The following is a 72,089-nucleotide window of genomic DNA, read 5'->3' as shown; positions in this document are numbered from 1 at the left end:
TAGCAGAGAAAGATAAAGATGATGTTAGGTTCCTGTGGCTACATGGACCTCCTACCAGAGACAATAAGGATGAGGTGCAGATTGTGAGGATGAGTAGAGTGGTATTTGGAGTGTCACCCAGCCCGTTCCTTCTTACTGCCACCATAAGAAAAGACATCAAGGAGCATGAAAGTGAACATCTAAGGACCATGGAGATGCTGAGAGAGTCCCTCTACGTGGATGATTTCATCTCCAGCTCAAGCAATGTGAATGAAGCTCTTTCTGTTTCCACAACAACAAAAGAGATCCTGTCCCATGCCGGCATGAACTTGTGCAAATGGGTGACAAATTCACCAGACCTGAGAACCAAGTGGACAGAAAGTGGAGTGGAACACACAGCAGAGACAGACAGTTGTGGAAATGTACTGAAAGTATTAGGGTTAGTGTGGAGATCAGAGAAAGACAAGTTTGTGTTTGATTTAAAGGGACTACCAGACATTTTAAAGGCAAAAGAAAACACAAAGAGAAACGTGCTACAGACATCAGCTGGTATCTTTGACCCTATTGGTTTCCTTACTCCATTTACTAAAAGGGTAAAGTGCCTGTTTCAAGAACTGTGGGAGAGGGGAATCAGTTGGGATGAGCCATTACCACCAGATTTGGCTGAAAAATGGGATCAATGGTGTGCAGAGCTCCCAAAGCTCCAACTTGTGGCCATTCCAAGATGGTACCACATTGAGATCCAACCAAACTTGCAGACACCCAGACTGCATGTCTTCTGTGATGCCAGTGAGAAGGCATACAGTGCTGTTGCCTATCTACAAGGACAAAACAAGGAAGGAGAAATTGTGACGAGTTTTGTAGCATCCAAAGCAAAGGTAGCTCCATTAAAGAAAATGACTACCACGCTTGGAGCTTATGGGTGCACTGATTGGAGCCAGGTTGGGAAATAGCCCCTCAAGTCACTGAACATGGAGAAAAATCAGCTTAAGTTTCAGGTAGCAGTACAGCTCACCAGCACTGAACAAGTTGAACCCCTGTTAGGACTAGAAAGGTACAGTAGAACACAGTCTTTTTAGAGTACAGTCTTTTTCCGGTGGCGCGGTACGAGCGGCAGCCTGTAACAGCAGCTCTCTAAACTCTTAGGAGTTTTTCTTTTCTATGGTGTAGTCTGCTGGGGAAGCAGCATCACAACAGCTGACAGTAAGAGGCTGGACAAACTCATTAGGAAGGCCAGCTCTGTCCCTCTGGAACTGGTGGAGGAGGTGGGCGAGAGGAGGATGACAGCCAAGCTGTCCTCCATGACAGTCAACGACTCCCACCCCCTCCAACACACACTCACTGCACTGAGGAGCTCCATCAGTGACAGGATGCTACATCCAAAGTGTGTGAAGGAGCGGTATCGCAGGTCATTCCTCCCTGCAGCTGTCAGACTCCACATCAAAAACTTCTCCAAGTAATCAGTGCAATAATCAGTGCAATAATGTGTGCAATACAACCTGTACATAGTCTGTAAATACTATTTACAATTTTATTTTTTAGGACGGCATTTCTTTTTATATTTCCCACTCTTTTGTATATACTTGTGTTTAATTTTGCACTTGTTACACTATCTCTATCCACTTTATTAATGCTGCTGTAATTTGGAATTTCCCCTCACAGGACGAATAAAGGAATTGAATTGAATTGAATTGAATTGAATTGAATAGGTTGAAAACAGTGCTGAGAATAACTGCATGGGTGAAAAGATTCATAGCTAATGCCCACTCCAGTCAAAGGATTCAGGGGGAGCTAACTTCTGAGGAGCTCACTGCAGCAGAACTGTACTGGGTGAAGATGACACAGGAGCAAGGTTTTAGCCAAGAAATCTCCCAGCTGAAATCTGGTCAAAACATTAAGAGAGATTCCAAAATCAAAGACTTGAAGCTTGAAGCTATTCTTTGACAAAAATGGTATTGTCAGTGTAGGAGGCAGGTTACAGTCCCTTGCGATCTTTAGAGTCCCTTGCGATCTTTTGAAAAAGACTGAAGACCAAGCTCTTTACTGAACACCTTGCTCCTTAAAAAAAAAAACTCTATCAACTCTACTTTCTTTTTGTACTACTTCGTAGCATTGTCTGGTAGCACCTATGTCCAGATGGACCAGAAAGTTGCCTTAGGGCACTTATTCTTGTTGTTCTCTCCCGTCTAGAACCTTGCTTGTGTTGTATGAAAATCTTATATGTACGTCGCTTTGGATAAAAGCGTCTGCGTCTAAATGACAAATTGTAATTGTAATTGTAATATAGAGTTGAGCACAGCCTGTAGCCGCACCGTTGGGCCCTTGTTTCCTTTCCCCTTTCCACCGTGGAGATTTAGTGTTAGTTCGCCTGGAACTGATGTTGTTTAATTTGGAAGTGTGTTTTGTTGTGGTGCCCTGAGAGTTGAGTGGATGCACGGAGTGAGTATCATTTCTTTGTTGTTTCTTGTGACACACATCGTTAATTTACACGTGTTTCTCCACTGCTAGACATTTGATTTCTGTTGTTTAACATAGTTTACCAATGGTGTGGTTTCTGCAGCGGCTAGTGAGTAATTGTGTGTGTGGTTAGCCAACAGTTGGTACTGCTGGTGCGATCGGTATTTAACTGTGCAGCGGAGGGCCGACATGTGCATCATGTGCATGTGCATCATGGTTGATATGTGGATATAACTGTTGTATATGCATCATGGAGGGTTGTGTATACTTTTCCCATTCATGTAATTATATTTCATTATTATTAGGGTTATGTATAATATGGTTTACTATTATTATTTGCAGAACTGTTAACAACACTGGGTGTCCACAATAAAAGCACCACAGCCATTGGATCTGCTGGGAAAGAGAGCCTATTGTAATTATTCCTGTGTTCTGACCGACACAGCATCTTGTATCCTGTATAAATCTGACACGAACTAGACTTGACCCTAACCTCCTTTACAACAGGTATTGACAAACCCTATGATGTCTTCATCCAAGGAAGGTCGCCAGAACCATTTGACAGAGAATGCCTTGGGTGACATTCTTGGGTGACAGGTGAACTTGGAGGAGTGACCCCACTGGAGGACGTCAAAGTGCAGAGTTCCAGGAACAAACAAATGGTCCTGTGGGTAGGTGCTGGGCCTGAGCTGGCTAATGCCAGGAGGGTGAGGTCTGGGCGCATGGTGTGTCCGCCCTGTATGCTCACAACGGCTATTCCGGTGCAGACAGCTAAGAGGAAAGGAGCAGAGGTCAGCAGGCAGTTTTTAATAAGTAATCAGCACCTCAGCATGCTGAAGAAAGACATGTCCATACAGTTCATACAGCTTGACAATGACAGTAGTAGTGATTCTTCAGAGGGAAGAACTGCCAGCATCAGTAAATACTGTACGGATAATGAGTGTGGATGAGAGCTCAGATGCCTACTGCGCCAAAGCCAAGTTGGAGGGACATTCAGTGGAAATGCAGATAGACACTGGATCAAGGGCATCGCTAGTGTCACACAAAATCTATAGAAAATGCATGAGCCACTTTCCCCTACGTCCCTCAGACACAGTTTTTAGGGCATATACTGGACATCCAGTGCACATGAAGGGGATGACTGATGTGACTGTTCAATGCAATGGCCAAACAGCAAGGCTTCCAGTGTACGTCACCAAGGGGAATTATCCTGCCATAATGGGCTGGGCAAAAGGAAATCCAGCTCGACTGACAAGCTGTAAGGAAATTGTCCCCAGGGACCAGTCATTTGCAGGCAATATTGGAAAAACATGAAAAGGTTTTCTGTGACGAATTAGGCAGCATGAAAAACATTACAGTGAAGTTTCATGTTAAACCTGATAGCAAACCTGTGTTCATGAAAGCCAGGCCAGTGCCATATGCTATCAGACCCAAAGTGGAAGCTGACCTCAACACTCTGGTCAAGACTGGAGTCTTGGAGCCTGTGACAATCAGTGAGTGGGCCACACCCATTGTTCCAGTACCCAAGAAGGACGGGGGAATCTGGACCTGTGGAGACTTCAAGGTAACCCTGAACCCTGTGCTAGTAGCAGAGCAATATCCACTACCCCCGATCGATGACTTATTTGCTGGACTGAGTGGGGGACAAAAATTCATCAAAATCGATCTCAGTCAGGCTTATCTACAAATGCATGTGGATGGAAAGTCACGGAAGCTGCTGACAATCAACACACACAAGGGACTTTTCAGGTACTGCAGACTGCCTTTTGGCATCACTTCAGCCCCCACACTGTTTCAGCTGAGCTATGGATCAAATCCTAAGCGGGCTATCTGGAGTGCAGCGCTATCTGGATGATATCCTATGCACTGGGGCAGACAATGAAGAGCATCTGTACAACTTGGATGCTGCTCTCCAAAGACTGAAAGAATATGGCTTGAGAGTCCATAAGGGAAAATGTGAGTTCTTCCAACCATCAGTGGAATATCTTGGACGTGATTGGTGCAAAAGGACTACACACTGCACCATTGAAAATTGCAGCTATTGTCGATGCACCTCCCCCCCAAACATTAGCCAGTTACGATCCTTTTTAGGGTTGTTGAGCTATTATGGATTTTCATTTCATCCCCAACTTGGCATCGTTGCTACAACCGCTGCATGAACTGCTACGCCAAGATAAAACAAGGAAGTGGACAACCAGCTGCCAGGACGCTTTCAAAAAGGCAAAAGATGTGCTGACTACATCAGAGGTCCTGACGCACTTCAATCCTGCAGTTCCTCTTCAACTCGCCTGCGATGCCTCTCCCTATGGGGTGGGGGCAGTTTTCTGCCACATTCTGCTAAGTGGTGCGGAAAAGCCAATTGTTTTTGCATCAAGGACATTGAACAAGGCAGAGTCTAATTATGCCCAGCTTGAGCGAGAGGCATTGAGCATTGTTTCTGGAGTCAGAATCAGTACAATCATTCCATCAGTACCTATGTAGAAGGAAGTTTACGTTTCTAACCGACTACCGACCACTCACAACCATCTTTGGCCCACACACCGGAATGCCATCCCTCGCTGCATCTCGACTACAGAGGTGGGCTTTACTGTTGTCAGCGCATTCATATGACATTAAGTATCGCAAGTCTGATGCTCACTGCAATGCGGATGGTTTATTCAGACTGCCACTCCCAGTCACAAAGCCAGAGTCAAACACGGTGGACATTTCCTACTTCATGGAGGTGGGAAAAGCACCTGTTTCAGCTGCACAGGTCAAAAGGGAGACTCGCAGTTTGGGTGTTTGCTGTGTCGTAGCAGAGTGGTTATTCGTCAGTTCATCCGTCAGTTTCCGGCGCCCGTCAGTTTCCGACACCATCACGAGTGGCAACCCTTCCAGTCGCTCTGTGTGTGTTGTGTGCTATTTTGTACGTTTTTGTACTTTTAGAGCTTTCAGTGCTCTTTTTTGTCACTGATTAACCTCTATCCTATGGATATGGATTTTAACAAGCCTAAACTCGTTTATTCAAGGAACCAACTACTTGTTCTACGATTTTCTTTTTTTTTTTTTTTGTGAATTTCCCTTGGGGATGAATAAAGTATCTATCTATCTATTCCAAAGTCACTTCGCACAAATGTGTTGCAGCAACTTCATTCAGGACACAATGGAATAGTACCGATGAAGGAAATAGCAAGAAGCTACTTTTGGTGGCCAGGCATGGACAAACAGATTGAGGACATGGCCAAAAGTTGTACATTTTGCCACAAAGTCAGAAAAAATCTGCCACTGACTCCCCTTCACCCCTGAGAATACCCACAGGAGCCATGGCATCGTGTGCACATTGATTTTGCAGGACCATTTGAAGACAGGATGTTCCTTGTAGCTGTTGATGCACATAGTAAATGGCAAGAGGTGGTGATCATGAGATCAACCACCACTGAAAAAACAATTGAAAAGCTAGGAGAAATGTTTAGTCGCTTTGGATCTCCAGCACAGCTAGTCTCTGACAATGGACTCCCAAGAGATGACTGCATTTCTACAAGCTAATTGAGTGCAACACATTAAGTCAGGACCCTATCACCCTGCAACGAACAGCCTTGCTGAGAGGTTTGTTCAGACCCTGAAACATGCACTTAAAACATCACAAGGGCAAGGAACACTACATCAGCAACTGCACAATTTCCTGCTAAACTACCGCAACAGTCCCTATGCCACCACAAAGACATCTCCTGCCAGCCTAATGCTAAAGAGAGACCTGCACACCACCTTTGACTTCTTAAAGCCCTCAGCTGTAAAGGACATTGTTCATCGTCAACAAGAAAAACAGATTATGCGAAGAGACCAACAGGCCAAAGACAGAGTTTTCACTTCAGGAGAATCTGTGCTGGCGAGAAACTACTGTGGTGAACCTAAGTGGGTCCCTGCCACTGTTATTGCCCAAACTGGACCAGTGTCCTACACAGTCCAAACTACTGATAGTGTCTGGAGAAGACTCGCAGATCAACTCCTCCATACTCCTTCTGTGCCCGCGGAGCTGTCTCTGGGATAATCTTCAGTTCCACCCACACCAGTGCACCTACCAGGTGCTAGAACAGAACCCAGCCACGCCTGAGACTAGAAGAATCGGGGGGAGACATTCCCCTTTATTTGTCACACACACGCGAGCACGACGGCACACGGCACACAAGGTGAAATTTAACTTCCGCCTTTAACCCTTCCTCCGCGGCAGACCAGGAGCAGTGGACAGCCAGACCGGCATCACCATTGGTCAGGTGGTGATCTTCTTGCATGTTTTTAGTGGGGGTATATTTTACGGAGGATACCCCAGGTGAACACGGGGAGAACATGCAAACTCCACACAGAAAGGCCCTCCTTGAGCAGCAGGCACCGAAGGCATGGTGGAGGACACACCCGGTGCCCGCAGCGAGATTCGAACCCGGGACCTTCTTGCTGTGAGGCGACAGTGTTGCCAACATGCCACCGTGCCACCGTGCCAGACTAAGGCTCCAGCTGCAGATGTGCCTGTAGAAGGGACAGAGACACCCCCTGTGCATCAGCACCTGTAATAAGTTCACCACTACAGGACACCAATGTTCCCTCAGACTGCAGATATCCTGCAAGAGAGCGGTCACCTCCCATCCGCCTGACTTTGTAGATGAGACACTACAGATTCATGCCAGGGAATTCCTCATAGTTTATTCATAGTTATTGTTCTTTTTTTAAAAAAAAAAAAAAAAAGAAGAAGAAGAAGAAGGAAAAAAGTTAAGCTTGATGTAATAAAAACAGTTAGTTAATAGTTTAAAAACTGTCACAGATGTTGCTTTATACAGGATGTGAGAAATAATATTGAGTAAATCTCTCTGTTGTTTATGTAGTGGAGTACACAGCACACATGTTGGGAAGTGTTTGTGAATGCACCTCCAGGCTGCACTCCTCCCAGACCTCTCTCTTCCCAATTAGGGTCAGGCTATATAACGCACCAGTGAGCAGGTGATCACTCCCTTTGACTCCTGCTCCTGGTGCACATGGTGGCACCTGTTGTGTGGTATGTTGGCAGGTAGGTGAGGAAGCCATTTTAGTAGACAGAAACCCATGTTACACATAGTTTATTTCCCTCTTTTTTTTCCTGTAGAGTTGGATGGCCCACAGGATAGTGACCCCCTCCTGTTGAAGGTGGTGAGTAGGGTTATGGCCTCTAAATTATACAGCTTGTGAGCCACATTAACTTTAGTTTCTTTACTTTGTAGGCTTCCTTTTGGATCTGCTGCTGTTTTGCCTTAGTGTATTGTTTTGCCTTGGTTATTCTTTGTTTTGGTATTTACCTCTGAGTTATTCTTTTGACTATTAAATTAACCGGGTTGCTGTATTTGTTAATTTCATTGTTAGTTCTTTTGTTTTAGTGAGGTGGAGCGCCATTTTGTTGGGTAGGCTAGGCATCCTGGGTGAGGTTCCTACACCTAATGCATATGAGTGAAGGCACCGGGGCACAATTGTTGACTACACTATATTTACTGTGAGGATTGCAGTGTTGCTGTGTTCACTGAGGTGAGTAGTGGTAGCACCCCTAGGCACCCCTCAGTGTAGTCTGCCTCTCCACTAGTGGCCTCTGCCCACCATATTCTTAGTTTGCTTATTTTATGTTGGACTGGGTTTTAGCTATTTTAACATCTAACCACTGATTTTTAGATTGGGCCTTTTTAGGGGGTAAAATGCTAATAAAAGTAATTCTAACTCCCCTTATTAATTGGTTGTGATTTGTTAAAGTTTTTTCTCTTTTGCAGCTCCAGTCCCTGCTTGTTTGGTTTTGAAAAATAAAGGATATTTGGTTTATCCAGAAATGTCTTTGTCCTGTCTCAGAACGAACCTGTGTCCTACCAGTTAAATTTCTCTACCATCAGGTGTTGAGGTAGTATTCCTGGGGTGTAATTCCTCAGGTGGCGTTGTCGGTGGTCCTTCCTTGCATCACAATACCACCAGCTCCTCCCTCCGCCACATTCACTTTGTACTGCATTGATTGTAAGAGGGGAGGCGATGTTATGTATTTTGATCTTACATGCCCTCCATAGGAGGAACCCAAAAGGAGTTATGGGTAGTCTGGACTTTTATGGTGGTTACTGTTCCTTTGCACGCTGAGCCTGATCTGCGGTTGCAGAATAAAAAGTTAACGTGACTGAGTTTAGGTTTAGGGTTGATAGACTCAAGGCAATAATGGCTGCAACTCCACCCCCTCGGCTACTGCCTCAAGGAATGTATTAATATGGCTCAGAGGACTAGCTTCATTTAGGTGAAAAAACTCTTTATGACAGCCATGTTTCAGTCAGATAAAATAAATCAATATTATGGTCTGATATAAACTCATTTACTAAAACAGCTTTAGAAGACAGAGATCTGATGTTAAGGAGTCCACATTTATTTCTCCTGTTGTACTACTGAAGTGGTTGTTAAATTTTAATATTAGATTTTTATGTCTAACTTCTCTGTACTTTTGGTTTCCTTAGTTTACATGGTCGGGGGGCGTGTTGGGTGGGTAACTGCTATAATGAAGGCACAGAGAAGAGTATAGGACTGCAGCTCTGCCTCCTCATCTCAACTCTGAGTTGTCACTGATTTGGTTCACAAATAAAATCAGTCAGATTTCTAGAGATGAGAGCTGCTCTCTCCAGTGGCATTGCTAGGGTCTCTTGGGGCTCCAAGCAAGAAATCCCTGGGGCCCCCACCCCACCCATGCATGCGGCAAAAATTTGGTTTCACCTCGACAGCCAGCAATTGAATGATGACATGTGGCTAAACATGTCATCACTGGTCAGATTTGGCAGGGGTCCAGAGTAAACTACAGAGTCCGGCATTGTCTTTGTAGATGTACACACCGATTCCACATTAATTTTAGTGACCTCTGATTGGCATAACCGGGTGTCATTACCACTGATGTGAATAACATTCTTATTGTATTTACGTTTATCCTTAGCCAGCAGTTTCGAATTTGATTCACTGAGTGCAGAGAAAGAAAGAGAAACAGTAAGTGGTTGGTGGTGAACTGTGTGGGCCTCAGCTCGGGGCTATGCTTCCTGCTGCTTGGGAGCTGTTGAGGGACGGCTAGCCGGAGCTACACTTGGTCGGTCCACACTGGCTAACTACAGCTAATGGTTTGGATTCCATGGTGTGGAGCCACGCTTCTAATTCCCAAAGCCTTTTGTAATATCAACCTCATGAAAAAATTTTGGAAGCATTGGCTGTTGTGTGTGCATTTAATTTATGTTCTTCAGTGTATTAAACTTAACATCATTTAACCTTTCTTTACCTCTCTCCAGCACATTTGCCTCGATTCAGGACCAGGTCTCTTCTGGGACCTGTCTGCTTCTGGCAGTGGAATGCTCTCACCAAAAATTCAAGCAACTGTGGTACTGTGGTCTGAATGTTTTTGGTATTGTTGTATGGATCAGCAGTTGGTTGACTCTGTGATTCTTGTGTGTGTCTGGAGATGTTTTGAGCAGTGATCGTCCAGGGAGGTTTGTTGTTTGTTCCTTCAGTAGAAGAATGCAATAGCTATTTTGAACATTTGTATGCCTTTCCTGGTGTGCTTTCTGTCATTTTCTCTCTCTGCAGAAGGTCAAATTGGTTTCTTTGAAGACTGCCATTCACAGAAAAGCATACCCTCTCTCTGGATATATATTATGATAAAATGTTTTGTTGAATGCAATTGGTTGCCTTATTTATTTTGCACTATCGACCAAACTAGTTTCTTGCTGGTATTCACTTGTTCTGCTCACACACAGACATGCACACTCACACATATATGTATATATGTCTATGTATGTATGTGCTGCATAAAACAGAATGTAAATAATATATACATAATATGTGTAAACAATTAGCTAATCTTTTTTGACATATACTCAATTGAAAATAGTACGAAGCCAATTTATTTAATTTCACCTCATCAGATTCATTCGTTTTTTTAATATACAGTAACAGTCAAAAGTTTGGACATACCTTCTCATTCAATGGTTTTTCTTTTATTTTCTTCTTTGTAGATTAATACTGAAGACATCAAAACTATGAAGGAACACATATGGAATTATGTAGTTAACAAAAGTGTTAAACAAACCAGAATGTTTTATATTTTAGATTATTCAAAGTAGCCACTATTTGCTTTGATAACAGCTTTGCACACTCTTGACATTTTCTCAATCAGCTTCATGAGGTAGTCACCTGGAATGGTTTTCAATTAACAGGAGTGCCTTGTCAAGAGTTAATTACTGCAATTTCTTGCCTTCTTAATGTGTTTGAGACCATCAGTTGTGTTGTACAGAGGTAGGGTTGGTACAAAGGTCTATACAGTGAATAGCCCTATTTGGCTACTGTTCTAATCCATATTATGGCAAGAACCACTCAACTAATAAAGAGAAATGACAGTCTATCATTACTTTATGACATGAAGGTCAGTCAATCTGGAAAATTTCAAGAACTGACTGTATCCTCAAGTGCAGTCGCAAAGACCATCAAAGGCTATGATAAAACTGGCTCTCATGAGGACCGCCACAGGAAGTTACCTCTGCTGTAGAGGATAAATTCATCAGTTTTACCAGCCTCAGAAACCGCAAATTAACAGCATCTCATATTAGAGCCCACATAAATGCGTCACAGAGTTCAAGTAGCGGACACATCTCAACGTCAACTGTTCAGAGGAGACTGCGTGAATCAGGCTTTGATGGTTGGATGGCTGCAAAGGAGCCACTTCTGAGGAAGAAGAACAACAACGAGAGAATTGCTTGGGCCAAGAAACACAAGGAATGGACATTAGACCAGTGGAAATCTGTCCTTTGGTCTGATGAGTCCAAATTTGAGATTTTTGACTCCACCCGCCTTGTCTTTGTGAGACGCAGAAAAGGTGAGTGGATGGTTTCTATATGTGTGGTTCCCACTGTGAAGCATGGAAGAAGAAGTGTGATGGTGAGGGGGTGCTTTGCCGGTGACACTGTTGGTGATTTGTTCACAATTCAAGGCACACTTAACCAACATGGCTGTCACAGCATTCACTGACAACAACAGATAAAGCCAGAAATCTTGGTGTAATTATTGATTCTGACCTGAATTTTAACAACCATTTAAAGCTCATTACCAAATCAGCCTACTACCACCTGAAAAATATAACAAAGAAGACATGGAAAAACTTGTTCATGCATACATTTTCAGTAGGTTGGAGTATTGCAATGGAGTCTTTACTGGCCCAAACAAAAAAACAATTAGGCAACTACAGCTGATTCAAAATGCTGCTGCACGAGTCCTTACAAACACCAGAAAAATGGACCATATCACACCAGTCCTCAGATCACTACATTGGCTTCCTGTGAGTCAAAGAATAGACTTTAAAATCTTACTGTTGGTCTACAAAGCATTAAATGGTCTAGGACCAAAATATATTCTAGATTTATTAACTCTATATGAAGTATTCAGACCTCTCAGGTCATCAGGGACAGGTCTATTGTGTGTTCCCAGAATGAGAACCAAGCAAAGTGAAGCAGCTTTCAGTTATTATGCTCCTCATCTGTGGAACAATCTCCCTGCACACTTGAGGTCTGCACTAACTGTCAGTTCAATAAAATCAGGGTTGAAAACATTATTATTTGCTACAGCTTTTACTTAAAGTAAATATATCTACTCAATGATTTTAATCATTCTAAATGCTAAATCATTGTCTTTTACTCGCTTCTGTTTTTAATTTTCCTTTAAATGTGATTTATTTTGTTTTTCTCTTCTCTTCTAATTTCTTTTTTTTTCTCTCTTTCTTTGAAATGTATTTTCTGTTTATGAATTTAATGTATTTTTATGCTTCTGTAAAGCACTTTGAACCTAAAATATAAAAAATATTCTGGTTTGTTTAACACTTTTTTGTTTACTACATAATTCCATATGTGTTCCTTCATAGTTTGGATGCCTTCAGTATTGATCTACAATGAAGAAAAAAAAGAAAGAAAGAAAAAAAGAAAGAAAAACCATTGAATGAGAAGGTGTGTCCAAACTTTTGACTGGCACTGTATGCTCATTCCGAATTTGATGTCAGTAACACCTTTCAAAGAATTCGGGACAAGAGCAGCAAAAGACTGTTCCTGAAGACATAAGAATAATTATATAGAACATACAACAGGTAAACTGTTAGTAACAGTTGGCAGTGTTAAGAAGAGAGAGAAGAAGAGACATACTTATCATATCACATCACATTACATGCACACTGCACACTACATGCACACGCCATGCTTGCGAAATTATTTCTCCTCATTTGACCCATCCTGGAAAGTCCTTCCTCCACGGCAGACCAGGAGCGGTGGGCTGCCAGCCGACAGCGGTGCCTGGGGACCCAGTTCTTTTAGTCACCACTGGTCAGGTGGTGATCTTCTTGCATGTTTTTAAGTGGGGGTATTTTTATGCAGGATACCCCAGGTGAACACGGGGAGAACATGCAAACTCCACACAGAAAGGGGCAGCAGGCACCAAAGGCATGGTGGAAGACACACCCCCAGCGCCCATAGCGCCCCAGATTGGGATCTGTGAGGCAACAGTGTTGCCACTGTTCCACTGTGCCACCAAAGACTGGGTATGAAAGGGGCATCCTTGAAAGCCTCAGGTTTTCACAAGCAAGGATGGTAGGAGGGTCACCACTTTGTGAAACACATGATTGTGTAAAGGATATTACAACATGGGCTCAGAAACACTTTGCAAAACCAATGACAGTAAACACAGTTTGTTTGCAAATGACTGCATTCTGTTTTTTTATGTTTGTAAATATAGAGAAATAATAAAAAAAATGCAGTAACTTAAAGAGGGCAAGCTGTTGGGAAAAGGTTGCCTTCAGGGCTTCTGACTCCTGTTTTCTGTCGCAGTTTCGTTGAGTTTCAGCAACCAAACTACTTGATGTCCACTTTTCCATCTGAGATTCTGCCGTTATGTCTAAAAAACATATTTGTAACACATAAAACTCTGCATTAACTTTTTACACGATCATTTTCAGAATTGGTTAAATGGTTCTTTTACTCCAGGTGGTCAAAGAAAATCCGTATTTTGTTTCCTTAATGACATTGTTGAAAAAAGTGATCTGTATGAAACTCATATGTACTAGGCAACTGCAGTTTTGCATTTATGGTGAGTGAAGAGGATGAACTTTCTACAATGTCACTTGCCAGAAGGCAGCAGGGTCCCCCCCCAATCATGGGCTATTCATCTCATGCCAATTTGTTATATTTTCTATCAAGGTGTTTTCTATTGCTCGTCTGTAAAGCACAGGAATTCAGTCTGTCTGATGGCCATGACAGGCTTTCATAGAGCAGTAATGTAGCATGTATGTTAGTTGCAATATAAAGTAATGTAATGCATATTTATACAATATAATGTAAGTGTTACCATATTCAAGCAATAGTACAGGTCTGGTGTTAACTGCTGCTGGTGTTTCTGTCCCTGACACTGTATACAAAGTTTTACAATTCCTATGAAATGAAATGAATATTTAACCTCTACACTTAAATCAAATATGATGGAATATAGAGCCAACACCAGGAATATTGTGCCATTGTACATGAAACATGGCCTGTATGTTAGGAATTGTCACTGAGAAGGACAACAAAAAAGCAAAGCCTGAATACACCACAAGCAGATGTCTGTAAATCAGATGCCACACACTGCAGCTTGTCAAAAATAATTGCATTTTATGCCAGCAAATATATTTTGCAGTGTCATCAAATCAAGGTAGGGTGTGGCTGCAGTGTGTTTTTTCAAATAATTGTTCCCTGATTTGATCCTCTCAGGAGATATTCCTCTAATGTATATTGTCAGTTATTCAGCTGCCCTGGCAATCCGCAATCTGACCATAATATCTGCCTAATCTTATCAACCCATAACCTTAAGGGTTTTCTGGGTAAAGCTTTTTGCAAAACAACACATTTTCGGAGAGTGCCTTGCCTGTGAGCAAAATTCGGGGAAATATTCCTACATGAGCGACAGAACGTCTTAAAAACTTGGTATTTCAGCCGGGGGCGGTGACTTGATGTGCGCTGAGTAATAATACTGGGTGTTGTCGCCAGTCGATTAATGTTCCCATCCTATTAAAGTGGTGTTTCATATACACCCATACACCCACCAAATGGTTAGGGCTAGGAATATACTTGGGTGCAAATTAAAAGGGGAACAAATAATTTTAATTTTTAATTAATAATTTTCGAGGTCACCACGTATACTGCTCCTTCCTTCCTCACAACATAGGCGATCACGGAGCTCGTCGAAGCGTACACGGCTATGTCATGTGAAACCACACCCATCCGGGTGAAATACCAAGATTTTAGGGAGTCCCGTTGAGCACCAGCTGCATCAAGTTACGTGCAGTTACTGTATATGTGTAAGAGCACATTTACTTCCATTTACCTTCACAATAATTATGTACACATAGGGGTGCGACTTCCAGAGTGGAAAAACAAAACAAAAAACTATGTTACAGTTGCTAATGTTACATACAAAAGTGATGGATTAAAATATAGATTAAAGGATGAGTCATCATGCTGGTGTGGAAATAATTGAATAATCTTTTAAATTAATACATTGTGGATATGCTGCTACTGATACTGGTGAGGACATACATTGGATCAGTGACTAATCCTTCCTTAAAGCACATCAGAAAAATGTAAGGTCTATCACATTGGGTGAATGCAGAATACCTACTCTTTAGATGACTGTTACATTTGTATAATATTTTGTACAAAAAGTGTATAGGAATTACATTTCACTGCACTTGAAACTAAAGCTAGAAGTCCTGGCGATGACAATGCGTCAGACTAGACTAGGACCAGTAGAGACAACTGTCAGTCCATTAATACAGTTCAACCAGTGACTAAACATGTATAAACAGCTCATTATTGTTCATCCCAGTAACCACTGCAGGTGCAGGTGTTCAGTTATTTAACTGATTAACTGCTTCAATGGCCAATTTTCTCTATTGTTCCTAGTCTGATTCTGTTTCATCTGATGCTGACATGAGATCTCTCATGTATCTTTGCTTGGAAGTTCTCTTGGAGTCCCAAAAATTAGCATCAGCCTAGTTACTATACCATGTGCACCTTCCAGAGGGAGAATGCTACCCAAATGTCCTCCATATTCGAAATAGAAAGAAATTATAATTGCAGATCCACTTACTATCTTTTCCATAGTGTTTTGTGGCCTTCATCAGTGGCTTACTTTTGCTCAACTGTCATGGAGATACAAAAACTGTTAATTGGATAAACTTCATCTGGTGAGGAAGATCATGGGTCAGTTGAAAGATCCCGAAAAAAGCTTGTAAGCAGATCTGATGTCAATATGATTTGGTGTCATGCTACTGTTTTTAAGACGATCTTTCACTATTCCAATCTTAGTTTATACACAAAAGTACTCTGTCTGACAGAATTTCCTGTATATTCTAATTACATGTAATATACTAATATGCAGTATTTGCAGATACAGGCTAGTAAAAAAAACCAAAACAAAAAACATTTACAACTTGACATAAACACTGTGCTATTATTTTGAAGCCTGAAATCGGAGAATGTGTTGTACACCCTGTCTGACTTGACTCCTCTGAAATCAGCGATATATTGGGCTGCAGCAGTGTCGCAGTTTGATTCAGAACAATTTCGTAATTCATCAGCATCGCTATAGAAGGAAGTGCAGCTATGGCGGAGCGGCTTAAGAGCAGATTTGAAAAGTTTCTCCATGAGAAGAATCTCATGACAGATGTTCTGGCAAAAATCGAGGCAAAAACTGGAGTAAGCAGGACGTACATCGCTCTCGGTGAGTGTTCATAGAGGCGGGAATGTAAAAAAAAAAAAAAAAGAAAAGAAAAGAAAGAAAACAGAGAAACACTGAGTGCATCAAGGAGGAAAAGCTATATTAGAGACGAATTTAGCGCGTGGCAGAGGCAGCTGCATTGACCTTTACTCATAATTCAACACAAGAAATGAAATATTGCTTTAATCAGTATATTGTAATCAGTGTCTGTTGTACCTTTTTGTTTTAATCGTCTGTGCAGTATGTTCAGTAAAGTATAATTGTGAAAAAAAGCGTGACAAACATGTGATCTTTTTCCCCAGCTGTCATCGGTGTCATCGCAGTTTACTTGGTCATTGGTTACGGAGCCTCCCTACTATGTAACCTCATCGGCTTTCTTTATCCAGCCTACATATCGTAAGTGTATTATTCTTAGAGCAATTCTGTCAAGGAGCCCCCCCCCCCCCCCCCCACACACACAGACAGTCCCGTTCCGGACACTTTTGTCACACTACCTGGACTCATTCATATCCTGGTGGCTTACCCTAACCATAACCATAACTCCTACTTGTGTAACTGTAATTCTTACCCTAACCTTAACCCAAGTCTTCATCGTAAAAATGTTATGATTTACATTATGGGGACTTGCCCTTTTGTTCCCATAAGAAAGATGTGTCCCCACAATGTAATTTTGTAAACAGATTCATGTCGCCACAGCATGAGTAATATAAGTCCACACACACGAACACACATACTCCATTCTGTCAATTAGGAGGAAATTACATTGATTAACATTCATTATCCTAACTACCCTGGCCCCTAACCCAGTGACGTGCGGTCAGGGGAGGCAGGGTAGGCAGTGCCTCACCTGTTAAAATATAATTGAAAAAAACTTGCTGTTGTTTATATATTCATTAAGAGGAGGAAATTCGGACTTAAGCTCATGACTGTTCTATAAATTTGTTTTCTGTATGATTTCAACATTTCTATGGTCAAAATTGCTGAATTTACGCATTTCTTGTTCAAATACATTGGAGAAGGGCGAGATGATGCAGCGATGAGCTGTGCCTCACTTCTGACAGCGCTGTGCCACACACACTGACTGACGCAGGCAGTTGGCACATGCCCATTGCTGTCTCTCTTTATATCGGCCATGAATGTGCAGTGAAAATGCCGCGGGTGAGGCAGAAAGTACAGAGCCGCACTGATAGGTGGCAGTGCTGAGCTCCATTGGCGTAATGCACGTCGCTGCGTGCTCTCCTACGCAGTGGGCGATAGTGAGTGTTCAATTTTAATTAAAAAAAGAGAGATCAGCCAAAAAAAAAAAGAAAAAACAATATATATATATATATATATATATATATATACACACACACACACACACACACACACACACACATTTTTAATAATTGAAATTGACCTTATATTAAATATTCTTTTGTTTTTCTTGCTATTGTATCGTAAACTAAATGTTTCAATTAAGGTCAAGATTGAAATATAAGTTTGGGTTCATATATATTTATATGGTGGCGAAGCAGGTAGTGCGCGTGCCTCACAGCAAGAAGGTTGCTGGTTCGATCCCCGGGTCAGGCAGGGCCTTTCTGTGTAAAGTTTGCATGTTTTTCCCGTGCATGAGTGGGTTCTCTCTGGGCACTCTGGCTTCCTCCCACAGAACAAAACATGCTCTTTTGGTTAATTGGTGACTCTAAATTGTCCATAGGTGTGAGTGTGAATGGTTTAACTTAAAAATTTAAAATATGTATTGATACTGATGATTACCATTATTACATGCTATTTTATTCTCAAGTGAAAGTAAGTAGCATTATTCGGAGTAGTCACAGTTCCAAATAATGGTTTTGGGCCCATTATTTCTGTGTAATCGAGGGTTTTCTTTTAATCACCACTTACCTGTATGTTCAACATTGTTGCTTCTACAAATACAGATATGCCCCACGTTTTTGCTGACCGTGTTCAAATTTATGCTGTACAGTAATAGGTTTTTGAACAATTTTTTTCCCCCACTATTGCAGGCACTTATCATCAGGATTGTTTTCTCAGACATGATAAGGGTCCTCCAAAGCCACAGAAGATATGATACAAATGTCTCACGTGCTGAATAGTAGCACTCATTACTGGTAAATTGCTCCTCATCTATGAAATTTGTGGAAATTACAGTTGATAATCTTGTGATCATGATTTTATTATATAAGTCACGATCACATATATATTATATATCATTTTCTCAAATTGCATATTTTTCTGTTTTTAAATGCTTTTTTAAGACTTACACAGTGGTGTTCCATGTAGTCGACACATTCTCACACATGGGGCTACTACCATACTCCTCTGTCATTTTGGCACTGTTTTTTTTCTCAGATGCCTGTTTGTCTCAAGAATGTGAAGAATGACACCATGATTAGACCAATATAGAATGACCAGGATTGTCCTCAGCTAATGAAACTTTGATACTGTGAACAGTAATAGAATAGAACATTTGTTATCTTGAGTTAATGTCATCATCAGATCATTATTTTGCAAAGTTGACCTAAAATGTTAATAAACCATTTGTTGTTTTAAGACAATAACATAAGTGAATTATGATCTCAAATGGCCTGAAGAAAGTCAGTCTAATCAGTAACCACAACCACTCAGTTTCCTTTCATATTGATGTTGCCATGCTGTTTGAGTTTTAAAAATCACTGTTTCCTTTTTCCCGTACATTGGAATATTTGTAGCAGCATGCCACAATATTAATATTGACCACTACACATTGATTTTCTTTTTTTTCTTTTTTTTTTTGGTGATTCAAAATGGGTAAAATGTGATTTGAATTTGATTGTAGACATGTGCCCCATGCCTTGATTGATTCAACCATTCCTTGCCCCACTCCCTCTCTCTCTCTCTCTATCTCTCTCTCTTAGGCGCACGCACGCACGCACGCACGCACACAGACACACAGACACACAAATGTATTAAGCCTAATTAATAAATGAACAACTCTGCCGAAATTTGTCCAAAACTGGCGCATTCAAGTTAAATGTGATAAGTTACTCCAGGGCTTCTCAAAGTTTGGACCTCGGTCCACTTTCAGACCTAATCGTAAGTCGATCTGGACCCAGCCAATATCTTCAACTGGCAGCCCGCAGGTCACATTACCCTGCCACTTTCCCATCTGGCCCGTAGAATATTAGTGAATTCAGAAAATGCACGCATCTGATGTAACTCACCAGTAGAAGAGGCCCAGTCTGTCCGAAGAGTGATGGTCATTCATCTTGTTAAGCCCTTGCAATGAGCCAAAAAGTATTTTAAAGTTCAACCACTCTAGGGATACTCATGGAGGCTCCCAAAACTTGTCTGTTGGATCCAAGAGGTGTCAGGTTTATTTTTGTTAACCAACTATTCTATTGTATCTCAAGCTGAATATGTTTGTTTGCTTCCTGGGATTCTGGAGAGGAGTTTTTTTATTGAGATAAACTTATTCATTGGTAGTTGAACTGTGGGTTTTGTATTGAAAAAAAGTACATAATTCATAGTTCACCTGCTCCACAGAAATGGATTCTCAGGAGAATCTCAAGGCTTGTCTGTAAGATTGTAAGATACAAGAGGCATCACTTGGTTTATTTTCATAGACAAACTGTTATATTGAGTCCCAGAACAGGAGTTTTTACTTGAAAGAAGGTCTCATTCATTGTTAGTTGAACTGTGGGTTTTGTATTGAACACTGACTGTCTCCTTGGTGGGGGTCTGAAAGCATTTTCTTGAACAGCACCTAGTTATCATTAGGGATTTTACATGGTTTTTGGGAGTCTGTTCATACTGATAGAGACTCATAAAATAACATTAATTTTGCAAGGAAGTGAAATTATTTAAATATTAAACAATAATCGGCTAATGAGGCCTAAATAAATGTATTTGTTAATTTTTAAAATCTAGCCCCCACAGAGAAATTCTGGCCTTTGTAATTGAGGACCCCTGTCACTTGGTGTTATGAATAAGCTACAACACATTAGGAAGTGTAACATTTTCTTTCTTTCTTTCTTTCTTTCTTTCTTTCTTTCTTTCTTTCTTTCTTTTTTTTTTTTAATGCACTATTGATCAAAATGGGATATTAATGTAGCTGGAGATCATTCACAGTGATCCTGTCCCCAGATGAATGTGGTTTTAATCTGGTTTATTTCCCATCATTGTCATGGTGACTTTAACTGCTGGAGAGTGTTGTTTGTTGTTGCTGGAATGTTCACAGATAAAAGTTACACTGTAGGATCTGCTATCAGCACCTAAATTGCAGATACAGAAGGTGTCTCCTTTTCTCTCATACACAATTTTCACGACTAGTGTAAATCTATTTTTAAGAATATTTGAGTCATTAACAAAATATGGACTAACCATATAATCCTTGTCTGCCTTGGTTTTGTGCTGGTCCAATCACAAGAGATGTGGTGTTTATTAATTGATTCAATATTATTTTGTTATGGCCAGTCATTCTGGATAAAAATCAGATGTGGACCTTTGAGTGATAAGTTTGAGAACCCCTGACTTCAGTCAGTGTTAACGCAACACTGCCAAACTAGGAGAAGTTATTAGCAAGCATGTAAGAACCCTTGCTAGCAGGGATAACAGCGGTCAAGTGAGCCATTATTTGAGAAAACCTGGTCAAACCAGCCACCATTTGGATTTGGATGAGTGTATGTTTGGCCTGTGATGGTGCAGCCAAAAAGGATGCAACGTGAAGTATTTATTTGTCACAAAGTACTTGCCAATTAAAATATTTGCAGTGGAGCACCTTATATACATTATTATTATTTCATAATTGTTTTAACAAAGCATGGCACACATTTTGGCTGTCAAAAGTGTCCAAAAGTGACATTAGATTTCTTCTAAAGAAAACACATAGGTTCGACCCATTTGAATATTTATTTTTGTGCATTATGCCTGTAAGGTCGTTTTCACACCTGACCAAGCGGACTTGGTTCGATTGGGGAGCTGAAAGTCGCAACATTGTTGCATTTATCACTTGTTTCAGTCCTGCTTTCACACTGTGATTTCTAAAGCGCACCGAACTTTCTGAGCAGCATCACGTGGTTGAAAGGGGCGCTTGTCGATTGGACAAAGTAGGAGGGGAAATCCCTCCTGGCCAGGAAAAACAACAGTAAATATGGAGCATCGTTTAAAACCCATTCCCCCCCTTTTCTCACTAAACTGTTTACAAATGTCATTGTTTTTGTGAGTGGATGTCAGAAGTAGGTTTATGTAGTCATCTGACCATATTTCAAGGAGAGCTTTGAGCTCTTCATCTGTCCACGTCTGTCCTCTTGCCATGTTTGTTTTGGTTTGGAGTGGGCGCTGTACTTCCTCTACCCTAGATGCACTGCGTATGCACTGTGTATAGCGTCACTACGTACATTTGGTCCTGTGTTTGGTCGGGTGAGCTTTCACACTGCATACGAACCGAACCAGGGTTCACTTGCAAGCGAACCGAGACCCACGTTTTCAAGCGGACCAGAGTTCGGCTTTCACACCTGCCCAAACGAAGCGGACTATCCGAGGAAACAAACCCTGGTCCGTTTAAAGCGGACCAAACAGCTCTGGTGTGAAAGCGACCTAAGAGAGCAAACCAGTACAATGAGACATACTGTATATTATTTCCATATAAACATGTCATTTCAGGACTTCTGGTGCACCACAAACAAGGCAGCTGCATAGAGAAGGGGCTCCCCGACACTGAGATGTAAAAGCCCTGTGTAAGGGCATTGATTATGAATAGAGGAAAACAAAAGAAGTTGTCAAAGAAAGCTGTGTTAAGAATTGAGAAAGACAGTGAGCAAAGTAAGTAAGCAACAGAGACACGTGAGCTAACAGAAGTCAACGAGAAAGCCGACTAAGCTAGCAGGTGACATGATGTCAGGATTCACGGGGTGAAGGAAGGAGCGGAGGAGAATGCCCAGTAGATGATTGTTTTTTTCGAGGCTCTCCTCAGTGAGAAACTGGAACTGCCCCTGTCCTTTAATCTGAAGATTGAAAGAGCTCATCGTGCCTTAATTCATGACCTTCACAAGATTCCCGACCAAGATCCATTGTGGTCAAACTACTGAGCTTTAGAGTTAAAGAAGAACTTATAATGACAGGATGGCAGAAAAGGCTTCATGTATGAGGGGAGGAGAGTGTTTTGGACCAGGACTACGCATCAGAGATATTGAGAACACAAAAGGAATATAACAAAGTTAAAAAAGTTCTGAGAGAGAAAGTAATACGTTTCTGAACACCATTACTCCAGGTGTTTTATGAGGGAGAAACACCTTTAACACAGCGTAGGAGGTGGTGGTGAAAGGGCTCTTGGTGACACTCGTTAAAACAGTGGAGAACTGGATGGAGAGAATTAAACGGCTAACATGGCAAACAAGTCAAGTGAAGAATGATCAGGATCCAGCCAAAGCAAGACTGGGATATAAACAGAAACTGCAAGCCTCCAGAGAACCCGGAACAGGGTATGAGTGTGAGATGGAGCACAGAACTTAAAGGGGAAGTTTGGACTTCCTTTTCATTTTTGGATCAGTCAAGTGAGCGCCCCCTGACTCCAGGGTAGACAAATTATCCCTTAGAGCCAATCAACCAACAGGGCTCAGATAAAGTCGAGAAGCTGACCTCACTTAAGGAAGTTTTTTTTTGTTATTTTACTGCAGTGTGTTTTTTCTAGTTGTATGTCATACTGTTCTCATTGTTTACTATTGTTCCTGTGGCATAAGAGGTTTCTATGGAAACAAGAGTAGGAGAAAGACACAAAATTGTTGGTACAGGAAAAATGGTGAAATAAAAATCCCAGATTAAGGTAGCCTCCTATAATGTGAATGGAGTGCTCTATCCAATTAAAAGATGTAAAATGCTGAATAAGATGGACAGGGTAGGAGTGATATTTTTACAGGAGACTCATCTAACAGAAAGAACACAAAAAACTCAAGAAAAATGGTTTCAACCAAATATTTTCATCATCATCATACAAATCAGGACATAGAAGAGGGGTGGCGATACTGATATCAGGGAAGAGCTCTTTTGAGAAAATTAGTGAAGTTAGAGGCAAAGAGGATAGGTATATTTTGATTAAGGGAAGACTAGAGGGAGATGTGGTCACCCTTCTTAATATCTATACCCCCCCAAGCTCAAGTTGGATGTTTTATAGACAAATGTTTGATCTGATGACATCAGAAGTGGAAGGCATTCTGATATGTGAAGGAGACTTAAATCTAAAACCAAATCCAAAACTGGACTCCTCTGTTTTAGGAATACAGAAAACTAAAGTTCACAACATTTTTTCAGGTATGATGTCTGAGTTGGGTATTATTGATGTATGGAGAGAGTTGAACCCCTGATGTAGAGATTATGCATATTTTTCATCACCATACTCAATACATTTGAAGATTTGAAGATTATTTTCTGATGTGCAATAAGGACAGATACAGGGTAGAGAAATATGAATTGTCAGATCACAGTCCAGTCTATATAACCTTATACTTGACACATGAGAGGAAAGCAATGCTCTGTAGACTGAATTCAAACCTATTAAAAGGACATATGAAGGTGGAAATGATTAAAGAAATCCAGACATAGTTCTAGGCAGGTGTGAAATAAATGCTGTAAACTAAGAATGCTTTCAAAAATGTAAGTGTTCTAAATATAGAAAATATAGTTTATTTTCATAAATTAACAAAATGCAGTGAATGAACAGAAGAGAAATCTAAATCAAATCCATATTTGGTGTGGCCACCCATTGCCTTCAAAACAGCATCAATTCTTCTACACTTGAAACTTGCAAGGAGCCTCCACCATGCTTCACTGTTGCCTGCAGACACTCATTATTGTACTGCTCCTCAGCTCTTCTGCAAACAAACTGCCTTCTGCTACATCCAAATATTTAAAAGTCTGACTCATCAGTCCAGAGCACCTGCTGCCATCTTTCTGCACCCCTGTTTTTGTGCATAGTTGAGTCGCCATGCCATGGTGTACGACGTGAAATGAAACTGTCTTCCACAACCTCACCTTAGTAGCAGAGTTTGGCTGTTCCTCACCCAATTTTAAGCCTCCTACACAGCTCTTTCTGTTTCAGTTAATGACATGTGAAATTGTTGATCATACACCTGATTATAATCCTACACAATCTCATTGATAGAGGTAAGTTTTTTCTCATTAATACAGTCCTACAAATCACTAGTAATTCATAATTCAGAAAAAAACGAAATTAATTTTCACTTTGCCAGCATAAATTAGAGGTTCCAACAACATACAAATACAGAAAACACAAACAAATACAGACATGCAGACAGGTGAAACACAGGGTCAGCAGCAGCGCCATGCCCCCTAGTGTGGATGATTCATCACATATGATTAATCATGCCCCATTTTTCCACCAGTGCTACTTGCCTGGCTGCTAAATGTGATAATGCTGATACATACATTATTCTTGCATTGGGACATTGATTGTTTCAACTGAATGGTCAGCAGTTTTCCGAACAAAATCATTCAGCTCTGTCGACACTGAAATTTGAACTGAATAACCTGCTCAAGGCTAAAGCTGAGTTTATAATCCATTGTATGAGACTCACATATTATGATCAGAGCGAAAGATCAAGCTAGCTTTTAGCTGCCAGATTAAAACAAAATGAATCAGTTTCCACTATCAGTGCAATCCAAACATCGTCTGGATCAGTCACATATGACCCAGGTGAAATAAATGATACTTTTGCAGAATTTTATTCTCATCTCTATATGGCGGACCCTGCTCCTGACTTGGCTGCCCTTAAAATGTATCTGTCAGAACTTAAATTACCAACATTGACTAATGATGACGCAGACTCCCTTGAAACACCATTTACCCTTTTAGAACTTAAAGAGGCTTTGGGCTCGATGCAAAAAGGGAAATCGCCTTGACGGGCTGCCTCCAGAGTTGTTTCTGGAATTATGGGATATTGTTGGGCCATTGCTTTTAAACTCTCTCAACTACACTCTAGACACTGGTTCCTTTCACCGTGACCAAAATACATCACTCATATCAGTCCTGCTCAAGAAAGATAAACCACCTCTGAAATGCGGCAGTTACAGGCCGATATCACTTATTACAACAGAACTGAAGCTTTTTGCCAAGGTACTAGTCAAAAGACTGGAGTCATGTGTAGGCAAATTAATTCATTGCGACCAAACAGGCTTTTCAAAGGGGAGACTTGCATCAGACGACGTCCGACGCCTTTTTCATATATCACATGCATCAGAATCGGACACACATCCTGCAGCTGTATTCAGCTTGGATGCGTTAAAAGCCTTCAATCGAGTGAGCTGGATATATCTTTGGCAGGTCTTGGAGACCTTCGGATTTGGCAAAAAATTCATAACAATGATCAAAACACTATACACCAATCCCTGTGCAGTTGTGCAAACAAATAATATTCTGTCTAAAACATTCCCACTACAGCGTGGAACTCGACAAGGCTGCCCACTGTCCCCACTCCTTTTCGCCTTGTCACTTGAACCGCTAGCCCGAACAATCAGACCCACGCATCTCACCCATCAGTATACAAGGTACACAACATAAAATTTCACTTTACACAGATGATGTATTACTTTTTCTTTTTTTTACTAATATCTCCAAATCTCTGCATCAAATACTCAAAGTTTTTACACAGTTCAGTCTATTTTCTGGCTACAAAATTAATTGGGATAAATCCCTTCTCATTCCTTTAAATGCCTCTGCAAAACTCCTCACCTTACCACCCATCCAGCATATTCGATGGCACAACTCCGCATTTACATATCTTGGCATAATTGTAACTAACTTCTCAGATATATCACATGCAAATTACAATAAACTCAAAACAGAGATTGCATCGGACATTCAGAGATGGTTTGACCTTAAGATGTCACTGCATTGTTATTGTGGCCGCCTACATCCCACCGCGGGCTAATGCTAAGCTAGCATTAGAGGAGCTGTACTGCCTAATCAGTGGGCAGATGAACGACAACCCAGAAGCAGCTGTGATTGTGGCGGGAGACTTTAATCATGTCGAACTGAAGGCAGTGTTTCCCAAATTTCACAAGTACATAGACTTTCCTACCAGAAACAATAACATTTTGGATCAGGTCTACTGCAACATCCCTGCTGCTTACAAGGCTGCAGCAGCTCCACACCTGGGCATGTCAGACCACATCTCAGTGGAACTGATTCCTGCATACAAGCCTCTGGCCTGCAGAACAAAGCCAACCACCAGGACAGTACAGGTATGGACTGTGGAGGCCTCCTCTGCACTTCAGGACTGCTTTGAGCACACAGACTGGACTGTGTTCAGTGAAGGGGCAGACCTGGAGGAGTATACATCATCTGTATTGTCCTACGCTCAGTTCTGAACTGATGCTGTCCTCCCTGTTAAGACCACCACAGTGTTTCCCAACCAGAAACCATGGCTGGACGGCGCAGTACGGTCCCTGCTGAAAGCCCGGGACACCGCCTACAGATCTGGAGATAGGCTGGCTTATAGCAGGGCTCAAGCAGAGCTGAAGAAAGGAATTAAGCAGGCCAAGCTCCGGCATAAACAGAAAATTGAAGACCACTTCAATAACAACAACCCCCGGAACATGTGGAGAGGCATCAGAACCATGACGGTGTCCAGCACTCAGCTCGCCAGCCACGACCCCACTCTGCCTGACACCTTAAACAGCTTCTTTGCCCGCTTTGACACGTCAGGCAGCAGAGAAGCTACACATCTACCCCGGCTGGTGGAGCAGCACCAGCCCCTCGTCCTACAGCAGCACCAGGTGACATCCACCCTGAGGAGGATCAACACCCGCAAAGCTACAGGACCGGATAAGGTGTCAGGCCAGACTCTGAGAACATGCGCTGACCAGCTAGCAGGAGTGTTCCTGGACATTTTCAATCTGTCCCTGCAGCTGTCCATGGTTCCTGAGTGCCTCAAGTCCTCCACCATCATACCGGTGCCTAAGAAGACGTCCGCCACCTGCCTGAATGATTACCGGCCTGTTGCTCTAACCCCGGTAATCATGAAGTGCTTTGAACGGATTCTTCTCAGGTACATCAGAGACTTCATCCCCTCGGACCTAGACAGCCTTCAGTTTGCCTACAGAGGGAATTGGTCTACAGAGGATGCTTTCTCCATCACCCTGCACACAGCCCTGACCCATCTGCAGCAGCCCAACACCTACGTCAGGATGCTATTTGTTGACTTCAGCTCAGCTTTTAACACCGTCATCCCAGACAAGCTGGCGCTGAAGCTACACGCGGTGGGTCTGCCTGCGTCACTGTGCTACTGGATTAGAGGGCCTCAGGTGGTGAGAATAGGGAACACAACATCATCCCCTCTGGTCCTCAGCACGGGCACGCCACAGGGTTGTGTGCTCAGCCCAGCCCTCTTCACCCTGTTCACACATGACTGTGCTGCCATCCACCCCACGAACGCAGTCGTGAAGTTCGCGGACGACACTACAGTAGTGGGTCTCATCTCAGACAACAACGAGACCCACTACAGAGAGGAGATTTACCAGCTCACCTAGTGGTGTTCAGCCAAGAACCTGGTTCTGAACACAGGGAAGACTAAGGAGGTCATTGTGGACTTTAGGAGGTCCAGGAAGACGGATCACGCCCCCCTACTCATGGACGGAGAAGTGGTGGAGCGTGTGGACAACATCAAGTTCCTGGGCCTCCACATCATATCTGACCTCTCCTGGTCTCTGAACACCTCCCGCCTGGTGAAGAAGGCACAACAAAGGCTTTTCTTCCTCAGGAAACTGAAACAGGCTGGACTTTCCTCTCGGCTGCTCGTGAACTTTTACAGGGCCACGATCGAGAGTATCCTCTGCCTCAGTGTGACAGTGTGGTATGGCAGCTGCACGGCACAGGAGAGGAAACAACTGGCACGGGTGGTAAGAACTGCTCAAGGCATTGTGGGCTGCCCCCTTCTTGACCTGGACTCTATATATGGAGGCCGGGTCAAGAAGAGGGCAAGATCCATCACCACGGACCCCAGCCACCCGGGCCACAGACTGTTTGTACCGCTTCCATCAGGAAAGCGGTACAGGAACATCCGAACAACCACAAACAGACTGAGGGACAGCTTCTTCCCCAGAGCTGTCAGGGCTCTCACCCCCTGCAGCACCTCACACACACCTCACCACCCCGCAGCAACACCCACACACTCACCCCCCCCGCAGTCACACACGCACATCTACACACACACCCCCCCCCCCCCCCCCCCCCGCTGCCAAACACACGTTCCCCCCCATATAGCTCACTTCCTTTTGCACACTGCGACCACCTTCACTTGCACCTTCTGTGTACTTAACATTTAAGTATACACACAGTAATATTGCATTTTATGTATATTGTATATACGTTTTAAATGCTGACTTTTTAGGTCTTGTGAGTTTATTTTTTTCTTATGTGTGAGTTTATTTTATCTTAGTTGTGAGTTCTCTTATTTTATTTTATTTTATTCTTATTTTATTTTATTTTATCTTATTTTATCATCTTTTCCTTCTACACGGGGGTTGCAATGCAAATTTCATTGACATGTCCATGCTCAATGACAATAAAAGCAATCTTGAATCTTGAATCTTGAATCTTGATACTGAAAATGAATGTACTTGGCCGATTGAATTTCCTGTTCTCTATGATCCCTATGCCCCGCCACCTAAGTACTTTGATGAACTGCAGACCCTGACTACCAAATTCATATGGAATAATAAAAGAGCCCGTATTCGCCTACGTACATTACAGCGACCAAAACACTCTGGAGGCTTGGCAGTACCTGAATGTAAACTATACTATTGGTCATTTCAAATAAAGCAATTGACAATTTGGTGCAATCAGAATGCTGTCACCCCCTGGCGTCAGATAGAGAAAGAGATCGTAAAACCCCACAGGCTTGCAGACATACTGTTCTGTGGGTTAAAACCCAGATATGTGTGTAGGAAGTTTGGAGCAATCATAGGCAACTCTTTGAAAATATGGTTTGCTGTCCAGAAACACATGGGATGTAACCTAAAGCTGTGTGACCGCTCTCCTGTTTGGTATAATTACGATTTACCACAGCAGTCTGGTCCCTATTTTGACAACATCTGGGCCTCCGGCGGAATTCATACTCTCCAAGATCTGTATGACAGAGATGGGTTGATTTCACTCCAGGAGCTCAAAGAACATTATTCTCTCCTGGGGTTCCCTTGGTTTTTGTACCTCCAGTTGAGGTCTGCAATCCATGCTCACGGAGTTCCATGGGACTCACCTTTACCTTCTCATCCGTTGGACACTTGGATCTCCCCTCAAACATCCTCTACTGGATTGGTGTCCGTCATTTATAATGACCTGCTTTCTAAAGATGCTAAACCTTTGGGAGTGATCGGATCTTGAAACCATGAACTTGAGACTTGGGGCTATGATTTGGACTGGAACAAAATTTGGACCAACAGACCCATCTCATCAAAGAATCCAGCACATCAACTTCACTACAAATTTGTGCTTAAATTTTATGCCACACCATACAAACGCTTTACAATGAAACTGATAGATAATCCCAACTGTACAAAATGTGATCAAAACGCAGTTGGCACATATCTTCATGTCTTTTGGGAATGTCCTTCAGTGTATGGCCTCTGGTCCAAGGTGCATAGTTATCTTGAAAATGTTTTGGGATTTCCTATTCCTATGCATCCCCCCCTACTTTTATTCAATGATGAATCCGGCCTTGGCGGCAACATTAGATTGGCACAGAGGAAAATTATATTTGCAGGACTGACTGCCGCTAAGAAAACTGTAATACACTCATGGTTTTCCCCGGACACCCCATCGGCAAAGGAATGGCTCAATTACTTTAGAGATATTACCCTTTTAGAAAGATCTTTGTCGGTTATACATAAAGCACGAGCATCTACTGTGCAAACCTGGGACGCTCTTATAACTTCTCTTTCTGACGTAACACTGTTTGCTGGTACATAAGGTACTACTCTGGCCTGACTGTCTGACTGCGAGACTCTCTGTCATCTAATACAATGCATCTAACTATGTATGTATAACATGTGGGTGCATGTGTTTTGGGTTTTTTTTCCCCTTCTTTTTCCCTAAAATCAATAATGGCAAGGTAATGGCACTATGTTTGTAATATAATGTTCAAATTGTTCAATAAAAAGTATGTCACAAAAAAAATATCATCCAAGTATACAAATACTACTCTGTCTCTCAGCCTGGAAAACAGCAGGCGCATTGGTCAGTCGGAATGGCATCACCAAGTACGTCCCCCTCTCAGATCCGTTTCTGAGGTCTAGTTTTGAAAAAACACAAGCTTCATGAAGGGGGATGAAGGCAGAATCAATAAGAGGGAGTGGATACTTATTTTTTACTGTCATAGCATTCAAGCCTGTCTACTCGGTGCAGGGGCGTAAGGTCTGATCTTTCTTCTCCACAAAGAAAAACCCAGCCCCCACTGGAGATGAGGTGGGGTGAATCAAACCTGCCGCTACGGAGTCATTAATAAATGTTTCCATGGCCTCTCTTTTGAGGCTTGGTGAGGTTATATAGCCTCTTGGAGGGGAGAGGTGCACCTGGAAGCAAGTCTATAGCACAATCGTAGGGGTGGTGAGGAGGAAGTGAAAAAACTAAAAACTTCTCTTAGGTCGTGGTACTCATTGGGAACTCATTGGTCAGGTCTATTACTTCTGGTGGGTGGGTGGTGCTGGGGGCCTTCGTGGGAACTGCTGAATGGAGACAGTGAGCGTGACAGCTGTTGCTCCAGTTCCTTATGGTGGCTGTGGACCAATTGATGTGAGGATTGTGTTTCTTCAGCCATGGTATCCCCAAAATAACAGGAGAGAGGTGAAGAGTTAACATAGAGTTCAACAAATTCATGGTGGTTGCTAGAGAGGATTAGCTTAATGGGTTCTGTTCTATGTGTTACCACCTCCAGAAGTTTCCTGTCAATGGCTAACACTTCTTTATGGGTAGTCAACTGGTTGAGTGAGAGATTGTGGGTCTTAACAAAGTCTGAGTCTATGAAATTGCCATCTGCGCCGGAGTCCACCAGCACCTCTACCAGGAGTGTTTTCTGTGGCCCGTGTATCATATCTTAAACTTGAATGTGGGATGAGGAGGAAGTGGAGATTCGGCTCATCAGTGCCCCCCTGCCTGCTAATGAGCCTGGCCTTTTGGCACCTCTGGACACTGGGCCAGGAGACGTCCTTTCTGACCACAGTAGAGGCACAGCTTGTCCCTGAGGCGTCGCTGCTGCCCAGCCTAACTGCATGGGCTCTTCAGTGAGGCTGGGTCGAGGGTCTGGGGTGGTGGAGAGTGAGGAGGGTGTCGGAGGTACCGGTTCTGATGGGCCGATCTGGGGAAGATGAGGGAACGTCGACTCTGTCTCTCCAATCTTTCCCTGCGTGTTTCCCTCAACCTATTGTCTAGACGGGCAGCTAGTTCGATGAGGTTGTTTAGGGAGTGACATTCATCTCACACAGCTAGCTCGTCTTTGATTTCCCCACTTGAGTACCTGGCTGGGATGGGGATATATGGCTCTCTAGGCTGAGGTGCAGGGCTGGCAGGTGAATCGGCAGCTGGAGGCAGAGAAAGAGAGCCCATGGAAGGTGTAGGAGAAGCGAGCCAGTCCCTCATGGCCGCCACTTGTCCTCCCAGCTGCGTCACACTGGTGGTTAGCTGCTGAAGATGTTCCATGACTTGCAGCAGGGTTGATTCATGTTGGTTAACCAGAACCCCCTGGCTGGAGAGGGCTTGTTTTAAACTCTCTGTCTCTGCTGGGTCCATTCAAGCCAGATGATTCTGTTATGGACATGAGGAAGGAGAGGACCCAGAATGCAGAGAGAGAGTTTTCACACAGTTTATTGATCAAAATAAATAACAACCAAAAATCACCGTCAGGGAAAACTGCAGCACAGGCAGACCAAAATGAAGATCACCGCTGGGGGAAAAACTCAGCATCCAAAAAATGAAGAGAACAAAAATCTCTGTTAGGGACAATGCAGCTCAGGCAGACAAAAACCAAAAATCACCACTGGGGGGAAAAGGCTAAGCGCATGAAAAGGAACAGCAACTCACCGTAGTGAGGACACTAGTACAACTCACGTGAGCAAACCAAAAGCACTGGAGAAGAATACAGCGTCAGCTGGATGAGTGTGGCAGGGACCAGGAGATAACTCTGCGGCGAGACACAAAGGGCAAGAGCGTGAATCATCTGACACAGGAGTGTGGGAGAAGCCAGCTTAAGAGGAGAGTCTTAATGAGGGAGGATTAGCATCAGGTGTGTCTAGAAGCCACTTGCTTAAGGGGAGATCGGCATACATTCATTGAATGTATCTGATAGGTTTCCCAGTGAGAAAGATTCTTCATTCACATTTGTAGAACAGGAGCCAATTTGTCAACATATGTCTTATGATATTCTGAGGGAAAACCATCTAGTCAAGGCAACTTTCCAGCCATAATTAATAAGATAGCACTTTTGAGCTCCTCTACTGATATGGGTTTGTCCAGCTGAATGTTCTGATGATTGATTCACTGACATTTCTGATAATTTGATTTTTGAGAAGAGCATCTCGTAATCACCATCTCTGATTTCTGATTGTGAAGTTGTTTATAAAAATTTGCAAACCCTTTATTAATGCCTTGTGTTGGTCACTAATTCTCTTTTCATATTTTAATAGTTGGTATGGCATAACTAGTCTTTTTTTAGTATAATTATCTGGCCAGTAGTTTCCCTGATTTTTCTCCACTTTCATAGAAATTGGATATTGTTTTCTCTAACTCCTTAAATGGAGTTTCAAGATTCCTTTTGTATTTTCTTTATATTTGCTCTCTTTTTTTTCCTACTGGAGTAGGCCATAATCTTTCTCCTCATATAAGCCTATATAAGAGGCTTCACAGACTGTGTATATGTCAAACTCAAGGCTCGCGGGCCAAAACTGGCCCACAATGAAATTATCTTTGGAAAAGCTGCATAAATAGCCATAAAAAATGAATGCAGCTGATTTTTCTTGTATTTAATGTTTAATGTTGTTTATAGATAAAAACGGTCTTATGAGCTGTGTTTGTTTCAGGTTCAAGTATCTGGCTTAGACAAGTGTGCATCAGAGAGCAGCAAACTCAGGTTTAACATATGTTGACTTTTTGCATTTGTTGGGCATGTTTGGTTTTCCTTTGAAGGAAATTAGCTGACCTGTGGGAAATGTTTTCATTTGAAATTACTATGGAAAGCTGCAGATAAAGCTATAACAAATGGATGTGACTGATTTTTCATTTGTTGTTGTTTTATAGGCAATAACTATAGGCTGTGTTAGTTCCAGGTTCAATATGTGTGGTAAGGTCATTTCAATCAGTTTTCAGTAAACATTGAACCAGTCTGGCCCTCAACTTGGAATAGTTTTTTTTTATTTTAACCCACTGTGTGTTTGAGTTTGACACCCCTGATCTAAACCATCTAAACTAAAAAACTAAAACCAAAAGAAACCTGTGTCTTTAAAATTTGAAGCATAGATAAAAAATAAATTGACTTTATCCATTAGTCTTGGCTTCCAAAGATATCATTCTTCCTTCATCCTTTTGTTCCTTTATAATGAGAAAGTTCAGTTTCTTATGCAGCAAAATAGCCTCTCTTTTTTTTTTTTTTTTAACTGTTATGAGTACAAGTTAACAGCTTCTGAATCAATTAAATGAGTCTCCTGTATAAAGGCAACATTGGCTTGTTGGGATTTGAAGTATAATAGACACACCCTGATTTTGTAGCCTGATTTGTAGCTGACACAGTTTCTGTATTTCTCCCTTGTGGCAGTCAACACTTGCTCCCTCTCCAGAAAACTCAGAAACTGTATGAAAATTGGCCTGGGTGGCCAGCCTTCCTCTGGCATTGATATGGGGGCTCTGTGGACTCATTACAGCTGTGTTTCATCAAGTTCAAGCCACAGGGCTTTGGAGATAATCTTCCTCACACATTCTGATGGTTTGCCATTTTTAGGCTTCATTCAGTTTTCATCTTCAAGGTCAGAGATTTGTTGTCTGCTTCATCTAGCCACAGCAGGATTGTGTCAACATCCATTCTTAGCCCAACAATGGCCTCCACTTGCTTCATTTGTCTCTCCTTTGCTGATGCCTGCAGTGTTTGCTAGCTTGAAATGACCCCTTTTTGATTTGTCCATTATGGCCACTAGTAAAAGTGTTTAACTATCACCTCCCTTTAGGGATGCAGATAATCAGTGGGTCAGACACAAAGTGGCATGCCCCTGTTTGGCTATATGGAGGACAGTAGTGACCATAGTGGGACTATTAGATAGAGCCAATGAACGCACTGGTTTACAATTGACATTGGGGAAAGTTAAAATGATGTCAAGATGCAATTAAAGCCAGGAGATATAATACATCTTATGTAGAGGCACAGATAGATGTACATTTTTAATGTATTCCTGTTAAAGATACAATCGTAAATTATGTCATAACTACTGTATATTTTAGAACTTAGGGGAAAAATTAAGCTGTGATGCATAAAATCCAGAATAAATACACAACCACATTTCTGTAGAACATGACACTCCAGTATTTTAAACTAGTAGGTTGCAGACAGATGTCAAAACAAACTGACAGGACTTCTGTTAATTACTTCGATTCTGCAGCACATGATTTACATACAGTGTCAACGTCCATGCCAGTCGAGCATGGGGTTTTTTTCTTTTTAAGTTTTACACTTGACAGTTGCTATCGGGACAGTACTCTGACTATCAAGTATTTTTGGATCATACTACATCATTGTCTAAGGTTTTTTCATTTTCAGTCATACAATGGCATTTTTTCTTTTGTCTAATGAAAAAAAAAAGAAAGGCTACTGATATATATGTACCTGTGCATGCCTCAGATCAAAACATTAGAAAGAGCTTCAATGTCTGAAAATACTAATTCTTTGGATCTCTACAAGGATAACATATCATGTAAACATTGCAGAGAATAAGTATTCTCATCAAAAAAACAGCACTGACATTTGTTTACATTCAGTTGCAGAAGTGGCAGAAGAATGATGTCCTGGTGACACAAAACCTCTGGTAACCCCAAGAGGTTGAGGTAGATGTTTATGAATAGTTAAGTGTACTGAGAGTGTGACTTCAACAGTAGAGATTGTATTTTGGTTTTCATCACCTACCAACTGTGTCTGTTACTTTGATCCATGGCTATCTTTCCCTAACCAAAACCATGACTTCAGAGGTGAGAAAACACCCTGAGTGATGCAACTGACACTGGACATGATTTTCAAGAGTAAGAGTAATGTTGACCTTATATATCAAACCATTGCACTCATATGTTGTTCCTATCTCTTCCTAGGATTAAGGCCATTGAAAGTGCCACCAAAGAGGATGATACTAAATGGCTGACCTACTGGGTGGTGTATGGAGTCTTCAGTGTGGCAGAGTTTTTTGCTGACATCTTTCTCTCCTGGTTCCCATTCTACTATATTGGAAAGGTAATCCAGCTTGCATCTGTTATGCTTGTTTGTGTTTCAGTCAGTGTGCCAGCAAATGTGATGAAATATAAGAGGAATGCTGAGAACACTGTCAGCAGATTCACCAGCAGCAAATAATGCGAGCCTGTTCAGGGATGTACACCACATTCCAAATTATTATGCAGAAGATATTTTTCTCAGATTTTCCTAAATAGTCAATGCAAATGACAGTCAGTATAATTTTCAAGTCAACCGTTAGAGTATAATTCAAATTTTATTGAACAAATCTCCCAATGATAACAGTATTTTTTATTTTCAAAATGCACTGTTCCAAATTATTATTCAGAACAGAGTTTCAAAACATTTTCTAGGTTGTAAAGAACTAAAAATGGTCATTTGTTGAATTTGCAGCATTAGGAGGTCATATTTACTGAAATCAAAAGCTATTTAAATCAAAAAACATCTTAACAGGCCAAGTTACATGTTAACATAGGACCCCTTCTTTGATATCACCTTCACAATTCTTGCCTCCATTGAACTTGTGAGTTTTTGGAAAGTTTCTGCTTAAATTTCTTTGCAGGATATCAGAATATTCTCCCAGAGCTGCTGTTTTGATGTGAACTGCCTCCCATCCTCATTGATCTTTTGCTTCAGTCTTTTGAGGATGCTCCAAAGGCTCTCAGTAGGGTTGAGGTCAGGGGAAGATGGGGGCCACACCATGAGTTTCTCTCCTTTCATGCCCATAGCAGCCAATGACATAGAGGTATTCTTTGCAGCATGAGATGGTGCATTGTCATGCACGAAGATGATTTTGCTACGGAAGGCACGGTTCTTCTTTTTGTACCACGGAAGAAAGTGGCCAGTCAGAAACTTTACATACTTTACCAAGGTCATTTTCACACCTTCAGGGACCCTAAAGCGGCCTACCAGCTCTCTCCCCATGATTCCGGCCCAAAACATTACTCTGCCACCTCCTTGCTGATGTCACAGCCTTGTTGGGACATGGTGGCCATCCACCAACCATCCACAACTCCATCCATTTGGACCATCCAGGGTTGCATGGCACTCATCAGTAAACAAGACTGTTTGAAAATTAGTGTTCATGTATTTCTGAGCCCACTGCAACTGTTTCTGCTTGTGAGCATTGTTTAGGGATAGCCGAATAGTAGGATTATGCACAACTGCAAATCTCTGGAGAATCCTACACCTTGAAGTTAGCAGGACTCCAGAGGTACCAGCGGCTTCAAGTACCAGTTTGCTGCCTTGTAATGGCATTTTAGCAGCTGCTATCCTAATCCAATGAATTTGTCTGTCAGAAACCTTCCTCATTATGCCTTTATCTGCATAAACCCGTCTGTGCTCTGTATCAGCCACAAATCTCTTCGCATTATGATGATCACGCTTAAATTTTCGAGAAATATCTAATGTTTTCATACCTTGCCCAAGGTATTGCACTATTTGACGCTTTTTGGCAGCAGAGAGATCCTTTTCTTTCCCATATTGCTTGAAACCTGTGGCCTGCTTAATAATGTGGAACGTCCTTAGTTTGCCAGGTGATTGGGCTCACCTGGCAAACTAATTATCACAGGTATCTGAGATTGATTTCAATGATCCAGAGAGCCCTGAGACACAATACTATCATGAGTTTAACTGAAAAACAAAAAATAAAATGTCTATGACACTTAAATCATTCATTCATTCATTCATCTTCTGTACCCGCGTATCCCTTTCGGGGTTGCGGGGGGCTGGAGCCTATCCCAGCTAGCAATGGGCGAGAGGCAGGGTACACCCTGAACCGGTCGCCAGCCGATCGCAGGGCAACATAGACAGACACACAGACAGACAACCATTCACACTCACACTCACACCTATGGACAATTTAGAGTCACCAATTAACCTAATGAGCATGTTTTTGGTCTGTGGGAGGAAGCCGGAGTGCCCGGAGAGAACCCACGCATGCACAGGAAGAACATGCAAACACACTTAAATCCAATTTGCATAATAATTTGGAACGCGGTGTACAATGTGTGTGATAATCTTCATCATTACAGAGGACTGACACAGTGTAAAAGATATATTGAAAGAAAGATACAGCATTGAGGCTCTTGTTTTCTCATTTTTATTTGAATTTTGTCTCCTCGTGATCTTGACACACATAATAACAATATTTTGAAGGGGTAATAATTTATAATATGCAGCCATAGTCTCTGTACACTAATGTAAACCAGCTGTGTTACCACAGGCATGCTGTCAGACCCTTCAGCTGTATTACTGGAGTCAATAAAGAAACTGATTTATATGCAGAAATGAATGTGATCTCTGATCAGTAACTGGTGTACACAAATAAACAGAACATTGCATTTGACATATTATTGACATGTTAACATACATATTCTGTGTATGTCAAAGATAACACAATGCTGATTGATGGGGAAAATATTAAGCATATCTGCCTATCTCTGTCCACAGTCGAAACAAAGCTGCATTAAAAGCAAACTATTTGCTCTTAATTTGGATAGTCTGGATAAACTGACAGCAGCCAAAGCCTCATACTATTCCTGAAACAGTGTAGCGTCACAACTGAATGAAACAGTGTTAGAGGGACAAGGACACATGGAATGAAAGTGAGTGCAATATTACTATGAAGGAATCAATGAAACATTTGGATGTTAGGCACCTCAATACCAAAACACAGGTTCTAGCCTGCTGCTAACACTGCTAATCGTGGTACCCCCCCTAACTGCAGAGTAGAAATAAATGCCTGTAACTTCAGGTCATGCTTTACAAGAACGCATTAGCTCCTATGAATATCAGAAATATATTATTCTAAATCAGACTGATCAGAATAATGTTGCACATATGACAATGCCAACATCACAAATATCATTTTCTGAATAACTCATGACAGAAAGTATTCAAAATAATATTGTGTTGTCTGTGTTACTTCGCTGTGCTCCTGGACATGCTTTTTATGATTTGTAGCTGTAATGTTGTAGAGTTGATTCTAGTTGTTTGTTCATTATGTGGAATTTATATAAAACCAACAAAGCATCTGAACAGGACTGAGCTATGTATTTGTGCAAAGCACAGGATGTCCTCAGAAATCATGTGTGTCCCAATGAGCTCTGATAAACCTCCACTCTCTTGTAGTCTTAATGGCCACTTTGGTAGTTACATGTGACACAAATACACACGACCAGAAAATACTTTAAGTGTGAGTATTGGGACACACCTGTTGAATGTTATTGGTAGATTCAGATTCACCACCTGTCCTGATTAAGTGAAATAATTCTATTACAGCCTATCCCAGAGTGTCTTCTCACAGGTTTAACCTCACTGGTATCATCTATGTCAGGCATAGCCTGAAGCTGCCCCGAAAAACTCCACCCTGTTGTGATGCTGTGCGGGGTAAAAAAAAAAGCTACTAACAAAGAAAGCTGTTGCTGGGACCCTCCAATAAACTAGCTGCTGATAATTGCAGTGTTCTTGAAGGCAAATTATGGGATGGGATTTATCAATGTAGTGTAACCCATTAAGGGCTTTGTATACAAGGAGGAGGACATTGAAATCATTTCTAAATGAACAGGAAGCCTGTGCAGAGCGGTTAAAACTGGACTAATTTTCAGCCGAGCTGCAGAGTTTTGAATGAGCTGAAGTCTCTGTTTTTCCTGTTTTGTTTTTTTTGGAGGCCATTAAACTGTGCATTACAATAATCAAGTTGGCTTGAAAAAAAAGAGGCATGAATCAGTTTTTCATCGTGTTTAAATTAGTAATGGTTATACTTGAGCAATGTTTAAAAGGTGGAAGTTTTCGTCACCTTGTTGATGTGGGACTTGAAGCTTAGATCTGAATCTAGCATAACACCAAGACAACCTCATATTTAATCCATGGAGTTAATTTCCCCAGATTGTTAAACAGAATTTCCCTTTTTGTTTTAGGGCCGACTAGTAGGATTCCAACTTTATCCTCATTTGACTTCAAGAAGTTATTGCCTATCCATTTATTTGTTGCCAAAAGATAGTAAGGAATGGAGTCTATATTTGCAGCATCAGCTTTTGCCTCAGCACAGAGTTTTATATCTTTCGTATAACTATGAAAACATACTTTGTGCTCTATAATGACATCACCAAGTGGGCAGCATGTGTAGTGAGAACAGTAATGGACCAAGGTGTTGTGGGATAAAGAAACCAAAGTTTCAAGCCACAAAGGAACAAAAATCAAATTCAACAGTGACCAATTGTTCAAGGAAAAATCTTCTTGAGAGAGTCCAAAAATGATCAGCTGGAGACAGGATTCTGAAGAGCAGAAAAGGCTTTATTGCCGGTAATAAGGAGAATGGTTCAGATATGCACAAGGTACAAACCCGACGATTCTGAGTTACACTGGTCAATGTTCTGCCTTATATCCAGTTTGGCAAGGGTTTGTCTCCGCCTCTGGGACCTCCTCTAATTTCTTTCTAAAGTCTGCATCTTTTACACCATTAGGTTGTCATTGGGCAGTTGACTTGCCTTAACAGTCTCCTCCTATTTTTAGCTGGTGTTGACCTCGTAACCGTGCAGCCTCAGGGCACACTTTTTCTTTTTCTCAAGATTTGTTCTAAATTAACCCATTATTTCTTAATTAATTGTTTCTCTCTTTCTTTCTTTCTTTCTTTTTTTTTTTTTTAAATTACACAATCTTTAATGGTACATGCATAATATAATGTTGTAAGTTCATAACATGCTACAATATGGTTATTGAGTGTATTTTAAGATTATATTAGATCATAGCAAGATTATAAGAACATGTTCTTCATCTGTAAAATCATGCTAAGTTTATAAGAACACTTCATTTATCAGCAATCACGCATCACACTTTCTGGAATCCCAAAACAGATGTCATGTTTCTTACACTCATGGTTTCCGTGACTGATGTAAAACTTTTTCCCTTTGATTTATGTTTTAACCCAGTTTAAAACACAGTCAGAAAGACCAACCAGCTGTTCAAGACAATTGATTAAGATACCATGGTCAATAGATTTAGACTCAAATTTTCCTTTATTGATCCCAATTTGAGAAATTCTTTTGTTGCAGCGGCAGGTTAAACATACACACAAACATAAAATATATACAATAAAGAATGAAAACTAAAGAAATAGAATGTTCTCAAAAAATATAACTAAGCATATAAACATGGAGTAACAGCAATTCTTAAAATATAACTAAGTATATAAACAAGAACAGCAATTGTTAAAAATATAACAAAGTATATCTAAATATATAGTTATATAGTATGTATTATAATATATAATAAATATTATATAATATTATCATAAGATAATAAAGATACAATATAACTGTTTATAAACAAGTATTAACAGCAGTTCTTAAGTGAGAGAGCGAGCCAGAGCTATATAAACTAGATACCAAAAAAAATATGTGCAAGTTGCAGATGACAAATAAATGTAAATAATAAGCAGTATGTGCAATATTGCAGTAGCGCAAATAATATATAACATTGAAATATTGGGATTTGTAAGGTTGGTAGAGATTAACCATTTAAATTACTGTTGTACAGTGTGGTGGCTCATGGCAGGAATGATTTCCTGACGCAGTCCTTGTGACAGCCAGCTGGAGTGGTCTATTGGAGAAGGACCTCTGCTGTCTGTCCATGAGGTAGCGAAGAGGGTTTATCCATAATGGATAACAGTCTGTCCAGTGTCCTCCTCCCCACCACCTCCTCAAAGGTGTTTAATTTGAAGCCAATAATGGAACCGGTCTTCCTGATCAGTTTGTTAGTCTGTTGGTGTCACCGGCTCCGATGCTGCTCCCCCAGCACACTGCAGCAAAGAAGAGTGCACTGGCAACAACTGGCAACGTCCTGTTCCTTCTGAAATCAATCACAATCCCCTTGGTCTTGGCCATGTTAAGCAGCAGGTGATTTCAACCAGACCATTCCACAAAATTGTCCACCACTGCTCTGTATTCCTCCTCTCGTCCATCCTTTATACACGCCATCACCATTGAGTTGTCTGAGAACTTCTGTAGGTGGCACAATGAGGAGTTGTACTGGAAGTCTGAGGTGTACAAGGTGAAGAGAAAAGGAGCCAAAACAGTCCCCTGTGATGCTCCTCTACTACTTTCCTCAGTCTCAGACAGAACATTGCCCAGTTGAACAAATTGTGGTCTGTCTGTCTGTCAGGTAGTCAGTAATCCAGGAGACAGTGGGCGCGTCGACTTCCGTCACCTGCAGCATCTCACCCAGGAGCAGCGGCTGAATGGTATTACATGCACTGGAGAAATCAAAGAAAGTGATCCTCACAGTACTGCCGCTACAATCCAGGTGAGAGTGGGCACGCTGCAGCAGGTGTATAATGGTGTCATCCACACCCAGATGGGATTGGTAGGTGAACTGTAGAAGGTCCAGTGATGATTTCACCTGCGGTCGGAGGTGGGTCAGGACCAGCCTCTCCAGCACCTCAATCATGATTGATGTAAGCGCAACGGGTCAGTAGTCATTGGGGCCAGATGGAGACTTCTTCTTCGGAACAGGAACCACGCAGGACGTCTTCCACCACACTGGGACTCTCTGCAGGCTCAGGCTCAGGTTGAAGAGGTGTCCCAGGATCACGGACAGCTGGCTGGCACAAGTCCTCAGGACTCTGGAACTAATGCCGTCAGGGCCAGCAGCCTTGCCTAAGCGCAGGGCACGCGTTCAGGCAGGGGATGGTGCTAGTGGAGTGGGTGCTGTGGGGGATGTGGGAGTTGAGTCCAAGGGAGGGATCACAAAGGGGGTTGCTGGGGTGGGGGGGGTTGGAAGGAGAAAGCTTGGGCAGATTGGGGTTATGGAGGCCATTGTGGATAATTGTGAGGTGTGAAGGGGTGGGGAAATGCAAAGCCAGTGTGAGCTGTGAGCTAAACCTGTTGAAAAAGTGGTTTAGCTCATTGGCCCTCTCAAAGCTGCCGGCTGCTGGTCTGTCTCTTGCCTTGAGCCCTGTGATCATTCATAGGAATTCCTTCATTCCTGTCCACACATTCTTCATTCTGTTCTGCTGGAGTTTAGCCTCCAGCTTCCTCCTGTAGGCATCTCTGCTCTGCCTCAGCTGTCCCTCAGCTCGTGCTGAACACTCCTCAGTTCTTTTTTGTCCCCTGACCTGAAAGCTTGTTTCTTCCTGTTTAGCAGACTTTTCAGTTAACTGGTGATCCAGGGCTGTTGTTGGAAAAGCAGCGTACAGTCTAGGTTGGCAGTATGGTCTGTTCACAGAATTTGATGTACTCTGTGACACACTCGTTCAGGCTGCAGATGTCCTCCCTCCAACACATTCCAGTCTGTTGTCTCAAAGCAGTCCTGCAGTGACTCATTAGCCTCCTGAGTCCATTAGGTTGCACTGTCAGTATTCCCACTGAGTCTTGACCACCGTGACAAGCTCGTCTGTCTTCTTTGCCAAGGAATTCATGTTTCCTGTGATGATTACCGGAATGGACAGTCTGTATCTTCATGCCTTGGCCCTCCGTTTGGCTCCGGCACTGCAGCCCTGACGTCACCTCTTCAGCTCATCCGGGACTTCAATCCTATCTCTGGGCAGCAGCGTGGGTTTACACAACGCGATCAGCTGCTCGCGTGTTTAGAGAATGCCCCCACTTCTCTCTGTACAACCCTCCGTTACGAAGAGTGCAAAAAGCAACAGTAGAGCAACCAAAAAAGTTGTAAAACTGTGCGCAAACATTGCGATACACTTACCAAAAGCACAGTTAACAGATAGAATAAAAAAGAACGGAAAAAAACACACTAAATGAACAAAAAACGAACGAAAACGACAGAGCTACTGCGACAGGCAGCCACTAAGAGCTGAGACCTTATTTTCATCAGAATTTAGTTGATAGTTATTTAAGTAAGAGTAGTTTCAGTGCTGTAGTATATATAACATGAGGTGCACAAGTTAGACTCAGTGAGCCCTCTAGAGCTCAACTAATGTAATACAGTTGAATTTTCCCATGGTTACGTGTTTTTTTTACAGAGTTCAGCAGCACATCAGCAGCAATGCTGGCTCTGATTGATTTCTTTGTACATAGTACAGTGAACTGTGAGCCCAGTTTTCTGCTGTTTTCTGTCTGCTGCTCAACAAATTCTCTTCCTCCCATCAACACCATTCTTGCATGCTTGGTAATCCCCAGTCAGAAAGGGTTTCTGACTTATGAGATGTGGGTTTACCAGTATTATTTCTGGCTAAGGATATCAGCAAAAAAAATGCAATCAAAGCAGTGAGCAAGCAGGAGAAGCGTCTGCTCTGTATGCCAGCAGGAAATAATTTTAGCCAGTCTACTGATCCTCTCTCCCACTGAAACCAGTCCACTCAGCCTCTCTGACCCACTGTAACCAGTGCAGTAAGATTCTCTGTCCCACTATAACCACTCCACCCAGCCTCTCTTTCCCACACTAACAAGTCCACTCAGCCTCTCTTTCCCACACTAACGAGTCCATTCTGCCTTTGTGTCCCATTGTAACCAGTCCACGTACCCTATCTATCTCACTAAAACCAGCCCATTTAGGTTCTCTGTCCAACTATAGCCAGTCCACTGAACCTCTCTCCCACTGTAACCAGTCCACTCAGCCTCTTTGTCCCACACAAAGACAATCTTTTTTATGCATTTCAGTCTGGATTTCATCCACACCACAGCACTGAGACTGTACTTATCAAAGTTTTAAATGTCATACATCTGAATAATGATGCTTCCAAAACCTCAGTCTTAGTATTATTAGATCTCAGTGCTGCCTTTGATACAGTTTGTTAATGACATACTTCTTGACAGACTGGAAAAGTGGGTGGGACTGACTGGCAATGTCCTACACTGGTTCAAATCCTATTTACAAGATAGAGACTACTTTGTGTTAATTGGTGAGCATGTGTCTGAACGAAAAAAGATGATGTGTGGGGTGCCACAAGGGTACATTCTCGGACCACTTTTCATTATCTACATGTTGCCTCTAGTTCAGATTATGAAGCATCATAATATTTCTTATCATACTTACACAGATGATACACAACTTTATATTTCGGTGTCATCACATGACTACAGTCCCTTGCTTTCACTGAGTGAGTATATTCATCAAATCAATGTGTGAATGTGCCAGAATTTTCTTCAGCTAGATGCGGATGAGACAGAAGTGATTGTATTTGGCCCCAAAAATGAAAGGTCAAAGATCAGTGCTCACCTTAACTCCATGTCACTGACAACAACAGATAAAGCCAGAAATCTTGGTGTAATTATTGATTCTGACCTGAATTTTAACAACCATTTAAAGCTCATTACCAAATCAGCCTACTACCACCTGAAAAATATAACCAGAATTAAGGGATGTCTGTCCAAACAAGACATGGCAAAACTTGTTCATGCATTCATTTTCAGTAGGTTGGACTATTGCAATGGAGTCTTTACTGGCCTAAACAAAAAAACAATTAGGCAACTACAGCTGATTCAAAATGCTGCTGCACGAGTCCTTACAAACACCAGAAAAGTGGACCATATCACACCAGTCCTCAGATCACTACATTGGCTTCCTGTGAGTCAAAGAATCGACTTTAAAATCTTACTGTTGGTCTACAAAGCATTAAATGGTCTAGGACCAAAATATATTCTAGATTTATTAACTCTATATGAAGTCTCCAGACCTCTCAGGTCATCAGGGATAGGTCTATTGTGTGTTCCCGGAATCAGAACCAAACAAAGTGAAGCAGCTTTCAGCTATTATGCTCCTCACCTGTAGAACAATCTCCCTGCACACCTGAGGTCTGCACCAACTGTCAGTTCATTTAAATCAGGGTTGAAAACATTATTATTTGCTACAGCTTTTACTTAAAGTAATCATTCTAAATGCTAAATTATTGTCTTTTACTGGCTTCTGTTTTTAATTTTCTTTTAAATGTATTTTATTTTGTATTTTAGGGCGGCAAGGTGGTGCAGCAGGTAGTGCACGTGCCTCACAGCAAGAAGGTCACCGGTTCGATCCCTGGGTCGGCCAGGGCCTTTCTGTGTGAAGTTTGCATGTTCTTCCCATGCATGCATGGGTTCTCTCTGGGCACTCCAGCTTCCTCCCACAAACCAAAAACATTCTCATTAGGTTAATTGGTGACTCTAAATTGTCCTTAGGTGTGAGTGTGAGCGTGAATGGTTGTCTGTCTCTATACGTTGTCCTGCAATCGACTGGCGACCGGTTCAGGGCGTACCCCGCCTCTCGCCCGTTGACAGCTGGGATAGGCTCCAGCCCCCCCGATAGTCGGTATAGAAAATGGAATGGAATTTTTATTTTATTTTTATCTTTCTATTCTCTTTCTAATTTCTTCTAATTTCTTTCTTTGAAATGTATTTTCTATTTATGATTTTAATGTATTTATATGCTTCTGTAAAGCACTTTGAATTGCCTTGTGTATGAATTGTGCTATACAAATAAATTTGCCTTTGCCTTTGCATTTTAACCAGTCCACTCAGCCTCTCCAGTCAGCCTCTAAGCCCCACTATAACAGTTCACTCAGCCTCTCTCCCCCACCATAATCAGTTCACTCAGCCCCACTGTAACAGTCCGTTCAGTCTCTGAGTCACACTCAGCCTGTCTGACTATGACCAGTCCACTCAGCTTCTCTGTCCCACAGTAACCAGTCCACTCAGGTTCTCTGTACCAGTATGACCAGTCCACTCAGCCTCACTTAACAAATTTACTCAGTGAGAATAGTGTCACCAGTGCAGCCTGTGATGTAACTGTAATGTTTGTGTCTTGTTCTGTTGTGATCAGAGAGCTCTTGTCTTCTTTCCCAGTGTGCCTTCTTGGTGTGGTGCATGGCTCCGACTCCCTCTAATGGATCAGTCCAGATTTATAACCGCATCATTCGACCGTTCTTCCTCAAGAATGAAGCCAAGATTGACGATGTGGTGAAAAACCTCAAGGACAAGGCATCAGAAGCTGCTGACAAGTTCAAAGATGAGGGTAAGTAAATCAACAGGTTTGTGTCGTGTTCACCATACATTACATATGTCAAACTCAAGGCCCGCAGGCCAAAACCAGCCTGCAATGGAATTATCTTTGGCCCGCATGATAATATCTAATTATTATTACAGCTGGCCCGCTGGTATATTGCACGCACCATTAGTGCTACAAGCCCCACAATGCACAGTCAGGGTTATCAGGGTTATCAGAACTCTCACTCTCGTCATGACCACGCAAAGCCAACTCAAACGTGCCACAGAATTTCACACAATCTATAATTCTGGAGAGGATGTGTCTGTTTTTTGTCACCTCTTCGTTGTGCTTCCTGATGCCAATTCTGTAGCCTGTAGCCTCTGCAATGCTAAGCCTTCCAAAAAAATGTAGCTTCAAGCTATTATCAAGGTTACTTCGGCTGCACTCGTGTTTCTTGGCTTTTTTGGTAAAATGTTTTAAGTCCTTCATCCCATTGTAGTCCGTAATGTCTCAGTCCCAGGACTTTGAAATAACAAGCAGGGGAAACAAAAAAAAAAAACACATTACTTACTGGACATCCAGCTAGCCAATTCCACTTAGCATGCATATTTGAGGAGAAGCTCCGTGTGTATGTCCTACCACGATTAGTAGTCTGCTGCAAAATGTTTAAATCTGGAAAGTCGGGTCCCAAATCCTTCACCCTTTTCTTGTTCACATCCGACCGACGCAAAAATGTTTCACGTAGAGAAACTATCGAGTTTTCCTTCACCACAATCACCATCCTTCCTTCACAGTCTCCGCGCTAGCCGTCTTTTCTCTTCCTGGAAGTAGTTTCAGCTGCGGTGCAGTGCTTGCTGATGGACATGACTGATTCAATGAATTGTCCAATGACGTTAAGATTGGAAAACAATGCCATTGGTCTTGGGGCACAGAGGTGCGAACTAGAAGTGAATTTTCATGCGCCACTGAGAAGCTGTCTCTGCTCATAAACAATAAAAAGTTTGATAGTTCTCATATACTCCATTATTACTGGCGTCCTTGACCTGGAGGAGGGCTTTATATCGAATGGCAAATCGCAAGTCTAGCCTAAAGTTGGACCCATTTAATGGTTGCTTGCAGTGTGGCGGGTACCACTACACCATTGCACAAGTAAAAACGCAATGTATTTTTGTTTATTTATTTCGTATTTGTTAAGTTTGATTGATTCATGGTTGATCTTGGTAGATATATAGAAGAGTCAATATTTCATGGGAGGAGTGGCGCCCTAGCGCCCTCTATTGACCAGCCGCCACTGGTCAACACAACACAACACAGCGTTGACACAATATTAACTTTTTGAAATTAATGTGTTGAACATGTTAGTAAAGAGTTTCTGGCCAACATTCACTCTCTTTTATTGTTATTTTTGGTCTCTACCAAGTCCTGAGGGAAATATCTGTCTCTTTAGCCATTATGTTCACCAGGTAATCCCCAACTGTTTGTCTGCTGTCTGACACTGAGCAGGTAGTGTGCAGTGGGCTTTTAAAGCTTTTTCTCTGAAAACAGCTACCCACTATGGCTGAAAACAAAGCTTTGAGAGTGGTGAGAGTGAATCAGAACAGTTGAGTTGTGGACCAGACAACTAATCAATGAGCTAAAATTCACTATAAAGCTCCACAAAGCCAAGGGGAGGTGAAGTTTTGATTGATTGTCCTCCGTAAGTTCATCACTATGTGCAACGTCTTTTCACATTGTCACAAATGTCATTTTAAAACAATTCTCTGTTTTCTGTCGTGCTCCTCTTTTAATTAGTGTGAAAGTGTGCAAGATACTGACTGTAAGAAAACAGGTGATCATGGAGGAAGTGTTCAGTTTACTTAAACTGAACACTTCCTCCATGATGCACACTTCCACAGCAAAAATTCCAACAGCACAACTGTTCTGTCATACTCACCACTCTGGTGAAAACACAATTTTTTTGCACATATACCTCTTCACATACTACTTCTTCTGTTCTTATTTGCTAAGTACTTGCAATTGATTGCTGAAGTTGTTGCCCCCGTGACCCAACTCTGGATAAGTGGTTGAAGATGAGATGAGATGAGATGAGATGAGATGATTGCAATTTAACTTTTTTGTTTGTTTTGAGTAAAGGTAAAGTCAAAGAAAGATTTCCTGCACAGATATTTCACATAAAAAACTTTCCATTGTATCAAAGTGTATTTTCCTTACTTTAACTAAGTAACCTAATATTAAATAAAGAGAATGCAAAGTAGAAGATTGGGTGTTTGTAGCTATCAGACCCATTTTAACAAAATAAGACACCTGACATTTGTGTCTAATTTGTCCACAGCCAAGAGAGCCACAGCAAACATCATGTTTGAGGAAAAGAAGAGCTCCTAAGGAGGCCTCCTGTCCTCACTGTCATCTCTGGAGCTGACTCTGTTACAGAAGAAATGTTGCCTTGCTTGTTTTTTAGAGATTGTGTTCAGTAAGTAACATTAATCTTCATCCAACCTATATTAGATGTTACATGTCACATGTATGCATTAAAGCCATTCCCCAGGTCAATTTACTGATTTAACTTTGCCTTCTTGTCAGATAATTGTACTCTCACCCGATACGCTTTGTGAACCAAATAAAAACAAATTTGCTGAAGTGGTTCTCTGATTTTGATTCTTTCAGTCTATTGGGTGCTGCAATTACAAAGCTTCTTTATAAGTTGATGTACTTTTTCATTTGCACACATTATAAAGTTTTCATTCATTAAAAGGAAAACAGGTTAAGTAAGGTTGTTTACAGGTACCTTCAAGTCAAGCATTTTTGACTTTTGGGAGTTTACAAAAGACCATGCCTGAAGATTATATCTAGATTTTTTTTTTTTTTTTTTTTTTTTGAACATTTATTCAAACAAGTTCCTTGACAATGAGTCTCACACACAGTTATACACAGAGATAATGTGTGTACATACAGTACCAGTCAAAAGTTTGGACACCCCTTCTCATTCAATGGTTTTTCTTTTTTTTTTTTTCTTCTTCATTGTAGATTAATACTGAAGACATGCAAACTATGAAGAAACACATATGGAATTAAGTAGTAAACAAAAAAGTGTTCAACAAACCAGAATATGTTTTATATTTTAGCGTCTTCAAAGTAGCCACCATTTCCTTTGATGACAGTTTTGCACAGTCTTGGCATTATCTCAGTCAGCTTCATGAGGTAGTCACCAGGAATGGTTTTCAATTAACAGGTGTGCCTTGTCGAGTTAATTTCTGGAATTTCTTCTTAATGTGTTTGAGACCATTAGTTGTGGTGTGCAGAGGTAGGGTTGGTTCAAAGGTCTATACAGTAAACAGCCCTATTTGATTACTGTTCTAATCTATATTATGGCAAGAACCACTCAACTAAATAAAGAGAAACGACAGTCCATCATTACAACATGAATGTCAGTCAATCCGTAAAACTTCAAGGACTTTGAATGTATCCTCAAGTGCAGTCGCAAAGACCATCACTACCACACTATGATGAAACTGGCTCTTAATAGGACCGCCACAGGAAAGGAAGACCAAGAATTACCTCTGCTGCAGAGTATACATTCATCAGAGTTACCAGCCTCAGAAATCGCAAATTAACAGCACCTCAGATTAGAACCCTGTAAGGAAAATTCTCCTTGTTTCTTGTTGAGAGTTGCTAATTCTCTGAAGAATTATAGACTTGGTGTGATGAATCAGGTCTCTTTAATACATGCAGCATGGAGGGAAGACTCATGCAGAGCGTTTTCTGCAGATCTCCACAATGTCTTGGCTTTTATACTGTTTGGCAACAAAAAGGACAACTGGTTGTCACATGCACCTGGTATTGGTAAATCAGTCCCTTAAAACAATGACCATTTGGGGGAGTGCACTCATCCTGTTTCCCAGGGTTCAAACTATACCATAATCGCACCTTAAACTTCCCCCCTCAATCCTGTTTCCTTCATTGAATGTCCTTTTGTCCTCTTTCTCACCTTAGTGAGAAAAGGCCACAAAGACTTTTACAATTCATAGACTGATTCCTGGGATAATTAAGTCATCTAATTCCTACAGCCCACATAGAGCTCAATTAGCAGACACATCTCAACATCAGCTGTTCAGAGGAGATGGTGTAAATCAGGCTTTTATGGTTGAATTACTTCAAAGAAACCACTTCTGAGGAATAACAAGAAGAGAATTGCTTGGGCTGAGACACACAATGAATGGACATTAGTGAAGGCAAAGCACGTGCTCAGCACCTCTGGGACCTCCTTTAAGACTGCTTCACCATTCTAGGGGACTACCTCATGAAGCTGATTGAGAGAATGCCAACAGTGTTCAAAGCTGTCATCAAAGCAAACGGTGGCTACTTTGAAGAATCTAAAATATAAAACATATTCTGGTTTGTTTAACACTTTTTGTTTACTACATAATTCAATATGTGTTCCTTCATAGTTTGGATGTCTTCAGTATTAATCTACAATGAAGAAAACAAAAAAATAAAGAAAAACATTGAATGCGAAGGTGTGTCCAAACTTTTGACCAGCACTGTATATACGTATCAAAATAAATAATGAAAAAAATAACAATGTTAGCATGTCTATTAGCATGGGTGCTCTGAGCATATATGATTTGTTTTTCATCAGCCTTCTTAGAGAAATACTGCCTGGAATCAACTGACATGGTTCAAAAGGTCTGTCTAACTTCAAAATTTCTCTTATTTCTTTTTATACCTACTCCCAGTAAACTTGTATTTTAGGGCAATCCCAGAAAATGTGAGAAAAATCTCCAACTAATCCACATTCTCTCCAGTAGAGAACACTAGATGTGTTGGCATAACTGGATATCACTAATGGGGTTTTAAAAAATCTAATTATCAATTTCCAACCAAATACCCTCCAAGTTGGGCTACTTAAGCATTTATGCCAAGATATCCAAGACATTTCCCAACCCTCATCATCAATTATGCTGTTCTAATTCCCATTTGTTATTTATATCTAATGTATTGTCAGATAAATCCATACATATCCTATTCTATAAACAAGATATTTTCCTTGAGTGTATTTGTTTTCAGCTATCCAAATCCACTATTCAGAATGTTTTGGTGTCTCTTAATTTTTTTTCCATTTCTTGTGTGTCGCGAAATAATATTGTATCTGGAAATATCTAAATAGTTAATTTGATGCAATGCCAGATGCTCCTTCAAACAACTGATTTACTGTCACCAGGCCTCTCTCTGCCTACTTACCAAAACCTTTATCCAGTTTGGCTGGTAAAAAGTCTGAAATAGAGGCTATTTTTGTTGCCCTTGATAAAGACAGAAGCAGATTAAATTTTGTTCTTATCTTCTCCCAGATCTTTAAAGTATAATTTATCCATTCATTCTGCATCTTAAGTTTCTGCCAAACCTTGGCCTTTAGAAAGGGGAGAACAGAAATGGATACAGAACCTTATTCTATGTGAACCTAATTTGTATCTACTGTACAGCAAACCTAATCCATGAGACCAGTGTTCCAAATTGTTATGCCCAGTAGTAATTTCTGAAATAAGGCAAGACTAAGCCACCTTTTTCTTTGAGAACTTTTAGTCTCACTCTGGGTCTTTTGTTTTGCAAAATGTCAGGTCTGTCCAGAAATTTGAATGTAGATACAGGGACAGTTATGGGAAGTGAGCATAAGGGAAAAAGCAGCCATGGCAACACATTCATCCTGATAGTTTCCACCCTGCCTACTATCGAAAGGGGAAGCATCTCCCACCTTTCCAAATCATGTTTGATCTGGGAAATAAGCTTGTCACAATTGGCTGTGTATAATTGAGCAGAGCTATTAGTCAAGGTAACCCCTAAGTATCTAAAGCCTCCTTTTGATCATCTAAATTTCACCTCTTTGCACAACTGTGCAGACCAACTTCCTGTAATCAACATCGCTTCAAATTGACCCTGTATCCAGAAATTTGTGCGTAGTTTCAGGTATGGATGATAGTGGGTTTCTTATAAACAGAAGAATGTCATCTGCGAACAATGCTATTTTTTGCATTTGGCCACCCCATCTATTATCCCCTTTACCCAGCGAGCAAAAAGTGGTCCAAAAAACATCAAAAAGACGTGTTCTTCGTACATCCAGAAGGCATCCTCAGAGAAGCCAGAATGGAAGTTATTATTACATCTTTTCGAGACGTTGAATAGATGTTTAACTTTCAATGTTATGTAGACATCATTAAAATATGTTTTTGGTACGTAATTAATGAACGTCAAGCAGACGTTGTATAGGTAGCCAGAATGAAAGTTATTATTATGTCTTTTCAGGACACTGAATAGATGTTTAACTTTCAATGTTATATAGACGTTATTAAAATATGTTTTCTGCACGTCATTACTAAACATCCGGCAGATGTTGTACGGGGAGCCAGAAAGAATGTTTTTACTACATCTTTCCTAGACGTTTTACTTGCAATGTTATATAGAGATCATTAAAATACGTTTTCAGGACGTCATAAAGTTTTCAAACAAAATTGTTTAACATCATGAAGACCTCATTGAAGGCGTCAGAATGAACATTATTGCGTCTTGGACATAGTTATTTACCCCTTGCAATACGTTTTAGACAATTATTGGACATCCAGAAATCCTGACTGTATGTCAACATAGCCCACATTTTCTCTGGCTCTTCAATTTTTATTTTTATTTTTTTTAGCAGGGTTTACTAGTAAGAACATCTTATCAAAGTTGTATACTTCACCTGTTCAAGTTTTCTACATTGTATAACAGCTTCTTTACACTGCATTGCATTTCATGGTAGACAGTATCTGATGCAACATTCTACATGGATTTTCCACAACAGACATGATTTTTGACATAATTGTTTTTAATATGACCTGTAACAAACCAGTAATACTAAAAACAGTTTTATACGAAGAAATCTAGAAAAACACTGAACTTTCTGAACAGAAACTCACTCACACAATCTCACTCTCACACACACAATAACACTCTTTCCCACTCACAAGCTCACTCTCAAAACAAACAAGCAAAACTTTTGTAATTACATGAATGTATATGAAAATATAAAACACTGAACTCACACTGACACAAAAAAAAAGGCGCGCACACACACACTACTTATACCGCCACCCCACTCTTCCAGGGGCATGTTTTAAATGATCCGCAGCAGCCTTCCTGATGGTTGATTCAGTGGCTGTGGGGTCCCACTGCATCACAGCAGTTGAAAGAAAACGGCCAAAAAAAAAGTCAAATTAACATACTTCAAAATTTACACAGATTCAAGCAACCTTAGTGGCATTTCTCTCCCATGTGCTAGAAAAAAAAAACAAAAACAGTAATGTTCGCAGACCTCAGCGCTGTCTCGGTGCTGATGCATTCACTGTGGTGTTTAAATCAGCTTTAAAACACACCCTCTTGTAACGACGAACAGAAATTGTGGTTTTCCTATCCACACATGACATCAGAAACAAGACTTTAGGAAAAATTTCACCCTGGACTCCGGTTACAAAAAACTCTGGTTTCAGGAGCCAAACCATGCAGAGAAACACACGGTTTCACAAATATGTGCTTCCATATGGACGACCCTGAGATAACACACCCAAAACAAACGACTGTGGAAAGAGTCATGGAGACGGCATTGTCACAAGTATTACAGATAGCTGGGAGGGCAGTGCTGTGCGCTCTGGCCTAAATACAGAGAGTCACCATGTATGGCAGGTAGAGGACCCCCTGGTTAGCTTTAAATCATCCGACAAAGCCTGGGAGACACCAGACAGTTAGCAGCACGGCCCCGGCCTACTAGCTTTTATCGCTACGCCATGCTAACGTTAGCGAGGTGGTGTAGGCCTACTGCCAGCCGGCTAACTGTAATGGCCTAACTTTTTCAAATCGGATAAGTCATAGTCTGGAAAGGTGTGTTGAACTTAGATAAGCAGACATAGACTTGTGAATTTTAGGTTTTTGTGGGAGTTAAATCTAAATTCTTACCTCGGGTCCTGTTGTAATGACGTTGCTTCACTTGTCTCTCCTGCCGCTCCTGCTACTGCTCCTGCTGCTCCCACGTGTAGACAGAGTGCTGTGTTGCCAATCACGCAAGAAAAACAAGCGATTGAAACTACTCCCCTTGCCCCCCCAAATAAAATAAAATAAAATAAAATTAAATTAAATTGATTGCACACACTTATCAGAAAGTTTGTTTTATATATATATATATATATATATATAAATTTTTTTTTATTTTTATTTTTTTAAAGTCGATGTTTAAAGCAAGTTTTACAGGCCTAATCATCTATTAGTTTGTCATATAGACGTCCAGATCATGGCCAACTAAAATGTATTTTTGCGACTCATTCTGGCTGTCTGTAGACGTCCAGAACCGGCTCAGGCTGGACATACAATTCCAATGTTATTTATCAACTTATTCTTGACGTCATGTATACGTCCAAAACATGGCCAAGCAAAACGTCTTTTTGCAACTCATTTTGGTTGTTAATAGACGTCCAGAACTGGGTCAGGATGCACGTTCAATCGCAATGTCATTTATCAACTAATTCTGGATGTCATATAGACGTCCAGATCATGGCCAACTAAAACGTATTTTTGCGACTCATTCTGGCTGTCTGTAGACGTCCAGAATTGGGTCAGGCTGGACGTATAATGGCGATGTCATTTATCAACTAATTCTGGATGTCGTATAGACATCCAGATCATGGCCTGGACGGGTCGACGTGATATCAACTCGTCTTGGACGTCCATGGACGTTGCCTGCTCAGTGGGTATTTGATCATTCCCTCTGATAAAATCAGCTAATGGTTCAATACATAAAGCAAACAGTACATGTGAGGCCAGATTCCCTCGCCAAACACCTTTTTTTAGTTTGAAAAATTCAGAACAATAGCTGGGTGAATAGACTGAAACTCTAACTATAGATACAGGGTCTTTGTTTAAAGTATTAATCCATTTGATAAAGGTTGAACTGAATCCCATTTGTTTCATAGTATAATTTAAGAATGACCAGTTCAGCCTGTCAATTGCCTTCTCTGCATCAAGGCTAAGAAGCATTGCAGGGTGGATGAAATCTTTGCTAGAGTTTACAAATTTAAGGCTCTTCTAATATTATCTGCTCCCTGATGTCCCAGATTGATCGGGGTTGATTAGTTTCCTTAGATATCGCTGCATCCTATTTGTGAGTATGGAATTAAGAATCTTCACATCATTCCCAAGCAGACTAATTGGTCTATAGGAGACACACTCAAGCAGATTCTTTCCCTCCTTATGGATTACAGATATTATAGCTTCTGACCAGCTCTTGGGTGGGTCATTTTCATTAAGGGCATAATTAAATACTTGATATAGTATAGGTGTAAGCACTGTCACAAAGGACTTGTAAAATGTGCAGGGGAACCCATCTGTCCCAGGCAACTTGTCTTTCAGTGATTTGATGGTTCCCTCTATTTCACTCACTGAAATTGCTGTTAACTGTGTCTCCACCTGCATTAGCATTGCTAAGTTAAGATCTTTAAAGAACTCTTTCAATTTTTCCACACTCTTGGCCTCATCTGGAGCATCATAGAGGTTTTGAAATGCCCCTGCTGCTTCTTCTGGATGAGAGACCTCAGCACGAGATGTGGGATGTCTTATTTTGGGTACTGTAGGATTTGATTGTGCCTCCTTCAATTGAAAGGCCAGTAAACGACTTGCCAGATTTCCCATCTCGTGATACCTTTGACTTGCATATCTAAGAGCTCCTTCTGCTTTTCATGTAAGTAATTCATCTAAAAGCGGCTCTACAATACTGAAGTTGTTTCAATGTATTATCATCGCCAGTTGCTTTATGTGCATGCTTGAGTCTTTTTATATCATTCTCCAATTGTTTTTTCTGATCGTTGCCTATGTAACTTAACAGCTATTTCAATGCATTTACCCCTCAACACAGCTTTAGCTCCACCCCAAAGAGTAGAGGGGGACACTGATTCATTGTTATTGATTTCAAAATATTCTTCAATAGTTTATTTCAGCTGTTGTTGAATTACCGGGTCTGTCAACATTGAGAGATTTAATCTCCAGTATTTGACCTGCCTTTTGTTAGGAATAGATTTTTAAATTTAAATAGGACCCAAGGGGCAGACGCAAGGCACAGAACGAAGGGAGCCGTTTAAACCAAAACAGTTTAGTAACAATAACAAAAAACCCTAATACAATAGTTTAAATAAGAACAAACAAAAACACGATCTCCAAACACAAAACAACCCTTAAACAAAACATCACTACACTGTGCCTAGCGGGTAGGAAATAACACAAAACTATTAACAAGCAAACAAAACTAGAGATCCATCCATCAGACGCCACACCATGATAGCCGGGTGGTCGTCAGTGATCCAAGCGGGAGGAGGGAGCTCGGAAGGTGGGCACTACTGGCTGGAGGCAACAGGCTTCAGCTGGGAGACATGAAAGGTAGGGTAGATTTTCATATTACTTGGGACTTTCAGACGAACTGCGGAAGGTGATATAATTTTGTCAACAGAAAATGGACCAATGTAACAGGGAGCCAATTTGCAGGACTTTACCCGGAGAGGGATGTTTTTAGAGGAAAGCCAAACCTGTTGCCCAGCGTGGTACTCTATCTGTAGGAGCCTAAATGCAATTCTTGGATTTTTGGTTCTTACATGGGTTAATAAATAATTTAAGTTAAGTTTAAACCAGTTAAAATACATGGTAATATAAGTTAATTGATGTAGAAGGAATTAAAAAGGCCTATTTACAGGTATTTTCAGTTCATTTGTATGGTAATCTAATTAGTTTATGATTTAAAATGCATTTTGATGGTTTAAAATGGATGAAAATGTGATTTATGTAATATTTGTAATGGATAGGAGCATATAAAATTTTGATGTTTTTTGAGGTGCTTTAATTACTTTGATTGAGGCTCCCGTGAGGGCAGTCAGTCATGCAGTGGGGCGAGGTGAGAGTGGAGCCACACGGTTTTTTGACCTCTCTACCTCGTTGTTAATGTTTTTGGATATGGATGCTTAATGTGCATAATCTATATTTTCCTGTATCACCCTTTCTTTGTTTTTGCGTAAGTAAACCGTTTAAACTTTGAGAGCGGTCCTGTGGATTCCTTTTTTCTTTTTTTGGTGGATGTGGATATTAACGAGGGGATTTGAGAGCGTCAAGCCAAGCTCCATTGTGTGGAAACCTACACTATCCACTACCCTTTTTTTACTGTACAGCACTTTGGAAACCTTTGTGTTTATTTAAAATTGTGCTTTATAAATAAAATGGATTGGATTAGATTGGATTAAGCAGGAGCCTGTGGCATTTATGGGTGACATACAGGCTATGTTTCATCAGGTGAAGGTTGCAGAACAAGACATAGACTTTCTACGCTTTCTTTGGTGGCCAGAAGGAGACTTCAAGAAAGAGCTCAAAGACTATAGAATGACTGTGCACTTGTTTGGAGCTGTTCCATCCCCCAGTTGCGCTAATTACGCGCTAAGGAAAATGGCTGATGACAACAGAGGCGACTTTTCTGATCAGACTGGTAATGCTGTCAAGCGAAACTTTTATGTTGACGACTGTTTGATGAGCTTGGGCTCAGAAGAGGAGGCCATGCACATGATAAAGGAACTCAGCGCTGTCTGTAAAAGAGGTGGATTCTTTTTGGAGAAATGGATAAGTAACAGTCGAGCAGTGTTGCAGTCAATTGCAGAAGATCAATGGGCAAATGATATAAAAGAGCTGAATCTGGATCGAGACGATCTTCCAGCTGAGAGAGCTTTAGGCCTGCTTTGGTGTGTCGAGTCAGATTCCTTCAAATTCAAGATGGAGCAGTCTCTAACCAGACGCGGCATGTTGTCTACAACCAGCTCAGTGTACGATCCGTTGGGTTTTCTGTCACCAGTTACTTTGTCCGCCAAGATGATGCAGCAAGAGTTCTCCAGGAGAAGCTGTGGATGGGATGATGCCATGCCACCAGGTACCTTAAAACAGTAGATAGTTAGTTAGGCGTAGTTATTAAAAACGTTGGGGTCTAAAGTGCTCTTCTTCAGAAGGGGCTTCACCACAGCTGTTTTAAAAGTGGTGAGGAAGACACCCGTCTGAAGGGAGCAATTCATAATGTTTAAAAACTGTTCCTCGAAGAATCCATAAAATGCTTTTAAAAGTGAAGTGGGAATTGGATCTAAAAGGCAGATTGTTGGGTTTACTAGGGAGAAAACTTGACCAAGTGTCCTCGCATCAACCTCGGTCAAAGACAGCAAGTCAGGTGTGTTAACAGATAAAACTTGTTGGGATAAAAGGCTGCATCTGATGTCCTTGATTTTAGTTCTGAAGTGGCCCGCAAAGTTCTCACAGAGAGCGTCTGATGGCATGTTAAGAACTTTATTAAAATTTGTGCTTGTTAAAATATCAAAGGTGGAGAAGAGGAACCGGGGTTTGTTTTTGTGGTCTATGATAAGTTGTGAGAAATGAGAAATTCTTGCCTGTTTAACTGCGTTATTGTAGCTTTTGAGTTGTTGCCGTAGAGTCTCGAGGTGGACTGATAGTTTAGTTTTCCTCCATCTCCTCTCGGTACTCCTGCATTCTCTTTTCAGTTTTTTTATTTCATTGTTGTTTCTCCACGGGGGTATAGGTTTTCTTCTGATTGTTTTAGTTAAAAGTGGAGCTACTGAGTCGAGAGTTGACTTCAGCTTGCTGTTAAAACTATCAACAATAAAATCACATGGTGCAGGTAAAATTTCAGCAGGAGTGCTCTGTAAAATCTTGATAAAATTTGCAGCCACTTCAGAAGTTAGGTAGCGCCTCCTCACTGTTCTCACCGGGGCATCCCGCTGGTTAAAACTGGTGATATTAAAAAACACACAGTAGTGGTCAGACACAGCCAGGTCGACAACAGAGGGCACACCAATGGACAGGCCATGGGTTATGACTAGGTCCAGGGTGTGTCCTCTGTTGTGAGTTGGCTGCGTGACGTGCTGCTTAAAATCTAGACAGTTTAAAAGATTTAAAAATTCTCTGGATATTGGATCCGAGGTGTCATCAACATGTGGGTGTGTGACGTGCAGGCAGTCAATCACGTGGGTTTGATTGTATCGCGGACAGATCAGCTGGTGCTGGTGTGGGGAGACTGGCATGCTGCACACCATATGCCAGGTTAGCGGACAGCATGCGGGCACCTGCTATGTTAAGGTGGAGACCGTCTCGACCAAAGAGATGCCGTCTCTCCCAAAAGACATCAAAATTGTCGATGAAGCTGACATGGTGAGAATTACAGGCAGAGGAGAGCCAGGTGTTGAGGCTGAGCAGCCTGCTGAAGCTGCCTATCCCTCTGCCACAGGTGGGGGTAGGGCCGGAGATAAAGACACTCACCTGGGACTGTGCCACAGTGTTGAAAAGGTGGGTGAAGTCCCGCTTTAAAAGTTCGGACTGCTGCCTGGCGATGTCGTTCGCTCCTCCTTGGATGATAATGCTTTTCGCCCGCGGATGCGAGATCAGGATATCCGGAATTTTCCCCGTTATATCCATAACGGTGGCACCGGGGAAGGACAGGGTGGACGCCCCCCTCATGCGGACGTGCCGCACGATGGAGTCCCCAATGACGAGGGTTGTGGGAGCGTCCGCTCAATCTTCAGGGGGGCAAGCCAGCTCAGCCACCCCGCCACCCACACCAGGACCCTGGGTGTGATCCCTCGCCAGGTGGGGGGAATGTGAGGAGTGCCAGCGCTCCGCGTCCTTAACCAGCCGCCTGCGCTGGGAAGAGGATGAGGAGCGGGGTGGTGGAGGCAAGCGGCCCCTTGTTGGACATCCACCTGATACAGGACACCCCTCTGCTGGAGGGCAGCTAGCCGTGAGTGGAGGAAAGGCTACGGTGTCCGTCAACGGGGGCATGATGGTAGGGGCCGCAGAGACAGGTGCAGTCTCCTGGTGCTGGTCACGGGCCGCCGGCTTCTCGCTCACTGATAAGGCCGCATATTTATTGGAGAGCGGCAGGTTCGGGGGAGAAAGAGCCCTGTCATGGGTCCCACTCGGAGCCCTCTTCCGCCTTTGGACGACCACTTCGGTCCAGGGGGTCTGTTGCTTGGAGTGGAGCAGACGGGTCGATGACAGGAGGAGGACGGTTCCCAGAGAACTGTGTGGCTGAGAACTGTTTTGACTCTAGCCAGCTGGTCACCGCTGGGAGACGAAACCTGAGGGTGGACAGCATGGAATCCTTCCTCATCAGCTCGTCCAATATTCGGTTTTTGTCCTCAATAAGGTCAGCGATCTTTTTGTGCGCTATTTTTAGGAGTTCTTCCAGTTCTCCAGGTGACACAGCAGTGCCCGGTGAAGGCATGGCGGCTCGCGTGCCAGAAAAAGTTCTCTTGATTGGTCCAACGCTAAAAGCAGTTAAAATGCCGGAGACTTAAAAACTGAAGAGCTAAGAAAGGCTAAAACTCCACTCATAGAACTAAGTTAAAAGGCTAAAAGACCAAGTGTTAAGACACAGACTGAGAGCAGAAACACCGAAGCGGAATATCTCAGTGGCTCTGCAGAGATGTATGAGCGTTTTTGGAAACCTGTTTGAGTGTAATGGACACTTTGTGATGGAAAATAAATGGACGAAGTGGTCAACTGGCAAGTTTGACTCTGACTTTGATTCATCAAGCACGGTAACAATCAGCGTGTCAATTAGGTTGTCCCGGTGCAGCACCTCAGTGGCTTAAAGCGTTGGCTTAGACTCTATTCTCATACTAACATATATGATAACATTCTTCAATACTCATTCAAACATATATGATAACTAATAATATAACTAACTAATAGAACAAAGAAATAAGGAAAGGCAGATTATATTTGTCGAAATGAGCACTACTAATTATAATTGTCTCATGTCAAATATCCAAAACCTAACTGCTACTAGGCTCTAGATGGCAGTAAGGTTCCATGGTAGAAAACTTCCTAGGAGAACTAAGATCATAGTTTTGTCATTTTATAAGTTAGAAACACAGGGAAAGCATTGATGTCATACAGATTATGAGTTTAGTACTGTAAGAACATCCAAAGTTGAATCAAACATATAGATTGCATTATTCTGGTGTGAGAGAAAAGAAAGCACACAAACATACAAAACAGTTTGTTACAGGAAAGTGTAATTTACGACTTGTTAGTACCATCCGATTTTGGAGGTTCCTCTGAGGCCTGGCAGTTATCCATTCAGACAGGTTTATTGCCTTTATCTGGTGTAGCTGTAAAGAAAGAATTAGCATCTCCATGAAAAACACTCTAGGCGAAAGGTAACCTTTGAAGTTGAACGGTCTGTGCCTCCTGCTCCCCTGAAGGGGTGGGGGAAGGTGTTCCAAGCCAGACATCCCGTCTATGTCTGAATTCATACCTTCCGGTAAACAGTCCAAATGGTCAATAACTCTTTGATGTTTTACGATTCCATTTCTGGGTCCATTTCGGCGGGGGGGGGGGGGGGGGGTCCCGCATACATCATTAACTAAAGCCTGGAAGACTGTGGGGGCATTAGTCAGTCCAAAAGGCAAGTACTCGCAGTGTTGTAGTCAAGTCACTATGCCTCGAGTCCAAGTCCAGGTTCAAGTCTCCAGTGTTCAAGTCTGAGTCAAGTCCAAGTCATTAAAAAAATTTCCAAGTCAAGTCCAAGTCAGTCTGAGTTGAGTCCACTACTCATCTGAGTCAAGTCCGAGTCAAGTCCCTATTGATCCATGTCAAGTCAGAGTCAAGTTCCTATTGATCAAGTCCGAGTCCAAGTCCAGCACTAAAGTAAGCATACATAAAAACTTCAAAAAAAACATAACTGTGGTCCCGCAGCTCATAGGTGTGTCCTAATGGCGAGCGCTATGAACTTTCATATGCATGTCACCATTTAACTCACTCTAGTGCTCATAACTACACTCCTGCCCTCTTAACAATAACACTCACAAAAATGCAACTCCAATGTGCTTTGTTTGCACATACATAACCATGTATTTTATCATGAATAGCTTATTTACGAAAAGGCTGGCAGCACCAATGTTAAGTATTGATGTTGTTAAACTTGAAAAACATAACACTCACAGAAATGCAAAACTCTAATGTGCTTTATTTAATGTGCTTTTAACACAAATACAGAGGGAAAATAAAACAGGAAGAATGGGCCAAAATCACATCTGAGAAATGCATGCAACTAGTTTATCCATGTAGGAGACAACTTAAAGTTGTCATTACCAACAAAGGCTTTTCTGCTAAATAGTAAAACAAAAATATAACAAATAAACATAGCCCATTTTCTGGACTTGATTAGGCTACACAGACATGTTGCATTTCAAATACATCAGCTCTGACATCATGGCACTACCTAACCTTGCCCGATGAGGTCTCATCAAAATACCACCTTGACTAAGGCAAATTATAGCTTAATGACATTCATTCATTCATTCGTTTTCTATACTGACTATCCCTTTCGGGGTTGCGGCAGGGCTGGAGCCTATCCCAGCTGTCAACGGGCGAGAGGCAGGGTACACCCTGAACTGGTCGCCAGTCGATTGCAGGACAACATATAGAGACAGACAACCATTCAGCTCACACTCACAATTTAGAGGACAATTTACAGTCACCAATTAACCTAATGAGCATGTTTTTGGTCTGTGGGAGGAAGCCGGAGTGCCCGGAGAGAACCCACGCATGCACGGGAAGAACATGCAAACTTCACACAGAAAGGCCCTGCCCGACCTGGGGATCGAACTGGCGACCTTCCTGCTGCACCACCGTGCCGCCTAGCTTAATGACATATACCAAAAAAAAAAAAAAAAAGTCCTTTCAAGTCATCGCAAGTCCGAATGCACGAGTCCAAGTCCAAGTAGTCCAAGAAAGAGATTAGAAGAGAATAAACAAATAAAAATAAAATACAGTTAAAGGAAAATTAAAAACAGAAGCCAGTAAAAGACAATAATTTAGCATTAAGAATGATTAAAGTCATTGAGCAAATATAATTACTTTAAGTAAAAGCTGTAGCAAATAATAATGTTTTCAACCCTGATTTAAATGAACTGACAGTTGGTGCAGACCTCAGGTGTGCAGGGAGAGTGTTCCACAGGTGAGGAGCATAATAACTGAAAGCTGCTTCACTTTGTTTGGTTCTCATTCTGGGAACACACAATAGACCTGTCCCTGATGACCTGAGAGGTCTGGATACTTCATATGGAGTTAACAAATCTAAAATATATTTCGGTCCTAGACCATTTAATGCTTTGTAGACCAACAGTAAGATTTTGAAGTCAATTCTTTTACTCACAGGAAGCCAATGTAGTGATCTGAGGACTGGTGTGATATGGTCCATTTTCCTGGTGTTTGTAAGGATTCGTACAGCAGCATTTTGAATCAGCTGTAGTTGCCTAATTGATTTTTTGTTTAGGCCAGTAAAGACTCCATTGCAATAGTCCAACCTACTGAAAATAAATGCATGAACCAGTTTTTCCATGTCTTGTTTGGACAGACATCCCTTAATTCTGGTTATATTTTTCAGGTGGTAGTAGGCTGATTTGGTAATGAGCTTTAAATGGTTGTTAAAATTCAGGTCAGAATCAATAATTACACCAAGATTTCTGGCTTTATCTGTTGTTGTCAGTGACATGGCATTAAGGTGAGCACTGATCTTTGACCTTTCATTTTTGAGGCCAAATACAATCACTTCTGTCTTATCTGCATTAAGCTGAAGAAAATTCTGGCACATCCACTCATTGATTTGATGAATACACTCACTCAGTGAAAGTAAGGGACTGTAATCATGTGATGACACAGAAATATAAAGTTGTGTATCATCTGCGTAAGTATGATAAGAAATATTATGATGCTCCATAATCTGAGCTAGGGGCAACATGTAGATATTGAAAAGAAGTGGTCCGAGAATGGACCCTTGTGGCACCCCACACATCATCTTTTTTCGTTCAGACACATGCTCACCAATTGACACAAAGTAGTCTCTGTCTTGTAAATAAGATTTGAACCAGTGTAGTACAGTGCCAGTAAGTCCCACCCACTTTTCCAGTCTGTCAAGAAGTATGTCATGATCAACTGTATCAAAGGCAGCACTGAGATCTAATAATACTAAGACTGAAGTCGGATTCGAGTCTGAGTTCTGGACTCGAGTACTACAACACTAGATACTCGAAATGCCCCAACGGCATATTAAAAGCTGTCTTCCATTCATTTCCTTTAAGAATACGCACCAGATGGTAAGCATTTCTCAAATCAAGTTTAGAGAAGACTATCGCCCCCTGGAGGGGCTCAAACGTGGATGAAAAAAGTGGCAAAGGGTATTTGTTTTTGATGGTTATCAGAATCGGAATCAGAAAAAGCTTTATTGCCAGGTACGATTTTACACATACGAGGAATTTGTTGTGGTGAAGTTGGTGTATGACACATCTACTAAAAACTAAGAGTACAAAATATAACAATAGAAATATAAACAAGTCTGTTTTTTGTTTGTTTGTTATTTTCCGGAAACACAGTCTGTTTTTTCAGAAAGAAGTCCAAGCTGAGCGGGGGGGGGGGGGGGGGGTCTGGGCCTCGTTGATAAGGCAGACAGCAGTCGGGAAAAAACTGTTCTTGTGGTGTGAGGTTTTGGTCCTGATGGACCGCAGCCTCCTGCCAGAGGGGAGTGACTCATGTTATCAAGTTATGTTGTTTAATCTATGGAAATCAATAGAGGGACAGAGAGTTTTATCGTTTTTTTATTCAACAAGGAAAAACCCAGCAGTGGAGAGAAAGAGGGCCGCATGATGCCTGCAGCCAAAGATTCACCTATATACCTCTCCATAGCCTTCCACTCAGGTCTTGACAAATTGACAGAGCTCCCGGCAGGAGGTCTACAGGGCCCTATCTTTACTAAAGGCCTCAGCAAAATCATGATAGAGCCCGGGGACTGAAGAGAGATCCAGGGGGGTGGCTGCCTACAGAATCTCCACTCCAACCACAGGAGCAATAGCCGAGCGCAACCAGGTAGCGAGACAAAATGAGTTCCAGCACTGAATCCTTCCGGAAGACCAATCAATTTGTGGATTATGGGTCCTGAGCCAGGGATAACCTAAAACTAAGGGAACTCAAGGGGAGGACAGGATCTTCAACCGGAGGCTCGACATCTGGCCTGAATCCCATTCTCCTTTAGTTGCTTTATCACCCCATGAATGTGTGTTCTTTTCCTTTGTACCCCCGGAGAGTAGTCTTGATCAAAGTATATGACTTTTCCTTGGAATGTGACTTGTTTCTGTGCCCAGGCTTGTCGCAGCACTGCCTTCCCCAGTGGAGCTCCAGTGGTGCAATCCGTTAGCATGTGGTACTTAAATGACAGTACATTGTAGAGCAATGCCGAGGTTATGAGTTCAAGCCTCACCTGGAGCAGTCTTTTCACTTCATATTGTATATACACTGTATACCTAATCTGTTCACTTTTACTTTTACTGCACTGCCACTTGCTACAGGTTACATGTCACCTGTTTACATACCATGTTGAACATGCTTTATGGTTTCACAGAAACTACTTGCACTACCTGCACTTACCTCATACTGTTTATACTGTTTATACTTCATGCCACTTGCACTACTTCAGAATCAGAATCAGAAAAAGCTTTATTGCCAAGTACGATTTTACATATACGAGGAATTTGTTGTGGTGAAGTCGGTGTATGACACATCTACTAAAAATAAGAGTACAAAATATAATAATATAAATATATATACACGAGTCTGTTTTTTGTTTGTTTGTTTTTACCAGAAACACAGTCTGTAACACTTTCTATGAAGACCACATCTATAGTGCATTATGAGCGCATTCATAGTGAATTATAATGCTCATCATAATAAATCATAATGCATTATGACTACACTCATAATGCTTTATGGTGCACTATATCAACAGTTATGAATAACTATAAATCTAGCTTATAATGACTTATAAATCCAAGGGTCTTATGAGTGCTCTTGACAGGTTATAACTACAGACTGACTGATGGGGCTTATAATACGTTTTAGATTCTTTTAAATGCATGCAGATGTGTTACCCTTTACTGAACACCAACAATGAAACATTGCAATGAGGTATGCTGTATTACAGACGCAACCATATGAACTTCACTTTACTTAAAGCATACATTGCTAACTTATGATCGTTCATGGAGTTTATCCTATGGGCCCTTACAACAGTCTATTGTTGAGGTGTGTGTATAGAGAGGTACAAGTAGTCAAAACGTATTATAAACCCCATCCACCCCATTATAAGCCCCATCAGTCAGTCTGTAGTTTATAACCTGTCAAGAGCACTCATAAAACCTGTTTTATTTTGTAATGTTAACCTCTTGTGTCGTTTCAGTTTCCTGTGTTTTCCCGCCTTTTATCAACCACACCTGCGGCCACTCACTCACCTGCCCCTGATTATTTCCTTCCCTGTGTATATATACCCACCAGCTCCTCATGGCTTTGCCAGATTGTCTTTGTTTCCTGTGACCGAACTTCTAGCATTAGCTGTGTGCTTCCTAGTGATTTGCCTGTTGCCTTGCCTGTTCATTTTCTTATTTCAAGTATTGGCTTTTTCCCTGTCTGTTTTTGTTAGCCTTTTCAGATTCCTTGTTTTAATTTTGCCTTTTTTGGATACTTATAAAGACAGCGATTTTTGTTTGAACATCACTCCGTCTCCTGAGTTTTTCTCTGCACCTGAGTCCCAGTTTCTCCAGAGTTGTTACAGGTTTTGGTCCTGATGGACTGCAGCCTCCTGCCAAGGGGGAATGTCTCAAAGAGTTTGTGTCCGGGGTGGGAGGGATCAGCCACAATCTTATCTGCATGCCTCAGGGTCCTGGAGGCATACAGGTCCTGGAGAGATGGGAGATTGCAGCCAATCACCTTCTCTGCAGACCGAATGACACACTGCAGTCTGCCCTTGTCCTTGGCGGTGGCAGCAGCGTACCAGATGGTGATGGAGGAGGTGAGGATGGACTCAATGATGGCTGTGTAGTAGTGCACCATCATTGTCTTTGGCAGATTGAATTTCTTCAGCTGCCGTAGGAAGTACATCCTCTGCTGTGCTTTCTTGATGAGTGAGCTGATGTCTGGCTCCCACTTGAAGTCCTTGGAGATGATGGTTCCCAGGAAGCAGAAAGACTCCACAGTGTCAATAGTGGAGTCACAGAGGGTGATGGGGGCAGGTGAGGCTGAGTTCTTCCTGTTGTCCACAACCATCTCCACTGTCTTTAGAGCGTTGAGCTCCAGGTTGTTCTGGTTGCACCAGGTCACCAGATGGTCAACCTCCCACCTGTAGGCAGACTCGAAACCATCAGAGATGCGTCAGATGAGGGTGGTGTCGTCCGCAAACTTCAGGAGCTTGACAGACTGGTGACTGGAGGTGCAGCTGTTTGTGTACAGGGAGAAGAGCAGAAGAGAAAGAACACAGCCCTGGGGGGATCTGAGACGTGTTTCCCCAGCTTCACGCACTGTTTCCTGTCAGACAGGAAGTCTGTAATCCACCTGCAAGTGGAGTCAGGCACGCTCAGCTGGGAGAGCTTCTCCTGAAGCAGAGATGGGATGATCGTGTTGAAGGCAGAGCTGAAATCCACAAACAGGATCCTAGCGTAGGTTCCTGCAGAGTCCAGGTGCTGGAGGATGAAGTGGAGGGCCAAGTTGACTGCATCGTCTACAGACCTGTTGGCTCTGTAGGCAAACTGCAGGGGGTCCAGGAGAGGGTCAGTGATGTCTTTGAGGTGTGAGAGCACAAGGCGCTCAAAGGACTTCATGACCACAGAGGTCAGGGCGACGGGTCTGAAGTCATTAAGTCCTGTGGTCCTTGGCTTCTTGGGAACAGGGATGATGGCTTTAAGGTGGGCATTGATGGAGGTGACTGGAGCTGGAGCTGTTGGGAGATGTCTTGGGGGATGGTTGCTGGACTGTCCCTTTGTCTTTCAAAGCGGCAGTAGAACTCGTTCAGGTCGTTGGCTAGGCGTCGATCGTTGATGGAGTGGGGGGCTTTAGGCTTGAAGTTGGTGATTTGCCTGAGCCCTTTCCAGACAGACGCAGAGTCATTAGCTGAGAACTGGTGTTGGAACTTCTCAGAGTGCAGTCGTTTAGTCTCTTTCACCACCTTGCTAAACTTGTACTTCGACTCTTTGGATCTGTCTTTGTCCCCCACTTTGAGTTTGACTGCGAACCAGGGTTTGTCGTTGTTGTAACTCACCCTGGTGCGTGTTGGAACACAGCAGTCCTCACAGAAGCTGATGTAGGACGTCACAGCCTCTGTGTTCTCATCCAGACTGTTGGTAGCAGTCCTGAACACATCCCAGTCAGTAGAGTCCAAACACGCCTGGAGATCCTCCACAGCCTCGCTGTTCCACTTCCTTGATGTCCTCACTACAGGTTTGCAGAGCTTTAGTTTCTGCCTGTACGCAGGAATCAGGTGGTGACTGTGGTGTAACAGTGATCCAGAATATTCTCCTCTCTGGTTGGGCATTTGATAAACTGTCTGTATTTAGGGAGTTCGTGTGTGAGGTTACCTTTGTTAAAGTCGCCAAGGACAATAACTAAAGAGTCCGGGTTGGTCCGCTCCACACGCAGTATCTGGTCAGCGAGCATACGCTGTGCGTCCTGCACGTTGGCCTGCGGCGGGATGTAAACGCCGACCAGAATGAATGAAGTGAACTCACGGGGTGAATAAAAAGGCTTACAGTTGATGAAAGATTCCAGGTCAGGAGAACAGTGCTGCTGGATCACTGTCACGTCGTTGCACCAACCACTGTTGATGTAGAAACAGATTCCTCCACCTTTGGTTTTGCCGGAAAGTTCCGTGTCTCTGTCCGCACGGTGGAGTTGGAAGCCAGCCAGCTGCAGTTCAGAGTCCGGTATTAATCCACAGAGCCACGTCTTGATGAAGCACAAAACCGCAGATGAAGAAAAGGCCCTGTTTTTACCCAACAGCAGTTGCAGTTCCTCCAGTTTGTTGGGCAGTGAACGCACGTTAGAAAGAAATATTCCCGGTAACGTCATGCATAATCCACGCTAGCGAAGACGCACGAGCGCGTTGGCCCATTTTCCTCTCCTCTGGTGTTTCACTGCGTGAGCAAGGGTGAGTGCACCTTTGACCAGTATGTCCAAAATTTCCACTGTTGGGAGCAAAAATTTAGGAAATAAATCCTCTGGTGTTGCTCCCCTAATGTTCATGAGCTCTTCTCTGGTGAAAGAGCTCCGGGTACTGTCACAAAAAACAGGTTTAAAACAAAAACAAAACAAAAAACAACGCGCACCAACACACCGAGGCAGCCGTCCGCAGCGCCATCTTGTTCTTGTTGTTACTTACATGTATTTATATTTTTTGGAGGATATTATGACTATTTACACTTCTGGTTAGATGCTAAGCTGCATTTCCTTGTCTCTGTGTTGCACTGACGTTGACAATAAAGTTGAATCTAATATTCCTTCCTTCACTGTGTACTCCAAGAATCGTACAATGATTGAACGAGGTGATGCAGAGTTTGCAGGTTTTAGCCCCAAGGATCTGTATGCCCTCTATTTGTATGTTTTCTTGCAGGATCTGTAGCGTTAGCATGGTTTTAATTAGTTACCTCACAAACCCAACCATGTCATTTTTCTTGCAACCTTCAGAGACTTGGTAGATCCTCAGGTTATTGCTGCGCTTGCAGTTCTGTAGGTCGTTGCACAGGTTGTTAAGGGTCGCCTCCTGTCTCACCAAGTACTGGAGCGATCTCTCACATCATTGACCGGTATCCTCAGTTGCGCCACTTCTTGACTTCTTCAGTTCACTGCTCTAAATTTCCTGTTCATTGTTTCAGGTCTGTTACAGACGTTTCAAGCCTAGATAGTGAGGCCTTAGTGTCTGTGACAAATTTTTGTTTTTCTTTTCTTAATTCTCTCAACTCTCAGCAGAGTTCATCATGGCCTCACATCCACTTGCCTCACTCAGAGAAGTTGGCGGCTCTTTTTTCTTCTTGGCTGCATTTTGGGATTCCTGATATCTTGTTGACCATTTTGTAGCTCTAGATGTATTAATTTTTCTTCTCTCACTTTATTTGTTATGTGGTCTGCTCTTAGAATATTCTATAACTATTAGGCTTGCAATCACTTTGAGAGAGCCAACACCCGATGTGTGTGTCTCAAAGCATGGCACCACCGGATGTCATATCTAGACTTTTAAAAGTCATAACATTACTGTAAAGAACACACTGTCAAATTTGAGAAGACAGAAGAGATAATTGACCCCAGATCTAGCCAAACTGGAGCTCACCAAAAGAATAAAATAAAAAATGACACTCAACTGAAATGTCTCTCTCCAGATGTCATGGCCTGGTAATCCACAAACTCATACTTCCAACTAATGTTACAGCTTAGCAGAGAATGACACCATTAATGTTTACATCCCACACTGTCATGAGCAGAAGCCTTTCATTCACTACCAGATGTACACTTCCTTCTGTGGAGTGATGAGCTAAATGGTAAATGAAAATAAGTGGGTCATGATTTCTGCAAAGAGACATTGCTGTTGAGTTTTTCAAATTCATTCTTTTGGTGGTTTGACCACAAGGCAAGTGCCATCTAGTTCCATTCAAGAGAAGACAGACATCATCTCAACAGCCAATATCTCCAGAATTTAGCAACTCACACCAAACCAATCTTACAGATAGCCTGACAGGTAAAATTTTTGATTTTTGTGTGAACTGTCAGTTTCATCAGCTATATCTGAAAATAAATAAAAACAACATGCTCTGTTTAAATAATTATTAACTCAGTTTTGGTCTGGTTTTGATTTTATTATCTGCCTTCTCTGCTTTTTGTTGCACTTTCTGGTGTTGCTGTTGAAAAGAACTGTGATCCTGGTTCTGAAAGGTGCTGTATGAATAATAATTAATTCACTATATTCACACATGTTTACACCTTGAACAGACTAATTAATAAGCCAGGCAATTAATTACCAATTTTGGGCTGTAACTTTGGAAGATACTGACTTGATTTGTCTATCTCGGACTGCTGAATGTCTGTGAAAATTCTCATTTATCCAGGTCATGGTACTTCTAAGTGCTTCCAAAGGCAACTGAATTACTTGTGGTTCTAAAAGATGTTTCACCTCTCATCCAAAGGCTTCTTCAGTTCTAACTGACTGGAGGGAAGTCCTAGGCATTTGTCCTCTTACAGAATCATAGCTCCCCCAGCTATCACGCAAGTTGTTCAGGTCACATGAGTTATGGTGTTAATGCCTCTGTAGGTGTTGATAAGTGGGAATGTCTGATAAAGCAGCCTGGGAAGAGATCTCAGGACTGCACTGTAAGTGGCTGATAAGTGGTGTCTTCAAACACCTCCTCTGTTCAGTGATGGTCTTACCCATTTGACATGGATGGCTTCTTTCACTCCTTTCAAACCACCTGTCTTCCTTGGCTAAAATATTTAAATTATTGTCCTCAAATGTATGTCCCTTGTCCTTCAGATGCAGGTGGACTGCTGAGTCTCAGCCTGAGGCGTTGGCTCTCCTGTGTT

The 72,089-nt window shown here is 41.9% G+C and overlaps 1 protein-coding gene across 3 annotated transcripts; it reads left to right on the top strand.

Moving 5' to 3' along the window:
* Nucleotides 1-15,988: 15,988 nt before the first annotated feature.
* On the top strand, nucleotides 15,989-49,235 carry reep5 (receptor accessory protein 5). Of its 3 annotated transcripts, none has more exons than XR_013079193.1 (5): nucleotides 15,989-16,221; nucleotides 16,521-16,614; nucleotides 35,549-37,378; nucleotides 45,909-46,625; nucleotides 48,931-49,235. XR_013079193.1 is itself a non-coding variant. In XM_076757441.1 (5 exons), exons 1-5 carry the CDS (start codon nucleotides 16,104-16,106, stop codon nucleotides 48,978-48,980), a joined length of 570 nt encoding a protein of 189 aa, XP_076613556.1. In that variant the 5' UTR covers nucleotides 15,989-16,103; the 3' UTR covers nucleotides 48,981-49,235. The 3 variants fall into 3 exon arrangements, 2 of the variants coding, with proteins under 2 accessions (XP_076613556.1, XP_076613558.1); XM_076757441.1 differs by having other exon boundaries at nucleotides 35,549-35,687; nucleotides 46,457-46,625; XM_076757443.1 differs by lacking the exon at nucleotides 48,931-49,235 and having other exon boundaries at nucleotides 35,549-35,687; nucleotides 41,847-46,450.
* Nucleotides 49,236-72,089: the final 22,854 nt, after the last annotated feature.

The sequence above is a fragment of the Chaetodon auriga genome, chromosome 19 (genome assembly GCF_051107435.1).
Source record: "Chaetodon auriga isolate fChaAug3 chromosome 19, fChaAug3.hap1, whole genome shotgun sequence".
NCBI lineage: Eukaryota > Metazoa > Chordata > Actinopteri > Chaetodontiformes > Chaetodontidae > Chaetodon > Chaetodon auriga.
This window is presented reverse-complemented; position numbering and strand designations above follow the sequence as displayed.

Excerpts from the sequence above, each read along its gene's own strand:
- reep5 (XM_076757441.1), top strand. The coding sequence starts at position 16,104 with ATGGCGGAGCGGCTTAAGAGCAGATTTGAAAAGTTTCTCCATGAGAAG. Across the intron at positions 16,615-35,548 it reads CTTTATCCAGCCTACATATC|GATTAAGGCCATTGAAAGTG; the intron begins GTAAGTGTATTA and ends ATCTCTTCCTAG. Across the intron at positions 35,688-46,456 it reads CATTCTACTATATTGGAAAG|TGTGCCTTCTTGGTGTGGTG; the intron begins GTAATCCAGCTT and ends CTTCTTTCCCAG.